The 66,171-nt window shown below is 44.9% G+C and overlaps 2 protein-coding genes and 2 pseudogenes across 5 annotated transcripts; 2 read left to right on the forward strand and 2 right to left on the reverse strand.

Moving 5' to 3' along the window:
- Window positions 1–5,301: 5,301 nt before the first annotated feature.
- On the forward strand, window positions 5,302–10,118 carry LOC125083642 (procathepsin L-like). Of its 4 annotated transcripts, none has more exons than XM_047700463.1 (8): window positions 5,302–5,439; window positions 5,819–5,954; window positions 6,252–6,374; window positions 6,476–6,622; window positions 7,012–7,236; window positions 7,885–8,047; window positions 8,723–8,840; window positions 9,763–10,118. In XM_047700463.1, exons 2-8 carry the CDS (start codon window positions 5,829–5,831, stop codon window positions 9,860–9,862), a joined length of 1,002 nt encoding a protein of 333 aa, XP_047556419.1. In that variant the 5' UTR covers window positions 5,302–5,439; window positions 5,819–5,828; the 3' UTR covers window positions 9,863–10,118. The 4 variants fall into 4 exon arrangements, with proteins under 4 accessions (XP_047556419.1, XP_047556422.1, XP_047556420.1 ...); XM_047700464.1 differs by lacking the exon at window positions 5,302–5,439 and adding an exon at window positions 5,446–5,714; XM_047700465.1 differs by lacking the exon at window positions 5,302–5,439 and adding an exon at window positions 5,446–5,629.
- Window positions 10,119–17,489: 7,371 nt separating this feature from the next.
- Window positions 17,490–19,006, reverse strand: LOC125082961 (60S acidic ribosomal protein P0-like; annotated as a pseudogene).
- Window positions 19,007–48,815: 29,809 nt separating this feature from the next.
- Window positions 48,816–52,350, forward strand: LOC125082962 (procathepsin L-like; annotated as a pseudogene).
- Window positions 52,351–53,198: 848 nt separating this feature from the next.
- On the reverse strand, window positions 53,199–57,224 carry LOC125083644 (procathepsin L-like). The gene is made up of 8 exons (XM_047700467.1): window positions 57,153–57,224; window positions 56,619–56,754; window positions 56,204–56,326; window positions 55,957–56,103; window positions 55,551–55,775; window positions 54,943–55,105; window positions 53,967–54,084; window positions 53,199–53,499 (listed from the first exon to the last, which is right to left on the reverse strand). The coding sequence occupies exons 2-8, from the start codon at window positions 56,742–56,744 to the stop codon at window positions 53,400–53,402; spliced, it is 1,002 nt and encodes a 333-aa protein (XP_047556423.1). The 5' UTR covers window positions 56,745–56,754; window positions 57,153–57,224; the 3' UTR covers window positions 53,199–53,399.
- Between the last annotated feature and the right edge of the window lie 8,947 nt (window positions 57,225–66,171).

Below are 66,171 nucleotides of genomic sequence, written 5' to 3' on the forward strand. Positions count from 1 at the left end.
GATATTTCTTTTTTTTTTAATAATTTAACCTAAAAAAAAAATCACCCAGTGATCCCTTTTTTCTCCAATTCACAAGACTAGTGACCAGACTGCTGTGGGCAGTGTGGCTTTCAAGTTCATTATTGTTTAGTTTGTGCAGAAGCTGTGTGTAGAAATAGACAGCAAGCCGCACAGGCCCCTTCCCATGAAATATTTCGTGGCCTGTGGACTCCATCCCCTGACACTACAAAACTCACCCATGTTCCGGAAACAGGCAGGGTGTCGCTTTGGGAAGCACCGTGATTCCGGCTGCTTGGGAAACACGGTCACAGTTTCCTGACTCCAGGAAAGCTGGAGTCAGACCATGGTCCTGTCATGAAACACAGGGGTCAGCGGGTCTCTGCTCCAGCAGACCCAGGGACAGAGAATGGGAAGAACAAGCTTTAATTCATAAATGTGCTGACACTTGAACGTGAACTTCCCATCCTGTCCAGCCTCCAGGTTACATGGAAACCTGGATTTCTCATCCACGGTAGCCGTATACACATTCATTAAAACAGTATTTATGTTGCTTGCTAAGTTTTAAAAATTTCCTTAAGACAAGATGATCTCGAGTCAGGACACCTTAGGTGCCTGACCCAGCCTTCATGAGCTTTTCGACAATTAGGACAGTGCATCTCTTTCTATAAAGCCTGGCCTTGTATCGAAAGCCAGGGGCTTAAAAAATCCTGTTTTGAAAGTTACAGACTGAACATGTGACTCTTTTTCTAACTGTCTCCCTTTCACTAATCCCAACACCTCCAAAGGCAATGGATACCTGTGGCTGCATCAAGAGCGGGTTGCATACAAGAAAGTCAACAGGTAACGAATGTTATCCTTTCATCCTGACCACCTGATTGACACCTGAGTGGGAGAATAAGGCATGTCCAGCCCTCTGGTCCAGTCATGTGAGTGTGGCCAGCCAGCTGGGATCTTCAGCCTGCTCCCCCTGTCTTTGATCCTAAACTCTGAGCAAACAGAGGTGGAACAGGCTATGTACCTTCCCTGCAGCAGCAGACTTCCTGGCTGGCCCTGCTGATGGTTGTGCACTATGCACACTGTCCCATGATGCCTGGAGGAGGGGGTTGGGGGGTCGCATTTCACCTGCGTTCAACCCAAGCCCTGTGCTCCTGGGGCCATCTCCCCTCCCGTATAGGTGATCACTAGCACCTACCCTTGAGCACTCTAGTAACACCAGCTGGCACAGCCAGGGTCCCATTTGTGCCCAGACTGCTTGGATTCCTCTGAGCTCACTGAGCACTCCACAATGCAAATTACAGGACAGCGGCTGAGAATAGTTCCCTTTGCAACAGGAGTGCACAAAACTCAGATGGAAGAGAGTCGGGTGTGGGAAAGGAGTTCCCCAGCCAGGACGCAGACACCCAAGGCTAAACACACATGGCTGATAAGACAAAAATGTCTTAAACCATTAGAGAGACTGTAACATTTTCTTTTTATGTTTGTCAACCTTCATCCTGTTAGCAGCTAAGAAGGCTTTGAACTTAAGGTGATTCGACTGGAATTAGAGGAATGGCCTAAGGAGAAGCTATAACCTTAATTTTCCACATTCCAGCAACCCTATTCATTTCCTTTCACTTTCTGGGAAATAATGAGTCCCTTTCAGCTTCAGCCATGACTCTAAATCTGCCTTTTGGTGTAATTACTATCCATGCTATCGAGAACTATCATATTCCTTTATTTTTCTTAAAATAAATCAGACTTGGAACCACTCTTGCAAAATCTAGCCACTTTCATTCTTTAAGAAGTCTCTTCTCCTTCCCATGGCTGTGCAAGTGTCCTGGGGTCTTATAGCAGTCTGTGTTTGCTAGTCTTGGTCATTTCAAATACGTGAGCTGCACCCCTCCTTGCCAAAGGCTGTGCTGGGAATCTTCCAGAGCCCACCAGCCACACATGAGCATAGGCATAAGTGAAGCAGGCTGTTCCCCTCTCCCTGTGTTAGGGAGACACTTTTCCCCCTCTTCCTCCCACTCCACTAGGCAAAGGACTAATTCCTGCATGCAATGACCTTAGGTGAGGTTTTCAGATTGGGCCCTAGGATTAGGAAATCTTCTTCTCTCTCTTTAAAGCTTGGTTTTCAGGGGCCTCCTGGACTCAGGAATTCTAACTGGGATGTCAAGTGCCAAACAATGACTCTCTCCTCTTGCATTCCTGTTGTTAAAATTCTGATCATTTATGAGACAAGGATGTCCCTGGCCACAGAAGGTACATGTTCCTAGAAAAGAAATACAAATAAGAAATGAACACTGACATTTCAGAAAATCTCACTCCCCTCACATCACATATGACACAGACCTGCGGGTGGCTACAGAGCTCTCTCAGCATCGGATATAGTCTCCCCACAGCCCTGTCGCCCTGCCCTAGGACCTGCTCTAGAAGAAATAACTCAAGCATGGGGATCTTCTGCTGGGGAAGAGGTTGGTGGTTCCTACAGGGAGAAGAGAGGATCTTCCCAGAAGTCAGTGCACAGTCATAGAGCCCAGGAAGAACTTCCCAGAAATGTTTAAATGGACATAGTGGCAAAGGGTTAGGGACTGTACCTAGGGTAATGACCTTGTAGGGGCCAGGGAGAGGGGTGCGGTCTCTCATTTATTGTCCCATCTCCAGGAACACAACATGGGAATGTGTGACATCGTTGCTCATGAGCCAGGTAAACTGGATTGGTTAATTGTCCCATTCGATAATTAAACATTCACATACTCTGTATTTTTACAACAAACCACTGCCTTCTCCACTCGAGTGTGAGGTCAGGATCTAGAAACTGAAAGTTTAAGGCAACGGTTCACTCATGCTTGCTGGCAAGTCCAGTTTGCCAGGACCAACTGGAGAGTGAACCTGCTAGATGTCTACAAAGTAGATGTCTACAAAGTCATTTTGGGCTTGCATGTCATGTGTCTGAGATACAAGAGAAAAGGGGGAAGAACACCAGCTTCCGAGATGGATCACCCATGAGCAAGGTTCTCCAAGGGAAGGCCTGGACTCAGCAGTGCATTTTGTCCAGAAATCTGCCCACAGAACAAATTTCAACAAGCGGGGAGACTCGGGGCATAAAGCCATGATGATGGAAGCTGGTTTGGTTGAGAGACCCCCAGGTCACCTTAGTCCTTGACTCTCCATCCAACCTTGAGCGCAGAGCACCCATGAGGCAGCATGTTGGAATGGCTTCAGCTGGGTATCTGTGGTCTCGTGTTCAAAATCCTCTGTCCATCTCGGCCAGGTCCTACAACCCCAGGGGCTCGGCCCTCCCCAGACCTGAAGGGCTTGTTGTCTGTCCTATTATGTCTGGATTGCCTGATATTCTAAAACCATTGGTGATACATCGTAAGACATGATCAAACAAGGGTGATTTGATGATAAGAGCTCTCTTAAATTCCAGGACATCATTGAGAATAATAATAGTAGCTTCATGCTAAGGACTATATACTAACCACTATATAACTTATCCTCTATAATCCTTACCATGCTCCCTTAGAAATGGGCATTTTCAATCCCCTTTGACAGGTGAGACTATAGACCCCACAAGGTGAAAGTGTCTTGCCAAAGTTACATGACTGTCGAGTGGCAGTATCAACATTTGAACCGAAAATGATGTTGTCTTAAAATCAGTGGCCTGAATTACTAAATATTTCTCTGTGTACCCATGTCTTGCCAGCCAAGCATCATGTTCACCACTCACCTGATAGATGAATGGTCTAAATAAATATTATTCGATGAATGAACACGATCGCCCCTGCAGACCTAAGGAACGGAGGCATAATGCTGGAATGACAGATCATTACATTGTCTTGTATTTCATTGAACTATTAGGGCCAGTCATCTCTGGGCCATGGAATCCAGCCAACTCTGTAGCTCTTACAAAAGTGGGGATGCCTTGTTGCATTGCGGAAGTACTTTGTGTCAAAACTTCTGTAAGAAGGTTTTTGAATGTTTCTATTACCCACTCAGAACAGAACTACTGAAGCACTAGGGAGCATAAATGAGATGGTCAGATGGAGGAAGCTGATGGCAGTGGGAAGGCTCAGCAGTGGCCCTTCAGGGCTGTTTCAGTGTGAGGTGAAAGCCCTATCCACATGCCCCAGGCAGGAGGGAGCAGCAGGGCCTGTCCCTCAGACCCCATGTCAGGGGAGAAAAGATTTGATCTTCCTCCCACAGTTGAGTCATTATTAATCAAGTTGAAAGTACAAATGCATTTCTGCCCCTTACTCTACCCGACCCCCTCAACCCTGGCCAAACAGAAGCCCCGAGTAATGCTGGCTTGCCCTGATGCTAGGAGTCAGTTCAGTCAAATATACTCTCAGTTTCAATTCTGCTGAAAATGCTACCACATTCCCCAAATAGTGACAATGCTTCCGGTTTGTGTACCTTAAATTTTTAATGATATAAATTAATATTTGTATATCTTGTATGTTTTCCTCCATTTAAAATATTTTCACAAACTGTCATTTAAATCCTGACATTCAATGTAAATTAAAGTAATAATCATTGAAGTAAAAGGTGAGTAAGACAAATTCCTTTTAAATCTGAAGAAGATTACATTGGATACTGAGGCCCATAATAACCCATAATGCAAAGAGTGGGGAGGAAAGAGCAGTTTCTACTTCCCGCCTTTTTTCTTTTTATTAAGCCGGATTTCTCTGTAAATAACACGTTTCTGTCAGTTTTGAGAAAGGCGTAAGAGGGGAAAAAGAAACTGCCTGGAGAGTCAGCGCAGCAACATTACAAAATGCCACGCCTTCCCTGGACACCCTCCTGTCAGTCCCGTTCCTTGAAAGCACTTGAGCCTTGCCCAGCACATTCGCTGTTCGGAGATTTCCAGATTTTTCCATAACCCAGAGGCATTCCATCCTGAAACCACGATAACACTTTCCCCGCCGTGGGCTCTACTTCCTCCAGCTGCCCCATCTCCGCTTGGAATAAACAGGAACCACTTAGACTAGATTATCCTGTTCTCAGCCCGCGGGGAGATTTTAACCAGACTCTAGGACTAGAGGATAGGCAGGGTCACGCTGGAAACCCTGCGAGCCTCGTTGGGGCTCCCTGTGAGGCTCTTTTCGTGACCCACCTGCCAACACATAAATTCCTGCCAATTAGTTGATCCGGGTCCCTAGGGAGGGACCGGATTCCCTTCTCAGTCCCGTCCCTGGTCCCCCGGCTCGCCTCCCCCAGGTCCCCCGAGGCAGGATTGCCCAGCTTGTCCCAGCTTCGCGGAGCTCCCGGGCGCAGAGGCCCCGCCCCCAGGCTGACTCAGCCTCTCGCAGCCTGAACAGGCGTTGGGGGCGGGGCTGACCTGACCGGATCCCGGCTCTAAAAGCTTGTCTTCACCCCACTGGGCCTTCTGGAACTCAGGACACGCATCTGTGATCGAGACTGCGCAGCTGCACTGCCTCGCGCCACTGGCCACAGGTGGTCTTCTCGTGCCGAACCTGAGCAGGGGGCCACCCGCGCGGCTGCCTGCCTGACAGGGTTCGGGGCTCCCAGGAGGCGCTGACCATGGATCTGACCCTTCCGGACAGGGCAGCCTGATTCCCCTGACGCCGCGCTGTCAGGGCCCGCCCCTCCCTGTGCTGAGACGCAAGTTCCCTGGAAGTGGCAGGCAGGTCACAGGGCAGCAGGCCCCCTGCCCATCCCACACCCGCAGCCTTCCTCCACAGCCCCGTGGAAGCACTTGGGAGGATGGAGTGCGTGCTTGTACTCAACCTTAGTGGCCTTACATCTCAGAAGGAAGGAGGATGGCTTTTTAGATGGTTTGGTCTAATCAGAAACTCATTTCTTTTCTTCCTAGGTTTTGAAACATGCATCCTTCTCTCTTCCTGGCTGCGCTTTGCATGGGAATAGCCTCAGCGGCTCCACAACTCTATCAGAGCTTAGATGTGCGCTGGTCCCAGTGGAAGGCGGCACACGGGAAACTGTATGACGAGGTTGGTAACATCTGAGCTGTCCACTGAGACTCCAGGGAATGTTCTATGCTGGTGGGAGTTCACAGCGGGGAGTAACTTCTGGAGGCCTCTGGTACCCAGGCAGGAAGCAGGGCACCGTGTGTGCACAGGATGGGGACAGATGTCTTGCTGTGTGGTTGCTGGAGAGCAGCTCCTGGAGCATCAGCCCAGCCCCAGTCAAGGTCTCTGCTCCCCTCCCCTCCGTGAGCACATCCACTTGGTGCAGGTGAGCTGGTTTTAAATATAAATAAAGATGATAGTTTATTTGTTTTTCTGCAGAATGATGAAGGATGGAAGAGAGCAGTGTGGGAGAAGAATCTGAAAGTGATTGAACAGCACAACCAGGAGTACAGCCAAGGGAAACACAGCTTCACGATGGCAATGAATGCCTTTGGTGACCTGGTGAGTGTGGCCTGGGTTGCTGAACGTTTCATGCATCCCCTCCTCGGTGCTTTGCCAAAAAATCTGCTGCTTGTCAACATTCTACTTCCTTTTCCTTGAAGACCAATGAAGAATTCAAGCAGGTGATGAATGGCCTTAAAAGCCAGAAGCGCAAGGAGGGGAACGTGTTCCAAGCACCTCCCTTTGCTGAGACCCCCTCATCTGTGGACTGGAGAAAGAAAGGCTACGTGACCCCCGTGAAGAATCAGGTGGGACAGTACTCCGCAGGTCACCCTCCGGAGGAAAGGTGAAAGGAATCGGTGTCCTTGCTGTGGTCGGCTGAGAAAAGTGTGCAGCTCATGATGTTTTAAAAGAGTTTCCGGATCGGTGGGCTGCTGTCAAATCTTGATATTTGTTTTGTAGACTGAGAATTTTTTTTAATAATTTTATTTATTTATTTGACAGACAGAGATCACAAGTAGGCAAAGAGGCAGGCAGAGAGAGAGAGGAAGGGAAGCAGGCTCCCTGCTGAGCAGAGAGCCTGATGCAGGGCTCGATCCCAGGACCTTGAGACCATGACCTGAGCCGAAGGCAGAGGCTTAACTCACTGAGCCACCCAGGCGCCCCATAGACTGAGAATTTTTAAAATTTGTTTCAGGGTCTCTGTGGTTCTTGTTGGGCTTTTAGTGCAACTGGAGCCCTTGAAGGACAAATGTTCCGGAAAACCGGCAGACTGGTGTCACTGAGCGAGCAGAACCTGGTGGACTGCTCTCAGGCGGAAGGCAATGAGGGCTGCAATGGTGGCCTGATGGATTATGCCTTCCAGTATGTGAAGGACAACGGAGGCCTGGACTCGGAGGAATCTTATCCGTATTGCGCACAGGTAAGTAGTGCTCCCTACCTGTCATTTCAGCTCTGCTTTTTAGCATTGAACACATTCAGATAAAACAGATATCACATTTCATACTCACCGTTTATGTTGTAGACTCTACAGCAGCAACTGTCAGAACTGTCATTAAACTATATTAGCCGGGAGCGCCTGGGTGGCTCAGTCGTTAAGTGTCTGCCTTTGGCTCGGGTCACGATCCCAGGGTCCTGGGCTCGACAGGAAGACTGCTTCTCCCTCTCCCACTGCCCCTGCTTGTGTTCCCTCTCTCGCTGTGTCTCTCTCTGTCAAATAAATAAATAAAATCCTAAAACAACAACAACAACAACAAACCCTATATTCTCTACCTTGATAGTGATCATGCAAATCTTCCTATTTCTGTGTTATGGGGCCATTTGATACCATTCTGTATATAGTACAGATTTCTCCAGAATGAAAAGCTTCTTATGGACAGGTAGACTGAGAGTGTCTCATGAAGTTCCCACCAGCTAATGTTTTGATTTCAAACCAGCCGATAGTGTTTGGGCTCCTAGGACGCTTTCTAACAAACGTGGCTTGGGAAACATTGAGCTACAAACTGTCTTGAACGTGCTCCCCAGGAGGTGGAGGGTAGTGATCAAGTCTCTTCCTCTGTCCCTTTGAAAGGATGAATCCTGCAAATACAAGCCTGAGCAATCTGCCGCTAATGACACCGGCTTCATGGACATCCATCCGGAGGAGGAGTCCCTGAAGCTGGCGGTGGCCACTGTGGGGCCCATCTCTGCTGCGATCGATGCAAGCCTGGGTACCTTCCAGTTCTATCATAAGGGTAAGCATCTGTTTATGTAGACATTTAGGCAGAAAAATGGGAAAACCACCATTATATACAATAACATTGACTCTGGTCTGTAGAAGTCAGTGTGGAATTTTGGAGGGTGAGGATTTAACAAAGCTGTGTTTTGCTGCACATGTAATTTTTGCGCCCATTGTTTCCATCTGCCATGACTTGACCCATATCCCCGTGGCGTCAAGTACATCACAAATGTGTTTAAATGGCTATATAATTCAACTGGTATACCTTAATTTACTTTCCTTTTTTTCTAACTGTTAGACCTTGAAACATTCCAAGGAATTTTACTACTGTTATTGAAACTGGCAAGAAGCCCTCGGCTCAAGTAATTTTGTGCTCTGGGTTGTGTTTCCTTAAGCTGACGTGCTCCAAGTCGAACCACAAGGTGTCAATGAGTGCTCATCTATGTTTCTTGACAAAGTGTTTACGAAAGAGATTGTGCCAATTTGTCTTTCTGCTGGTGTTAGATGAAGGCCTAAATCCCTAGCCTAGCTAAAAGTAAATCAATAAATCAATCTGATTTTTAAATCTTACCTGGGGTTATGTCATTTCACTGAACTTTGAAATGCCTCCTGTTGGTTGTGGTTGATAGGCTGGGCTGCTACCACACGTTCCCAGAGATGGTCACCCCAGCCCTGAATCTCTCTTCTCCAGGCATTTACTACGATCCAGACTGTAGCAGTGAAGACTTGGATCACGGTATTCTGGTGGTGGGCTATGGCTCTCAAGGAGAAGCCTCAGAGAAGCAAAAATACTGGATTGTCAAGAATAGGTATAAAAAGCCAAAAATAGGGGCGGCCAGCTGGCTCAGTAGATAGAGCATGTCTCTCTTGATCTTGAGGCTATGAGTTCAAGTCCCACGTCGGGGATAGTGTTTACTTAATAGAAAAAATTGTTTTAAAAATATAATGTATATACTATACATTTCTGTAAAAGAAAAAGACAAAACTAAGTGATCTATAACGGAATAAGAAATAGACTTTTTAAAAAAAGCCTAAAATACTTATCTTTAAAGTTGAAAAGGGAATCCTTTTTGGAATCAGTGTTTGGAGGCAGGTCCCCCAACCCTTGAGCACACTTGTGAAATCCCAGAAGTGTTAACCCCATGTAGGGGGAAACACAGGCGTATTCATGAGACGACCACAGTGAGGTACTGTCTCAAGCTGGGGGGTCCTGTTATAGTTTTGGTACTGTTGCATTTCTAAATTGGAGATTTTAAAAAATTTCTCTTTTTTCATTGTTTAATTTTTTTAAAAGGATTTTATTTATTTATTTGACAGAGAGATAGAGAGCACAAGTAGGCAGAGAGGCAGGCAGAGGGAGAGGGAGAAGCAGGCTCCCTGTTGCATAAGGAGCCCAATGACAGGCTCGATCCCAGGACCCTGGATCATGACCTGAGCTGAAGGCAGACACTTAACCGACTGAGCCCCCCAGGTGTCCCCTTTATTTTAATTTCTGAAACACATCTGACCCTAAGCATTTTGGGGTCTCTCACTTTGTAGTCTATGTTAAAGGTTCTATGAAAGTCTATGAAAGGTTCGGGAGTAGAATTATGAGCTGGGTTAGAACTCGAACAGGAACAGGAACGGCTTCTCGGATTCTTCCTGAATCTGTCCTGGCCCTGTCCTGCCCTGCTCATGAAGGGAAATGTGTTTGTTCCTCTGAAATAATTGGCAAACGCTGTCCTCTTCCAGCTGGGGCACAGACTGGGGCATGCAGGGTTACATACTGATGGCCAAGGACCGGGACAACCACTGTGGAATCGCCACCGCAGCCAGCTTTCCTATTGTGTGAGATGAGAGTGTAAAGAAGACCTCGACTGGGGACCAAATACGCAGAAGAGGAATTTTCTCTTACAAGTGATCACACCTCATTGTGTGGAATGAAACACTCAAGCCACTGGAGATCTAACCTGTGATCTGATTTTGTGATTTCTTTAATTGCTGCTTTGGACAGCTTTGGGTGGTTGACTTGTTTAATAGATTTTGAATTTTATATCTTGTACTGATACGTAAAGTTATACCTTTTAAAATAAAACAATTTCAAAGTAGAAGTGGGGGAAGTTTTTAATATAGTTAACTTATAGGGGCGCCTGGGTGGCTCAGTGGGTTAAGCCGCTGCCTTCGGCTCAGGTCATGATCTCAGGGTCCTGGGATCGAGCCCCGCATCGGGCTCTCTGCTCGGCAGGGAGCCTGCTTCCTCCTCTCTCTCTGCCTGCCTCTCTGCCTGCTTGTGATCTCTCTCTGTCAAACAAATAAATAAAATCTTTTAAAAAAAATAATTAACTTATAGACTCTGACTGTTAAAAAAAAAAAAACAAATAAATTACAAAGATCTAATTGGTTTAATAAAGGATTCATGAATCAGGCAGCTTCCCATATATCTAGCAAGTAGAGAAGAACTCCAAGAGCTACCAAAAAAGAAAGGCTTGTACAGGTAGAGAGAGAGCAGAAAAAGGAAAGTATGAGCAAAGAATCTGTTAGCAAAGTTGTTGTCCTTCAGGGACCAGAAAGGGTCCCTCAGTATGTGTCCTAGTGCAAACCAGCATGTTCCCATTATCACCTGGTAAAGGTCATATTGTAGCAGGGAAGAGGTTGAAACTGCAGTTAACTTAGGTGTTAAGTCTTGGTTTATTAACTTGGGACCTTTACCTAAGAGATGCCATGTTGGGCCCATGGTTTTGTTTTTGACAGGGCTCTAAAGACATAACCGCATGTGCCAGTGGTCCATTCAGACAATACTGGGTGGCCTCTGGTTCTTGTAGTTGCAACTATGCACATCTTATGACAGCTGCCCTTTGGCTGTGTCTGACCCAACCCTGGAATGAAGCAAAATGGGACCAATGATCAATAGAGACAAAGTTACATTATCTTAACAAGGAAAAGACTTGGCATTTTCAAAAAGTGAACACGCACCCATAGAATTTCAATAGTAGAGAAATCCCCATGATTTTAAACACATTATCAATATATTGAAATGGCTACCTAATTTGATTGGTATGGCTTGCTTTACTTTTTTCCAGTTGTTAGACCTTGAAAAATTTTAAAGAATGTTACTACTGAGATTAACACTGGAAAGGAGCCCTTAGCCCAAGTCATTTTGTGTTCTCTGCTGTTTCCCTAGAGTCACATCCTTTAAGGAGTATCATAGGTGGTTTTTTTATGCCTCTTGACTATTGTTTACAAAAGAGATTGTGACACTTTGTATTTCTGCTACAACAGAGAAGGGCCTAAACCCCTAGCTTACCTAAACAAAACTACCTGACTTTTAATCTTATCTGGATTTATAGTGCAACTGAATTTTGATATGTCTCCCTTACTGTGGCTGATAGGCTGATCGGCTGCTACTACCCCATGTCACGCGGGAAACCTCAGCCCAACATTAGATTTTACTGTCCAGACATTTCTTATGCTCCAAATCGCAGAGTGAAGAGCCGAATCACAGCGTTCTGCTGTTTGTTTATGGACCTGGAAGAGAAGAATCCAAGAACCAAAACTATTGGATTGTCAAGAACAGGTATAAAAAGCCAAGAATACTTATCTTGGACATTGAAAAGGGAATCCTTTTTGGAATCGGTGCTTGGAGACGAGTCCCCCAACCCTTGAGCACACTTGTGAAATCCGAGAAGCGTTTACCCCACGTGTGGGAACACAGGCATACTCATGGGACGACCACAGGAAGATACTATCTCAAGCTGGGGGGGTCCTGCGATAGGTTTGCACCACTGCATTTCTAAATTGGATTTTTAAAAATTCCTGAAACACAACTGTTCCGAAGATTTTCCTTTTCCTGCACATGTTTCAGTTTTGTGAAAAGTCTGGGAAAGAAGGATGGTTTGCTGGGTTAGAACTTAAGCAGGAATAGGAATGGCCTCTCCGGGTTCTTCCTGAATCTGTCCTGGCCTCTGGTGCCCTCCTCAGTGTCGGGTGTGATTGTTCTTGAAAGGAAATGTTTGTTCCTCTGGAATAATTGGCAAACCCTGGCTTCTTTTGACTGGGACACAGACTGGGGAACTCAGGGCTCCATGCTGATGGCCAAGGCCCGGGACAACCAGTGCGGAATCGCCACCATGGCCAGCTTTCCTGTTGTGTGAGACGAGGGTGTAAAGAAAACCTTGACTGGGGACAGAATATACAGAAAATGAGTTTTATTTTAAAGCTGGCCTCACCTTATTGTGTGGGATAAAACACTGAAGATCTAACTTACGGTTTGATTCTGTGACCTTTCACACTGGGGATGTCGCTACTTTCTTAATCCCCGCTCTAATCAATGTTGTGTGATTCACTTGCTTTATAACTTTTGAATTTTCATGTTTTAAAAGATTGCAGGGGGACGCCTGGGTGGCTCAGTGGGTTAAGCTGCTGCCTTCGTCCCAGGTTACGATCCCAGGGTCCTGGGATCAAGTCCTGCATTGGGCTCCTTGCTCGGCAGGGAGTCTGCTTCTCTCCACCTCTGCCTGCCTCTCTGCCTGCTTGTGTGCTCTCTCCCTCCTTCTCTGTGACAAATAAATAAAACCTTAAAAAAAAGAAAGATTGCAGGGTGTTTCATATTCTAAAAGAAAATAATTTACCTGTGCTGAGGTGTGATTCTGTTTTTTTCTTTTTTAAGATTTTATTTATTTATTTGAGAGAGAGAGAGTATGAGTGGGCAGAGGGGGGACCGGGGGGCAGGTGGGGGCAGACCGAGAAGCAGACTCCCCACTGAGCAGGGAGTCTGACCCTGGGCTCACCCCAGGGCCCTGAGATCATGACCTAAGGTGAAGCCAGACTCTTAACCAACTTAGTCACCCATGGGCCCCCTTTCTGTTTTTAATTCATAAACTTCTTTATAGTCAAAAATGTCATGCTTTTGTAGGGAGGAAGAAATTTCCTTATTTGCTCCAGAATTCTTCCAGCTGGCTTAAGAATTTAATTGACATTAAACAGATCAACGGGAGAAAAAAATCCTACAAAGTTTTATTACACAGGCATGGAGGCCCAGTAGGGAATTTGAGACCCAAGGAAATGACCAAGGCAGGCAGGTTTGTTGTTTTCTGGGCAGAGGCAGGTTTTATACATTTTAGACAAAGACAATAACTGGTGAGAAATTGACAGGATAAAGACAACTGGGGTGTGGGAGCTTTAAACCAGCAGGAATGCTAAGTGGAATTTGAGCTGAGGTTGTAGATGAGTAAAAAAGCCACAAGGTTTCTTTCTACAGCTTTCCCGGCTTTGAAGTCCCATCTGCGCGGCTAAGGATGTCTTTTTACTTCGCAATACAGGGAGGGCACCTCTCCCGCAGGAGACTCGGTACCTGCTTGTGGGAGGACAGAGGACAGCCTGGGTGCCCTCGCACCCGCTGTTTCCCAAGCAGCTTCATATCCAGATAAATCCATGTACCATTGCGGCACATTTTGGAGTGTCCTCCCTGGGCCCCCACAGTCTCTTCCTCTAAAACTCCCCTGGGATGTTTACAGACTACTAGCTGAGCTGGGGACTGTGGAGAGAGAAATCCAGGTAGTAAATGAGTAAAAAGAACATAGATTAGAATGAAGATGAATAAAGGGGGTGAAGAGGAATGGGAGGTCCAGGCTTCCAGCTATGGAATGAATAACCCGAGAATAAAAAGCACAATGTAGGGAATATCATCAATGGTGTCGCAATAGCATTGTAATGGTACAGTGAGAAACTGACAGACAGTAGCGATCCCTGTGGTGAGCATAGCGTACTGTATAGAGTTGGCAAATTACTGCGTTGTGCACCTGAAACTAATGTAACATTGGGTGTCATCTGGACTCAAAACATTTGGGGGAGGGAAAAAAAGCATGAGGATGAATAAACAGAAAAGAACACATTTCCCCACACATCATGAAACCAGTCCCACAACCCTCAAAATAGATCAGCCCTGTCAAATGTCTGCGTTTCATTTATCTAATGGTAAGTATTAATTCTTTTTTTAAAACAGATTTAAATTAGATATGCATCTCACTGGGTTTACCTAAAAGCAGGTTTTCCCTGATGAGTGGGCGAGCGCCCCCTGCTGGGCAGACACTGTATCTGGAACATCATGATACGCGGATTCCCACAGTCTGAGCTGTTACCTTGGGACTAGAGTATTTTCAAAGCCTGCATAGTGGTATTGAACCCGTGTTTCATTACCAGAGAGATTTAGGATTGCCTTTTCTAGTTCACAATCTCTGAAATTTAGGAATAAGATCCTTAATGCTGACAAGAACTTGGAATTCTGATGCAGCAGCAGGTTTTCTATGAGTTTTCAACAGGCATGTTTGTGTGGCACAATTTTATGAACAAGTGTAATTTGGCGGGCATTTAAGGTGGCACACTCAGTGACAGAGAGCCAGAAATCCAAAGGCCATATATGGCCGTGGCCATTCAGGCGGGAACCCTCTCTATGCTTTGCTGCCACATGAAAAAGACCAGTGTCTTTTTATAGTGTGGTTTACAGACAAGGTTAAGTTGGAGACTGATTTTCAAAGTCTGGAGTGTTCCATGACCTTTGCCATTGATAGTGTCGATATCTTTCCCTCTCCATTTTTCTTATGATCCTGTCAGTCTGTGAGAGCAGAATAAGTTGCAAAACAGCTGATGTGAGAGGCTTGTGGCGTGGCTCTGGCGGCTAGGAAGGGTGGTTTTGTCACCCAGCCACGTAAGCCCAGATTTTCGATCCACATTTTTGGGTGTCTTGGCTTTGGTCAACACAGTTCCTTCCTCTGAAACTTTTCTGGGAGTTTCACACATTCAACATTGAGCTGATAGATGGTTTCATCTCCTTAAACCAGTCTCTCAGTCTTGGCAGTGGGTCAGTTCAGTCAAATTCACTTCAGGAGGCGGTGATGCAGGTGTGTTCTCAAAGTTAAGCCTCTGCTTCAAATGATCAGATAATAAATAAGAGGCAACTCAGGGGCACCTGGATGGCTCAGTCAGTTGAACACCAAACTCTTAGTTTCAGCTCGGGTCATGATCATGGCCCCCCATGTTGGGCTCCACGCTCAGAGGGGAGCCCGCCTGAGATGCTCTCTCTCCTTCTTCCCCTCTTCCCGATTGCTATCTCTCTTTCTAAAATAAACTCTTTTTTAAAGATTTTTTTCATTTATTTGACAGATAGATATCACAGGTAGGCAGAGAGGCAAGCAGAGAGAGAGGAGGGAAGCAGGCTCCCTGCTGAGTAGAGAGCCCGATGTGGAGTTCGATCCCAGGACCCTGGGATCATGACCTGAGCTGAAGGCAGAGGCTTTAACCCCCTGAGCCACCCAGGCACCCATAAAATAAGCTCTTTTTTTAAAAGAGTCAATTTTATGCAAGCTGGTGCAACCATGGAGGTTCCTCAAAAAGTTGAAAATGGAGCTACCCTATGACCCAGCAATTGCACACTGGGTATTTACCCTAAAGATACAAACGTAGTGATCCAAGGGGGCACGTGCACCCAAATGTTTATAGCAGCAATGTCCACAATAGCCAAACTATGGAAAGAACCTAGATGTCCATCAATAGATGAATGGATAAAGAAGATGTGGTATATATACACAATGGAATACTATGCAGCCATCAAAAGAAATCTTGCCATTTGCGACGACGTGGATGGAACTAGAGGGTATCATGCTTAGTGAAATAAGTCAATCAGAGAAAGACAACTATCATATGATCTCCCTGATATGAGGAAGTGGAGATGCAACATGGGGGGTTTGGGGGGTAGGAAAAGAATAAATGAAACAAGATGGGATCGGGAGGGAGACAAACCATAAGTGACTCTTAATTTCACAAAACAAACTGAGGATTGCTGGGGGGAGGGGGGTCGGGAGAGGGGGGTGAGGTTATGGACATTAGGGAGGGTATGTGCTATGGTGAGTGCTGTGAAGTGTGTAAATCTGGCGATTCACAGACCTGTACCCCTGGGGATAAAAATATATTATATCTTTATAAAAAATAAATAAATAAATAAAAAAGTCAATCCTATGGCACACAGCAATTGGATAAAATACACTTTTGTGAATAAAGTTATTTATCTTGTCCAGAATTTAAAATCTTTCAGCGAGTACTTTTATATTTTCTTCCATGTTTATTTGCATAAATTTAATAAGAATCTGCTCTCCTAGTAACAGGACACAATTGGAAACACTTGTCATATTACCAAGCCTCTGACTGAAATGTCATATTCGAAAGGAGACATGCACAGGCTCAGATATGACCAGACCGCTTTAAAGAACTCAGGCAGACTTTATGGAGCCAATCAAGCCACTTGGAAAAACAGCTTGATACTTATAGCTGAGTCTGTAAGCAAGGCAGGCAGCTTTTCTACACTGCAGACAGAGAGACAATAAATTCATGATGAATTAATAGGATAAAGAAAACAGATGTTTGCGAGCTTTAATTAGTAAGGAATCCTAGGAAACCTTTTTTCTCTTAAGCTACGACTTACAGCAATTTAATAATCAGGCCAAGTTAAAAAAACAAAAACAACTTGATTTCGCAAATAAATTGGTCTTAACTTGGCTGTCCTTGGTAAAAAGGAGGGTGATTATAGAGAAAATATAGTGTTTCAATAACACGCCTCTGCGGATATTAGATTCGGATAGGGTTCCCTATAAACGGGACTAGATCCTAATTTCTTCTAGTTTCCTCCAAAGCCTGACTACAATTCTCCAAACTAACTTTTTCCATTTTTTCCCACCCTTGGACTTGGAATCATTGGATCACTAAAAGTACCTTTTTTCCTGAAGCCCTGCAAATTTCATATGAACGACCTATATTCAAAAGTTCTTTCCGTCAGTCTCACTGTAGATGAAGCACATTTGCAGGAAGATTTTGTAAAAGCATCTGAGTAAACCTATACTTGTCTGTAAATGATAAAAGACTTAAAAACAGCCATGATTAAAGACCTGATGAGCGATCATTACAATGTAATTGATAAGGAAATTGGTTATTTCTGTGACACACAACAGTTCAAGTAAAAATATGTCAGGACATATCAGATTTCTAGGAGTTTCATACAGTTTCTAGAACACTTATTTTAATAACACTCTGCATAAATATAATCTAGGAGTGCTTAGTATCCCCTACTTGACAATGCCTCATATGTAATTTAACATACCAAATAAGTCATATTAGTGTAATAGCCCCTTTTTTTTTTATAAAGAGACCAAATCTCTTGAAAATGTTGCAGGGATCCTCTGGAATATTGTAGTTACATTGTGGTCAAATACTTCATTTTAGAATTTGATTTTGGAAAGTTTGTGTTAAAAAATAAAAAATATTTGAACATTTGATTAAATAGGATCATAGATCACTATGCAACAATATTTATCTATTCAACTGAAGTGATAATAAAAGGTTTTGGTTGGTTGGTTGTTTTTTTTTAAGAAAAGTAAGTGTTTATTCCTTTGTTTCACAAATAAAGTGGGCTGAATTGGTTGCTTTTTTGGTGATTAGTCAAGGACCTCCTTGTGTCTGTTGATGGTAGAATGGGGCACTGATGCAACAGTTGGGTAACCTATCTGCAAGACATGCTCACTGCAGACACCCTCCAAGAAGCCAGAGTGCAGTTTCCTCTGTGATGTCAAGCACTTCAAGGTTGTAGATGCTGCTGTAGTCAAACACCTTCTGGATGACCAGCCCAAAGGAGAAGAGGGCATCTCCTCTTCATAGTTCAGCATGCTCAGTTGTGCAGCTTCACTGGGTCCCAATCTGTCTCCAGTCTTAATCAGTTGTGCCTCGCTCAGGATTTCAATGGTGCCCCTGGAGATTTTAGTGGTGATGTTGAAAGTCTGGAAGAAGGTCTTCTCTGGCCCCAGACCAGTGTGGTGGGCTGCCACAGTGACTTCACTGGGACTAGGGCACTAGCACAGGCGGCAGCTTGCACCTTATTGGTCGGAAGCATGTTCCAGTGTGGGAGGCCGCAATAAGGCTTGAGACGAGGACCAAACCAGGCCCTGATTTGTGCCTCCTTTAAAGTCCGAATAACCGGGGCGCCTCGGTGGCTCAGTGGGTTAAAGCCTCTGCCTTCGGCCCAGGTCATGATCCCAGGGTCCTGGGATCGGGCCCCACATCGGGCTGTCTGCTCCGCAGGGAGCCTGCTTCATCTTCTCTCTCTCTCTCTCTCTCTCTCTGCCTGCCTCTCTGCCTACTTGTGATCTCTGTCTGTCAAATAAATAAATAAAATCTTAAAAAAAAATAAAAAAATAAAGTCCGAATAACCTAACAAAAGGTTTAGGATGGGAAAAGTTGAGTAGCACTGAGAAAGGGTCTATGCTATGTGTTATGCGCTTGCCTACGTGACTTCCCACAAGCTTGCTAAACAAATGAGAACAATTCAGTTGGGGTTGTAAGTTCATGGCTGGTCCTTGCTGCCCTAGTACAGCCCATAAATTACTTTCAGGTTTGCTGCATCAATACAGGACAATTGTACTGGCATCAGCCATTTGGCGTCATGAGGTCTGCTTATAGTTAATTGTGAAACTTATTATGGGAACTCGTGCTTATTTAACTAGACACAGATGTATTGCTTCTCCTATTATCACTATATATATGGCCTTAATGCTTTGAATAAACTCAGCACTGTTGGACATCCTCCTCAGTGCTCCTCCTGCCCCCCATCTCTCTGCTTCTCGAGTTCTTTTCTTCATCCTCTTACCCTCACGTTCCTGGTCGACTTGTCGCGCCGGCCGCTACATTCCTGATCTCAGTGAGGTCCTCCTTGGTGAACCCAAAGCCCACATTCACCCAGATATGAGGCACTAGTTCCTCCAGAGCTCAGTTGTTCTCCAGATGCCCTCAGATGATCTTGAACATCATGGTGTCCTTGCCCATCAGCGCCACAGCCTTCCCATGGAGGGACATGCAGATCTGCTGTGTCTCCTTGGAACCCGCTTTGTCTGCTCCACAATGAAGCATTTGGATGATAATTCTGAATGATCTTAAGGAAGTAGTTGGATTTCCAGGTCATTCTGTCTCCCAGGCATCATGGTGGTGAATCAGAGACTGCCATGCAGGGATGAAAAACGATGTTACTCTCACAATGACACCTGGAGAGAAGAGGGCCAACAGTAAAAGATTTTTTTTTTTAAAGATTTTATTTATTTATTTGAGAGAGAGACAGTGAGAGAGAGCATGAGCGAGGAGAAGGTCACAGAGAGAAGCAGACTCCCCGTGGAGCCGGGAGCCCGATGCGGGACTCGATCCTGGGACTCCAGGATCATGACCTGAGCCGAAGGCAGTCGTCCAACCAACTGAGCCACCCAGGCGTCCCAACAGTAAAAGATTTTAAAGACAAATGCAGGTTACACAGTAATGAACAAAATTCAGGTCTTTTAAAAAATATTTTATTTATTTATTTGACAGAGAGAGCGGGAGAGCACAGCAGGGGGAGCAGTAGAAGGACAGGGAGAAGCAGGCTCCCCACTAAGCAGGCAGGGAGCCCAGTGCAGCTCGATCCCATGACCCTGGGATCATGACCCGAGATGAAGGCAGACACAACCATCTGAGTTACCCAGGTGCCCCCAAATTCAGCTATTTTAATATTAAGACTCAGTTTTCTTGAATAATCTGATAAAGACAAACATTAGAACTTTGTATATCTAGACCATTAGCCTTCACATCAAATGCAAGGAAAAACTTTGCTTATAATTTTTTTGTCATAAGCATACCAACAATGTAAGAAAATTTTTTGTCCTTTTTTACAGAGAAAAAAACTAAGTTCTAATTTTGCATCTGTATCCTTTTGATGTTAAAACTCATTCTTCAATAAAACCTTAAATAAAAGCTATTTTGGCATGGCTTGTGAGAATCCGGGCAGGTTTTTTTGTTTGTTTCAATGGCAGTGTTTTGATGGCACCACTTCATAAGGTCCTTCCTAGGGAGGTGACAGCACATGCTTTCTTCTAACGACCTTGATGTCTGCTTGGTCTTCTGGCTGAAAGGTGTGGCAAGCCTCAGCAGTTGGTGGAGGTCATGCCTCTTTTACCTGTTGGTAATGTGCTTCAGGTAGATGAGGTAGTCCCTGTCTAGAGTTAGTCATAACATCATGTTTTTCACTTATTCCATGAATGGAAGGCTTAGAGATGTCAGTAGGCTTTGACAAGAAAACACTATTTCTAAAGAGATTGATCTATGTCTCCTATTTGGTGAACTGTGGATCCTAATAAGGGTCAGAGTTAATGTTGCTGGCCATTCATACTTAATTTCTTGGTAGTTTCCTACAGTTCTTCTCATGTCTAGACTTTTACATTTCTTTTGCCTTAATGATTGAGGATGACATAGGGTATGAAGTTTTAACATGTACCCAAGAGTTTTTGCAAGTGGGTGGCTTATCTCTGCTATCAAACGAGTTCCTTTTTTCTGACTTAATCTATAAAGGAATGGCAAAATGAGGGATGGTCTCAGTATTAATTTCTTTTTTTATTATTTTTTTATTATTATTTTTTAAAGATTTTATTTATCTATTTGTCAGAGAGAGAGCAAGCATAGGCAGACAGAATAGCAGGCAGAGGCAGAGGGAGAAGCAGGCTCCCCGATGAGCAAGGAGCCCGATGTGGGACTCGATCCCAGGACGCCGGGATCACGACCTGAGCCGAAGGCAGCTGCCCAACCAACTGAGCCACCCAGGCGTCCCTCAGTATTAATTTCTTTACTACTGCTGTGGCATCAGCATGTCTAGTCAGAGAGCATCAGCTCATCCATTAAGCATATAGACAATGACCAAACAGTGAGAGTAGCCCCAGGCTAGGGACAAATCTATAAATCCAACTGAAGTGGGCCTAGGAGGACTTCTTGGGGTATGCTGATGATTTCTAGGAATCTGCTGACATTTACAAGTAGCGCACTGTGAAATAATCTGGTCAGGAATGCTGTAGATGCTAAGGCAAAAACATTCTTTTAGTTCCTTAATTATCTTTCCACGTGTGTCAATTTGGTGGGAGATAAGTACAAACCAAATGGTTTAAAGAAAAGGATGCTCTAGGAAGTCCATCTGACCCACGATATAATCCCTCTCATGGTTATTTGGCACCTTTTATATCCAACTGTCTTTGGAAGACTATGGGGCATTTGTTGGATAATTAAAGGTGTCGGTCTGGGATAAAGGTAGGGTTAACACATGGGTGGAGAGAGGATCAGGAGGTCTGCCTGGGGTGGATTCTTAGCAGCTCTGGCAGCCCTAGCATCTTCTAAAGGTATAACATCAGCTTTCTCAGTACAGGCTGAGCAGTGAAGAACAACGATTTTAGAAGGGGGGTGGAGAGCAGTAATAGGTCCTCGGTTGTAACCTCACCAGCAATGGAAGTGAGATGAAGGAGCATTAGTTAAAAGAGATTGTTTGTAAGGGATCTGTCACCATGTAGAGAGGGGCTGTGTTTTAGGAATATGTAAGAGAGCAGGCACCTCGTAGGGACACACAGGCGACTAAGGGAGCTTGATGTCAGAGTGCTGGCTCTGTCAATTAAGGCAGCAGATGCGACCATGCATAAGCATGGGGATGCCAGCAGGTCTGCTGGGCACAAGAAATATGCTACTGCCGCATCCGAGAGGCCCAAGTTTGTCCCAGAATTTCATGACAGTATCAATGAAACGGCTTGTCAAAATGAGGTAAGCTGAGAGCTGGGGGGTGGACAGCTCCAGTGTTAAAGCTTCAAAGGAGGTGAACGCCTCTGGAGTCCAGGAACTAGGCTCTGGATTGATGTCTGATTGGAGAGCATATAAAGGTTTCTCAAAAATTGAGAAATTAGGAACTCTTTCGAGGCAACAGCCAGCTGCCTCTAAAAATTTACTTAACTGTGTTTTCATTTTGGGGAGAGGGATGGACAAAATTGACACAAGATGTGGAGTGAGATTTTGAACGCCGTGAGGTATCTCCTAAAAGGTCTCATCATCCTAAATAGATAACAGTGTCCGCACTCTTTCAAGTTTAGGTGTGGCAGGTTTATGGCCTCACTCAGCTAGTGCCTTCAGTGAATGAAGGAGCTCCCAGCTTCGTTTAATTACAATCTAAAACATCATTATACATTGTACCAGAGGGAGTCTTGGGCAAAGGTTATAGCATCTAGATGGGTTTTAAGGACTTGGCGAAATATTAAGGAAGACTCACAATATCCCTTGGGGTATGCAAATCCAGGTTAATTGTCTCTATTTTATTTTATGTTATTTTTAATTTAAATTTAGTTAGTTAACATGCAGTGCAATATTGCTTTCTGAAGTAGAATTCAGTGATTCACCACTTACATAGAATGCCCAGGGCTCATCACAAGTGCTCTCCCTAATCCTCATCACCCATCCAGCCCATCTCCCACCCACCTCCCTCCATCAACCCTCAATGTGTTCTCTGTCATTCAGAGTCTCTTATGGCTGGTTTCCCTCTCTCCTCCCCACCCTTCCTGTATGTTCATCTGTTTTCTTTCTTAAATTCCACATATGCATGAAATCATACGGTGCTTGTCTTCCTCTGACTGACTTATTTCACTTAGCATAATACACTCTAGCTCCATCAATGTCATTGCAAATGGCAAGATTTCGTTCTTTTTGATGGCCGAGTAATATTCCATTGTATATGTATACCACCTCTTCTTTATCCATTGATCAGTCAACATTTGGGCTGTCATGGACATTTGGGCTCTCTCCATAGTTTGGCTATTGTTGATAGTACTGTTAGAAACAGCAGGTTGCATGTACTCTTTGAATCTGTTCTTTAATATCCTTTGGATAAATACCTAATAGTGCAATTGCTGGGTCATAGGGTAGCTCTATTTTTAACTTTCTGAGGGGCCTCCACAGTGTTTTCCAGGGTGGCTGCATCTGTTTGCATTCCCACCAACAGTGCAAGGGGGTCCCCCTTTCTCTGCATCCTTGCCAACACCTGTCATTTCCTGTGTTGTTAATTTCAGCCATTCTGACAGGTGTGAGGTGCTATCTCATCATGGTTTTAATTTGTGTTTCCCTGGTGATGAGTGATGTTGAGCATCTTTTCATGTGTCTGTCAGCCATCTGATGTCTTCTTTGGAAAAATGTCTATTCATGTCTTCTTCCCATTTCTTAACTGGATTATTGTTTTTGGATGTTGAGTTTGATAAATTTTTTATAGATTTCAGTAATTGTTTCTCTTCAAATGCAAAGCACAAGAAACCAGGGGCCGGGGTACAGTGGGATTAAAAAGGAAGCTGCGCAGAGGTCATTTCTGTAAACCAGGCTGCATCAGCAGGAATGACGAAGAATTTCAGGTGCACTGGGAGCCACAGGGTGCCGAGGAATTATCGAAGAGATTATGGCCCTTAGGTCCTATACATTGATGGATTTTGTTTCCCTCTGAGTTTTACAAATTTGCCTTCTTTCTTTATGGGCAAGATTGGGGTGCTACAGGGTAGGGTGCTGTGTTTCAAGAGAGATTCTGTTACAGGGTTGGTCTCTGCTCTGAATCTCTGGAGACAGTGTGCTGAGCCACAGAAGGAGAGGGTGGGCTCCTCTCCCAAGAAATGCGCACAGGCCCCCACTTCCTAACAACCCAATTTCATTCATGTGTGCGGTCTCAAGACTGATGGGGGCATCTTTTAAAGACCCCTCCTCTTCAGAAGAGTTTTATATCAGGATGAGCTTTCAGTAAAGAAAGCAGGAAACTCGGGGATTGGCCTGAAGCTAAGGAAACAAAAATGCCTTTTCATCTCAGTTTATAGTGGCATTAACTGTGGATGACAAATCTTTACCAAGAAGGTTGGCTGGCTGGGACACCTGGGTGGCTCAGTGGGTTAAAGCCTCTGCCTTCGGCTCAGGTCATGATCCCAGGGTCCTGGGATGGAGCCCCACATCGGGCTCTCTGCTAGGCAGGGAGCCTGCTTCCCTTCCTCTCTCTCTGCCTCTCTCTCTGCCTACTTGTGATCTCTCTCTCTCTGTGTCAAATAAATTAAAAAAAAAAAAAAAAAGGTTGGCTGGCCAACAGGTAGACAGTAGCCAGTCTGAGTGTGAAGAGGGCCTGAAGATACTGGGCTGGGCTGGGCTGGGCCTCAGGCAGTAAGATGGGTCCCTGAGACTCCACAGGCTGAACAGAAGCAGAGGGAATAGAGATCACAAGTAGGCAGAGAGGCAGGCAGACAGAGATAGGAGGAAGCAGGCTCCCCACTGAGCAGAGAGTCCGAGGCAGGGCTCGATCCCAGGACCCCGAGATCATGACCCGAGCTGAAGTCAGAGGCTTAACCCACTGAGCCACTCAGGCACCCCTAGTTCCTTTTTTTTGTTGTTCAGCTTTCTTGCAAGCTATTTTCAAAGTAGCTATCTCCCTTGTTAATATTTAGCAGTTGTCCTGTCCAAATGACCATACTACTAGGGATTTGTTTTTTAATATCAGGAAGAAAATTTCCCACTGATGCAGAAATTAGAAGATTTCTATGTTCTGGGGCTCCCAGCTTGAAAACAGTGTGCCTTTTTAAGTTTCTATAAAATAATTCACAACTGCAGCCCTCTTCTTTCTGAGTGTATATTTCAAACTTAGACCAACTCACTTGGGAAGAACAGGCTTCGTCCATTGTTCCTATTAACCCTTGAACAGTTGAGCTTGTCCTTGGCTCTGGCCCTCTGTTTCCCATTGGGGAGGGGGTAGTTTGGCCTGCCTGGTATCTGCCATATACTCTTGGGCTGGAAGGATTCCCCTCAGTAGCCCGTGAAGACCTCTGCGAGTTGCATTGTAAAAGGCTACTGATTTTTTAAATTCTTCTCTAAATTGGTAAGATCCTCTGAGAGCAGAAGTAAAGGGACTTTATAATTTAAAGGGTCTGTTACTGTCCAGGGGACATGAATTCCTTGCAATGGGGGTCCAGGCAACCCTCATCAAGGATGGTGCCTAGGAAGGCCTGAGACTGGCGGAGCTTGCTGACAAAGTGCTGAGGAGATGAGGAATTATCAGGCCCCGCAAGACAGGCTCCATTGCCTTCTTGGGGCTCCCGCTGGATTTCTTTCTTGACATTCAGCATTTACATGTGTAAACTGTGTCTCGCCAGCCAGGAGATCTGGCTGAGGTACTCTCTATCAATCTTACAAAGAAAAGAATAGTTAAACAGCAGCTGGCTGTTTTCGGGGGTTTCCTTGGAAAAGTTGGAGTTTTAGGATCGAAGGAGACTGGCTGAGGAGCTGGGGGTGGGTTTTGAAGGGAAAGGTTTCAGACCAGGGGCCCAGAGATCCAAACGACCTTCTGAAGGGTCGGGACAGAGAGGTGGGGATGAAGGGGAGTAGAAGAAGGGAATGTCGGTCAGATGAAGTTTTTAATTCTTGGTCTAATTGCTTTTCTTTTGTTAAGAGAGTCCTTATACGTGTTTGTGTTTTCTTTTCATGTCAATCCTCTCATAAATAGCGATAAGGCAACTGCTAGGAAGGAGAGCTCTCTTGAGACATGTTCTAAATATAGGTGTTTCTCTAATCTGAAAGATGTGTGGTCTGCTACTAATGAGTTTAGTAGCAGTCCAATAAACCTCTTTACCACAGGACTCCCAGGCAACTCCCCAGGCTGAGAATAAATATTTACCATGGACGCAAGAGACATTGTGCATGGCAGTGGGAGGATGAGAGGGACCTCACTGAAAACTTTATGGGGTCCTGGAGGGGTCTCCACAGTTTTGTGAGTTTTAGCATCAGGAACTCTACTGGGTTCTCAAAGTGAATATCTGGAAAAAGAAAAAAAAGTCTTGTCCTACATCTGGCACACCTACTCCAGTCTTCTTTGAATGAGGAAATAAATATCTTCCCTAGTTTTACACAAAGGCATTCTTCTCATCACAGTAGACAAATGCAGAAGGAAATCAATACAGGTTCATGCTAAGGCCCTCTGCTTTCTCCTAACCCAATGATAACACATTCTTTACTCTCTGGATTCACTTTCATGTCATGTAACCTCATCACCTCCTTTTTTCTCTAGAAGGAAAAGAAAGAAACAAAACAACAATATGGAGGAAAGTGGGGGACGGTGGGTGGATCTATTAAGTGAGTCTCTGTATCAGTCTAAGTTCTCTGGAGAAACGGAACCACTAGGACCCACACACAGAGGCACACAAACAGACATAGAGACGCAGACACACACAAAACTATGTCACAATTTTGAGGCATATTTGAGGCATATTTGAGGCAATTTCCTTCTTTCCCCAGAAACTCCAGGTTTGCTCCTAAGACAGCCAACTGATCGGTGAGGCTGGAGGGGTTCAGGACACACTCCCCCAGAATGTACCACGTGGACATACGGGTTATTTTCAGCTGAGGGCACTTGAGAAGCAGAGGAGGCAGGAAGGGCTCTCTGACATCCCCTTTCCAAAAGCGGGTCATAGCATTTCCCCCAAGAAGGGGGTTCTATCCCCTGAGAAAGGAACCAGCAAGAGAACATTCTAATCACCAGAGTCTGGGAGTCCACACTGAACCGCCATCTGTGCAAACACACTTCCCAAATAACCCCGATCTTCCACTCCTTCTGCCTCCAGCCCCTACAGATGTTTCCTCATCCTTTCCCACAACTTACTGTCCTTTTTCTTATTATTTCTCTACAAATGTGTCATTTCTGTCTGGAAGGTCTAGGAGCTTCCGGCTTTGGTCACTTCTTTGGGTCTTCCTTCTCTCATGAAGTCTTCCAAGTGCATATAAAAACCCAATAAAACTTGTATACTTTTTCCTGTGAAACTACCTTATGTCAGTTTAATTCTTAGACCAGGCCAGAGTTCCTAAGAGAGTGGAGGAGGACTTCCCATCCCTCTCCCACATGTCCACCCATAGTATGGAAAGAAATCTTCTTTATCTGAAGTGAACTGGTTATCAATTTTAATCACTTCTACACAGGGACTTCACAGCAAGTTCCAGAAAGGTGTTGACCAAAGAGCTGGGCACCACAGCCTCCCGAAGCTGACACTTGAAGTCAACCCTCAGAGTCTGAAGTACAAACAGGGAAAGCTGACCAAGCCAGCTATGATGTTGGGAGAAAAGGGCATTTTACAAACATATGATGTGGTACAACTTTTGTGAATTAAGGGGGAAAAAAGCACAAAACAAACAACGTGTGTTCTTAGGTAAAGGAAAAGGAACAGGACTACTAATCGCCCTACGTTCATGGCTCTGGTCACTTGCCTCAGGCAGGGGAATGTGGGTTGGAGAAATTGAGAACCAAAAGGGGACTCTGTTTTTTCTTCACGCTTGACTCAACACTGTGAGAATGTATTCACTTGAAAGTTGTGTACGTCACTTATTAATTCAGTCAGGCAGCAGAATTTGTGTGTCTCCCCAGTGTCGGGTCCTGTCTGGCTGCTGAGGACAGAGGTGAACGAAACAAAAATCCTTGATCTCGGTGTAGATTCAGGGCCGATGTATGGAGACACGCAACAGCCACATGCAGCACACAGAGTGAACAGTATGTCAGCTGGAGACAAGGCTCTGGGAAAACAAATCAGGGAAGGGGAGAGGAAGCCCAGGAGGGGCTGTGTTTACTTTAATTCCGGGCGAGAACAGGCTTCTCAGAGAGGGAGACATGGCAGCCAGGTCACACGGAGGGGAGGAGCCTTGGACACACGTGGATGAAAGACTCACAGGGAAGCAATAGAAAATACATAAAAGGACATTGAAACTGGAAGAATTATTTCTAAACATTACAAAATACTAGATACAGGATTTCAAGTGTACTTTTTTTTTTTTAGATTTTATTTATTTATTTATTTATTTATTTATTTATTTATTTGACAGACAGAGATCACAAGTAGGCAGAGAGGCAGGCAGAGAGAGAGGAGGAAGCAGGCTCCCCTCAGAGGAGAGAGCCCGATCTAGGGCTCGATCCCAGGACCCTGGGATCATGACCTGAGCAGAAGGCAGAGGCTTTAACCCACTGATCCACCCAGGTGCCCCTCAAGTGTACTTCTTTTAGGACGTCACTCTCGCCCCCTCTAGGAATGGTCTTGACCTGACCTGGAGAGGTGGGAAGGTGGGCAGGAAGAGAGACAAGGACAGACCCCACCCAGTGAATGGTTGACTCCAACTGAGACCGTTTTCTGGGGAGGTTCCCTAACCAGAGAGCTTCTCGGGCACAGGAGGACTCTTCAGTTGGAAACGCAGCTTTATTCGTCCTGCAAGTAGGCTGACACCCAGAACAGTGTGACCATCATGTGACCAAGGCTCCCAGAATTCCAGGGACAAGGCTGACGGGGGCAGGGGTGGGAAAGGCAGACCAGGATCACCTGCCTACACTTGAGCCACCAAAGGACGACAAAAGCTGCCCCAGGAGATGGAGCCCAGAACCCGGGGGGTGGCCCTGGAGAAGGCGCACACACCTGTTACTAGAGGACTTCAGTGACAAAAGGCCAACAGCTTTTTGTCCTCTACGACAGGGAGGGGTCTGGTGCCCCAAAGAAGACTTGCATGGTCTCCAGGGTCTCCTCCATCTCTTCCTTCTGCTCTTTCCTCCCTCACAGAAAAACACGGAACATTGGATGTCACCGAGGGAGAGTGGCACCGAAGAGCCAAGGACGTGTGATTCCTCACCAGTGAAATAAAAAGAGAAGGAAGCAAAATGTGTTTGGAGCGCACGTTCATGTGTGAGAACGCCGCTCTGTCAGGGGTCGCCTGTCCCAGGTGTGGAACCCTGGCCAGGGCCTGGTCGACAGGGCTCAGGGAGCCCAAGCCATAGAGAGGCCCAGGGGGCGCTCTGGTCAGCAGGACAGGCTGCAGCAGCATCTAGAACAGCCCTGCCAGTGAATCCAGCAGCATGTCAGCCCAGCCGAACCTGCAGATGATTCCAGTTCCCCAGAGAGACTCCCAGGGAGAACCATTCCACTGAGCCCAGGCAGGAACCAGGTGACAAGGTTTTGTCAAGCTGCTAGGACTCCAGGAGTGTGGTTTTCAGTAAGAGACAACCAGAACAGTCTGTCCACTGCTTTCCAGGGCACCCCTGTGTCCTAAATTTTCATGTGCGCTCCCAGCCTCATCTCCCTCGCCTCTCCTCACTGACTCACCTTCTCTAGATGCGCTTTCTCTTTTCTCCGGGGTGCTGACCCCAAGTCTCTGCTCAGACACCCATCTGTTCTCCTGTCCCACTGACCAGCTCCTTGGGGTTCACGTCAGACTTCTCTTCCCCCTGACTGTTCTCCTCCCCTCCCAGCACCAGCTCCTTCTGCTGGTTGGGGATGTGTCCTCTGGAAGGTGACAGCCAGGACACAGTGGGTGCCGCATTGGTTCCGGTGGTTTCAACCCTGGTCCCAACCAGTAGAAGGGATCCTGCCCAGGAGCCCCAGTGTCTCTTATGACTCCCCCTGACAGGACTGTCGGGAAAGCCACAATATGTCACTCCAAACACTACATTGGTCACATTAGGTCAAGCAGTTGGAAATGTAAGCACCTGGGAGGGAAGGTCCCATCAAAGGTCCAGCATGACACGTGGCCCAGTACAGGGGGACATGACCTGCAGTGCATGGTCGAGGCCCCTTCTGGGCCGAGGCCTGCTGTTCTAGACTTCCACTATTCACGACATAATTCTGCCTTCTCCTTATGCTTCCTGGATGGAAACCTGAGGTGTTTGAACACGCAAAGAGCAAATGGGACCAGTGCTTCTCCAGCCTGCAGATATAGGCAATCTGTCTTCTTTTGATAAATTCTGAGGTTAGGTACCTAGTTGTGAATTAGGCTCAACAGACTGCTTTGGCTGTCCTCACCTGTCTCCCACCTCTGAGGCCCCAGCTCTGGTTTGGAAACCTGGACTCACGTCTGCGGGTTTACTCTAGTCCCTTGTGGACACAAGGCATGCACTGCTGGTAATCCTCTGTGTCCCATCCTTCCTCCCCTACAAAGGAGCCATGAGGCCTTTACTATTCAATGTGGAGGATACACTTAAAACTGGCTGTGACCTCCATCCTGTACCTTGGCTGGGTGGTAACCACCTGGGGTCAAATGACCATGATCTCTAAGGCACTTTTCTACGTTGATATCTTATGTATACATGTTCACGTGTCTAAAATGTGAACCGTTTTTTTTCCTAGTAAAAATAATTTACCTTTGTCCTCAAAGATTGATGGTCCCATTTTGCTGCATTCCAGGGTTGCGTCAGATACAGGCAAAGGGGAGCTGACGTGAGATGCGTATCTTCGTACCTACAAAGAGCCAGAGGCCCCCAATGGTCTCCCAGTGGACCACGGGCACATCTGGAGATGTGCCTCAAGCCCAAACACACTTTGACTCTGTAAAAACTTACTGTATTAACATTTTACCTCATTTCTTCTTTGAAGTTGTTTCATTTTTTAAAAAGTAAAACTTCATACATTTTTTTAAAATGAAAATTCAAAAGGCATTAGACAAGGCAGTCATACAAAGATGTTTTCATCAATAATGAACGAAGTGGTAACATTCCCTGCATGTAAAATGTCACACAATCAAATCACAACTTAGCTCTCCAGTGATTCAAGTGTTTCATCCCACACATTAAGGTGTGGCCAGCTTTAAAATAAAATGCATTGCTGGATATTCTGTCAAAGACACTGGGACGTTGACAGAGTATATAGCAATGTTGAAGAAATAGATGTCAGGAGATAAACAACTGAAATCTTGGGCAAATCTGGGGTCTCAGCAGCAGGAACTATTAGGCAATATTGTCAGGGCTCTGTTGCTGGAAGGAAGAATTCACACTGTTTCTTTCATCCTTGCATCATTCTGCTTCCAAAAACCTGGGAGACAATGTCTATCGATATTTCATCGCATGTCTAGGGGAGGGAGGCATCTTAATTACAGCCCCATTAAGACTTGCAATGGGGAAGAAGCAAGTTTCCTAAAAGAATCCACAGTGCTCCTGCCAAGACCAGAGGGAGTGGATGCTGGTGGCTGAGAAAAGCGTTGGTTCAACAGAGCAGCCCCCAGTTAGCTTCTCAACACACAGAGAAACGCTTTCTTTTCATTAATCTTTTTCTTTTGAGAAAATTATAGAGTCACATGCAATTGTAAGAAATAATACAGAGAAATCCGATGTCCCTTTTACTGGTATAAAAACAGACACACAGATCGATGGAACAGAATAGAAAGCCCAGAAATAAACTCACGTGTATATGGTCACTTCACTTACAACAAAAGGGATTAGAATATACGAGGGAGAAGAACCGTCTCTTCAGTAACTGGTGCTGGGAAAACTGGGCAGCTATGTGAAAAGAATGAAACCGACCACCATCTCACACCGTACGCAAAAATGAACTCAGAATGAGTTAGAGGTTCCACTGTAATTTCTGAAAGCATAAAACGCCTTGAAGAAAATAGAGGCAATAAGTTCCTTGAATAGGTCTTGGCAGTGTTTTTTTTTAATCTGACGCCAAAAGGAAAAGCAAAAAAAGCAAAAACAAGCACGTGGGGTTCCACCAAACTAAAAAGCTTCTGCAAAACAAAGAAACCCATTAACAAAATGAGAAGGCAACCTACGGAATGGGAGAAAGTATTTGCAAATCCTGTATCTGATAAGGGTTTAAAATCCAAAATATTAAAGAACTCATGGGATTCAATAGCAAAAAAAAAAAAAAAAAAAATTAAAAAATAGCCAGAAGATCTGAATAGACATTTTTCCAAAGAAGACGCACAGATGGCCGACAACTTTAAGAAAAGATGCTCATCGTCATTAATCATCAGGAAAGGAAAGTAAAAATCGCCATGAGATGTGACCTCACACCAGTTAGGATGTTACTATCAAAAGACAAGGAATGAACAGCTCGGTGAGGATGTAGAGGGAAGAGCACCCTTGTGCACTGTTGGTGGGAAGGCAAACTGGTGCAGCCACTACAGAAAAGAGTATGAAGTTTCTGCCTAATTAAATATAGAACAATCATAACATCCAGAAATCCTGCTTCTGGGTATTTATTCACAGAAAATGGAAACAAAACTCAAAAGGATGATCTATGTGCAACATATTCATCGCAGCATTACTTAAACAAGCCAAGATATAGCAAGGACCTAAGTGTCCGTCAGTGAAAGAATGCATAGAGACGTAGCATATATACAAAATGGAATATTACTCAGCCATAAAAAACGAATGGAATTTTGCCATTTGTGACAACATGGATGGACCTTGAGGGCACCATCCCAAGTGAAATAAGTCAGACAGAGAAAGACAAATACCATACGATCTCTCCTCTGTGTGGAACCAAAACAAAAACAAAAATCGAGCAAACAAACAAAACACTAAACTAAGCACATAGACACAGAAAGCACATGGTGATTACCAGATACAAGGGCTGTGGGTGGGAGAAAAGGGTAGCAGGGTCAAAAGGTAAAGAATATTACAAAGACAAAGAAAAGGAAGCCTGACAGAAAAAGCTGTTGATTCCTCCTGCGATCTCAACTTCTGTTCCATCCTTAGCTACCATTCCAGCATTAGTCTGGGGCACAGAGTTTCATTTTGTTAATTCATGCCTCTCCCCCTGCAGGTAAAAGGATGAACAGAAGCTGAGACACCTTCAATTACTGTGCCAGAAAGGGTGTCTATTAACAAGGCTTGATCTTCTTCCCTCTGTTTCCAGATGGGCTGGCGCGCACGGAAGAGAAGCTTCTCTGAAAAGGAAGTGCGATTCTTGCTGGAGCTTAGCGCAGGCGGCAAGGAGTAACCACCACATCCCACGACCCCGCAGCAGACACTGCCAGCTTCTTCGCTTATTCGGGAGGGAGAGAGACACCCTCACTGCCTCTGCCCTCTGCCAGCTCAGCCGATGCCACGTTTCATAGACTGTTACTTATAATGCCCAATGTCCACGTCCCGGTCTCTCCATTGGACGTGATTCTCCCAGTTTCAGGTGACAGAAGCCTAACTCCATATGCTTTCACGCAAGTTATTGTGTTTGCATGTGAAACAGGGCAGGTGATCTCGAAGCACAGCGGGAGTCCCTCAGAAGCTTGGTGGGTGTTGGACAAACCTCCCTGAGCCCTGTCACCGCGCCCCGTGCACAGTCCTTGCCCCCATCCTCTCTAGCTCCTGGCTGATGGCTCCGCTCTCGGACTTCTCAGACTCACTCTTGGCAATTTCAGACTCATCTATTTCTCAGGACGGCATCCTCAGAAAAGGGAAAGGATCCCGCCAAATAGCGCAGACAGTGTTGGGACGGTTCCATTGGCTCTACTGGGCTGTGGCAGGTGCTCGTTTTAAATCGTCTCTGTGGAGTGTGGGTGAAGGGGCAGGTCTCAGCTCGGTCCCGGAGACAGGTCTGGTGGGCAACACCAGAAACACTCCCGAGGAGGAGGGGGTGATGGAAAAGGGGAAAAAGAGGGCCATTGCTGAGTCAGAGGGTAATTGAAGGTTTGATTTTATTTATTTTTTAAAAGATTTTATTTATTTATTTGACAGACAGAGATCACAAGTGGGCAAAGAGGCAGGCAGAGTGAGAGGAAGGGAAGCAGTCTCCCCACTGAGCAGAGAGCCGGACTCGGGGCTTGATCCCAGGACCGCGGGATCATGACCTGAGCCAAAGGCAGAGGTTTTAACCCATTGAGTCACCCAGGTACCCCTGAAGTTTTGATTTTATAAGGAACTGCTTATAAAGGAGGGGAATGCAGAGACAGGGGGGACAAAGGTACAAACTTCCAGTTAATAAGTTAATAAGTTCTGGGGACGTAACGTCCAGCATGGTGACCGGCGTGAACAATGCCACGTTGTACATTTGAACATTGCTAAGAGACTAACACTTAGAAGTCCCCATTGCAAGGAAAAATAATTGTAACTACATGAAGGGAGGGATGTTAAATAAAGATATTGTGGTGATCACTTTGCAGTTTATACACATATCAAGTGTTATACTCTTTAATGTTATACTCTTTAATACAATGCTATAGCTCAGTGATATCTCAGTAAAACAGAGAAAAAGAAACCGCTAAATGACAATTCAGAATGGCTGTACCACTTTCCGTCCCACATCCAAGGCTGAGGGACCCAGTACGTGCACATCCTTATCAGGTGATGCCATGACTCTATTTTACCCGATCTAGTAGGTGTGGGACGATGTGTCATCCTGGCTGACCCTGCACTTCGCTAATGGCTAGTCTTGATGAGCATTTCCTCCTGTGCTCATTGCCGTCTGCGTGTCTTCCTCGGTGAAGATAAAAAGTTTCCAGCACTCCCCTTCACGCCCACGATGCGCGTGTGTCAGGAGCTATTTCAGCATCAAACGGGAGGGTGGCTGCCCTTGTCTGTGTTCTGTCCGGGGCTCACGCACAGACCCTGTGCTGACCATGGCTCGTGGTCTGCCCGGGAATGCGAGACGGTCAGCAGTGCCATTCGATTGAGAAGGGTAGCAAGTCTCCTTTCTCTCCCAATCTTCGTCGAGACCCTCGTGGCTACTTTGAGGAGCTCCTCAGAACCAGTGTGCACTGCGGTCATCTCATGCAGAGAGACTGTCTCTGCATCTCTGCAGTCATGGGCTCTCCTTTGCACTTAGTGACAGGAGGCACTGAGGTTGCCCGGGAATGCACAAGCCGTGGTTACAAAACATAGACCCTCGGTTTTCCCTGCAGCCACTTTGCTTTATTTGAAGCCACGAGAAAGCTTCATGACAAGATTTTGCAGAATTTTCTGATGAACAATGCACCAGGGCCATGGAGCCAATAGGTTGCTGCTGGGTAAAATCCAGTTTTCTGATTCCGCAGGCAGGTGCCTTGTTTGCGGAGTACCACAGTATTTATCTATTTGCGGCTGCTCATATAAAACCACCAACCTCACAGCTTCCCTGGGTGATGTCAGCCCAGGTCAGATCTCACTCTTTCACAACACAGATGGACTCACAACTTGAGGAGGCAAGATGCTGATGAGACCTTCCTGCTTCCCCCCAGGTCTAAGTGAAGCCCACCGCGGGAGCTCAGATCATGTCTGTCTGTGCAACCACAGCCTCTTTCCAGGGCTGGTCCCATCAGTGGGTCGAGAACTTCCCGAAGTCCTACAGGAGTTAACTATGGCTGGAAAACTCCACACACCAAAACTCTGCCCGAAAACGACCATCACTCCCTGTTTCTCACTGGGCTGTGCGTCAGCGGGAGGTTCTGTGACCTGCTGGGCCTGTGGGCTCTGCTCCGTGCATCTCTCCTCCTCACTGGGCTAGCCACCACAGGACCCTCGCGGAACAACAGCAGAAATAAAACAGAGTGAGCAGAAACACACGTGGCCTCTTAAGGCCTCAGCTCGGAACCAGCACACTGTTCCCTCTATGTTTTTTTTTTATTAAAGATTATATTAATTTATTTGACAGGGAGACACAGTGAGAGAAGGAGCTCAAGCAGGGAGAGTGGGAGAGGGAGAAGCAGGCTTCCCGCTGAGCAGGGAGCCCGATGCGGGGCTCGATCCCTGGACCTGGGGATCATGACCTGAGCCGAAGGCAGACGCCCAATGACTGAGCCACACAGGTGCCCCTGTCCCTTTCATGTTATTACACTGGACAAAGCAAGTCACACAGATGAACCAGACAGACTCACCCCAACTGAGCAGGGAGGTACACTCTGCTCTCGCAGGGATGTCGAGGGAATGAATATTTCTGAATAAGAATCCACCTGGCAGCTGGTGGAAGACGTGGTGTGTTTATGTTCCAGTCTTGTAAGTCCCGTCGCATGACTTCCCCTGTTCTGTATCTGGGGCTGTCACCAGATCCCAGCAGGTTCAAGAAGAGAGGACACAGACCCCATCATTCAATGCAAGGTGTGACAGTGTCATTTGGTAAAAACAAACAAAACATGTAATTGGAGATACTGATATGGATATCTCTGGAAAATACAATCTTAAAAAAAAAACACAATAGTATTTCAAAGACTCAAGCCCCCCTTGGGACAGGGTGCACCCCCAGAGCCCTGAGTGCCAGTGGGCACCATGCAATAGGCAGAAGAAATTATTTCCTCCAAGAAGAACAAGAGCCAGTTTTCTAGAGGAGAAGTTTCTCCCTGGACACTGGGCTCCATCCTGGCTGGAAGTGACGACATTTCTCTTGGAGAGCCTGACTCGCTGGCTAGCACGTGCAGCAGGCTGGCCTGTAAAACCCACAGCCTCTCAGACATCACCCAAGGTCACCTGAAGCCCATAGCTGCTCTCCCAGCAGGTGAGAGAGGGCATACGAGAGGAGGGTGCCGATTCTGGCACAGACTGCCAGCTTCCCTGCACAAGGACCTCAGGCTCCCTTCGCTCTTCTCAATTCCAGTTTTCTTATTCTGTGAAACAGGAAGGAGAAACTTGTTCTGAGCGGTAAGCTGTGCTAATGCACATGAAGCATTGCATCAGCTCTGGGAAAGTTCTCCACGAATGCCATGACTCTATTTTACCCGATCTAGTAGGTGTGGGACTGATGGAAAGATGGCGGTGGCTTGTAGGCATTGGGATGGACCCAGAGGCAAGAACCACGGTGTGTTTGCTGTAGACTGAAGGTTCGTGTCCTCCACCAATTCACGTATTGAAATCCTAACCCTCAAGGTGGTAGGATCAGGAGGTGGGGTGTTTGGGAGGTGGTTGGTGCCCACAGGGATAGGATTTGTGTCTAGAGAGCTCCTTATCCTTTCTGGCCATGTGAGGACAGCGCGAGATGATGGCCATCTATGAAGCAGGAAAGGGGCCCTCATGAGATGCTGAAATCTACTGGTGCCTTGATCTTGGAAATCCAGCCTCCAGAACTGTGAGAAATACATTTTTGTTGTGTACGAGACCCTATCTATGTTATTCTGTCATCGCAGCTAGTACAGACTAAGACGGCTTTTATGCATGGCTGAGAGCTGAGCCCTGATTTCCACACATGGAGGCAAGTCTCCGTAGGGCTGGGTACACAGATAATCTCTCTTCTGGGGTTTCTTTTAAAGTCCGAGGAAAAGGATGGTTTAGCCTGAGAACTGGAGATTACTGCTCTTCTCCACTTGACAGGCTTGAAGTGATTCTGGATACCAAGACTTTTCTTGGAGTAGCAGAGAAATTGCTGGAAAACAAAAATACCTCTACAGTGTCTCAAGCTTCTTCCTATGTAATTCATTGCCTAGTAAAGAAGAAATTAAATTGTTGATTTCCATTTTTTATGTATATCAGATAAAATTTTATATATAGCAACAATGTATATAATAACCAAACTATGGAAAGAGCCCAGATGTCCATAGACAGATGAATGGATAAAGAAGAAGCAGACGTATATATATTGGAATATTACACAGCCATGAAAAAGGAAATCTTGCCATTTGCAACAATGTGGTTGGAACTAGAGGGTGTTATGCTAAGTGAAATAAGTCAATCAGAGGAAGACAGTTATCATATGTTCTTACTGATGTGTGGAATTTGAACACAAGGCAGAGGATAATAGGGTAAGAAAGGAAAAAGTGAAACAAGACGAAACCAGAGAGGGAGACAAACCATAAGAGACTCTTAATCTCAGGAAACAAACTGAGGGTTGCTGGAGGGGAGGGGGGTGGGCAGATGAGGTAACTGGGAGATAGACATTGGGGAGGGTATGTGCTGAAATGAGCACTGGGTAATATTTAAGAGTGATGGAAAAAATGCCTACTTCTGAGGGGATGGTGAGGGTCGTAGAGGATACGTTATACCTTGGTGAGCACACAGTCCCTCACATGTGGCTACTACTGTTATTCCTAATGATGTTCTGGAATTTATGAGGGCCCTTAAACCATCAGAACACCCTAGCTGGGGTCATCCTTTAGATCAATTACTGAAGATTCTAGAATTATCAGACAACACAGAGAAACAATGGAACATGTGACAAGACCTTGAGGTCTGGGCATGTCAGCACATGAGGTCACAGGACCAGCAGAGACGGACAGAGGATTAAGAACACGAGACCACAACCCTCAGCTGGAGCCTCATGGGTGCTCTGTGCTCAAAGTCCAATGGAGAGTCAAGAACAAAAGTGACCTTGGAGTCTCTCAACCAAACAAGCTTCCATCATCATGGCTTCGCCACTGGCTTCCCCTGCCCGCTGATCTTCCAAATGCACACGATGCACTGAAATAGATCGTGTGGGAGCAGACTGTTGGCAGAAGGCAATGCCATGTCCAGGCCCTGCCCCGGTGAACTCTGCTAATCCGTGCTCCGTCTGGGAAGCTGGTGTTCTTCCCGCTCTTCTCTTGCACGTTCTCAGAAAACCAAGCCAAAAGCAACTTTGGAGACTTCCAGTAGCTTCACTCTCCAAATGGTCCTAGCATATCGGACCTGCCAGAAAACATGACTTAAATGATTATCTTAAAACTTCAGTCTCTATGTCCTGGGCCTATCCATAATCTAAAGGGAATGCAGTGGTTTGTTGTAAAGGTGGAGAGTGTGAATGTTTCTCTACCAGAGGAACAATGAACCAAACCAGTTACCTGGCTCGTGAGCAACAGGGTCACACTTTCCCGTGTCATGCTCCTGGGGATGGGACAATGATGCACCATTGCCCTGACTTGTCTCCTACCCTTAGAGTTTTCATGAACGACTTAGTAGTATTCAAGGATTCTCAGAGGGAAGTTGTCCGTTGTCCTTCCAGCAGTTTCTTTTGTTCCTTTTTTTTTTTAAAGATTTTATTTATTTATTTGACAGAGAGAAATCACAAGTAGGCAGAGAGGCAGGCAGAGAGAGAGGAGGAAGCAGGCTCCCTGCTGAGCAGAAAGCCCGATGTGGGGCTCGAACCCAGGACCTGGGATCATGACCTGAGCCGAAGGCAGCGGCTTAACCCACTGAGCCACCCAGGCGCCCCTGTTCCTTTTTTTTTTTTTTTTTAATTAAAAAACAAAACAAGTGGGACGCCTGGGTGGCTCAGTTGGTTGGACGACTGCCTTCGGCTCAGGTCATGATCCTGGGAGTCCCGGGATCGAGTCCCGCATCGGGCTCCCAGCTCCATGGGGAGTCTGCTTCTCTCTCTGACCTTCTCCTCGCTCATGCTCTCTCTCACTGTCTCTCTCTCAAATAAATAAATTTAAAAAAAAATCTTAAAAAAAAAAACAAGTATCATGATGAAAACTTTAGAAAGTCTGTACTTTCTAAAAAATGAAATGAAATAAAATGAAAACAAAATGGAAAAAACATGCAGCCAACCTCCTGTCCACCTCCTTGTGGGCTCTGGAAGCCAGTGGACAGCTAGGATATAGTCACAAACACTCTGCTTTGGGTGGCGGCCTTTATGCACGATAACAGCCCTTATCCCATGTTCCAGATGAATGAACCGAAGCTTGGAGGGGCCTGGCAGCTTCCCCAGCTGGGGAGCAGGGAGCAAGGGTTTGATCTCAGGAGTTGTTACTCCAGACAAGGCAGCACACAGGGCTGGACCAGACCTGGGATGGAAGCCTGACCATCAGCAAAGATCGTTAAAGAGAACTGCGGAGAACAACAGCTAATGTTTCATGCTTCCACCCTGGGGACAGCAACCAAAGAAACACACTCCTCCCTGGGGCCCCACGTCATTACCCCAGGCACCATTGCCAACCCTCTGCCACTGTGTCTACTTCAACATTTCTGGAAAGTTCTTCCTGTGCTCTCTGACTGAGCACAGACTTCTGGGGAGATCCTCTCTTCTCTGTGCAGGAACGACCATCCCTGGCAGAAGACACCCCACTCCTGAGTTATTTCCTCTAGAGCAGGTTGGGTGCAGTTGGCAGGGCTGTGGGGAGACTGTATTTAGATGCTGAGGGGGCCCTATAGCCACCTGCAGACCTGTGCCATGTGTGAGGCAAGGGGAGTGATACTTCCTGAATATGTCTGAGTTCTTCTCCTGTTTGTGCTCCATTTCTAGGGACTTGTCCCCTCCTTAGCCACAGACATCTTTGTCTCACAGACCATCAGGATTTCAACAGCAGGAATACAAAGAGAAGTAAGAGTCACTGTTCAGCACTTGACAGCCCGGTTAGAATTCCTGAGTCCACAAGGACCCTGAAAGCCAACTGCGAAGGAAAAAAAAATCCTAATCCCAAGCATAGAGAATTCCTCCCATAAGATTACTGTCATCAAGGAATGAAGTGTCCATTTTCCTAGTGGAGTGGGAGGAAGAAGGGAGAAGAGTCTCCCCGACACTGGGAGAGGGGCAGGGGTTTCTCAAAGGCTGAGGGCTATAACCCGTTCTCACTCATTCTGTGTTAGGCTGGTTTGGGACGGGGGCGGAGGCTCTGAGGCTTCCCAAGCACAACCATTGGCAAGGAGGGGGCGGATCACGCATCCTGGGATGACTAAGGGCTTCAAAAACACAAATTGTTATAAAACCCCAGGACCCTTGCTCAACAACCCTGGGGAGAAGGAGAGTGTCCATGAATGAAAGAGACTACAGTTTGCACTGAAGTATTCTAAATCACATTTATTTTAAGAGTAAAGGAATATGCCAGTCCTTAATAGTGTGGAGAGTAATTATTCCCAAAGTCTGGGTTACAGTCAAGGTTGAGTATGAAAAAGGCTGATTAGCTCACAGAAAACGGAAGGTAGTGGCGGAGGGTTGATGTACTCTGGGGAACTGAGGTTTATACGTTCTCCTAAAGCTTGTCCTATGATCCAGGGGCATCACCTTAACTTCCAGTCCTTCTCAGATGCTAGTAAGAATTAGGGTTAACAAACACTAAAGTCAGAGTCTCTCTAATAGGTTAGGACATTTTGGCTGCATCAGCCACGTGCCCTCAGATGTTAGTTTGTCAGTCCTGGCTGGGGATGTGCTTCCCCACACCCCACTCTCCTCCATCTGAGCTGTGTGCACTCCTGCAGCAAAAGGCAGAAATGTTCTAGGTTGAGGCCCCATGATTTGCTTAGTACAGAGTTTACCAGTTTTATTCCTATGCATATGGCTGTCCAATTTTCCCAGCACCATTTGTTGAAGAGACTATCTTTTTTTCCACTGGACATTCTTTTCTGCTTTGTTGAAGATCAGTTGACCATAGAGTTGGGGGTCCATTTCTGGGATCTCTATTCTATTCCACTGATCTAAGTGTCTGTTTTAGTGCCAGTACCATACTGTCTTGATGACTACAGATTTGTAATAGAGTTTGAAGCCTGGAATTGTGGTGCCACCAGTTTTGTTTTTCTTTTTCAATATTCCTTTGGCTATTCAAAAAGATCTTAAATATCTTCTAAGAGCTCCACTTTTACTGAGAGGCTGAAGGAGGGCTCATTGTCACCTGCCCAGTTCCTAGTGAGACTAGAACCTGAATCTGACTTTTCCAGCCAGAACACTCTCTCTGGATGACATTGAGCAGAGAGGGTCTCCCTTATTCCCAACCCCTGGGCTCTGTGCTATAGGGAAACAGGAGGGGAGGACAAAATAAAGGGAGACCCTGTTCTGTTTTTCAGATCAGAATGATCTGTTTTCTTTCTTTTTATTTTTATTGTTGGTGCAAATGTCAATACTTATTTAAAGTAGAAAAAGAAATCACAACATATCACAGTTTTAAAAAATCTAGTACTATGTTAAAATTATAAAATCCAGAGAAAGAATATACAATTTTTAATAATTAACTACCTGACATAGTTTTTCTTATTAGTTTTTTTCATTGCATACTCTCTCTGTGTTTTCAAATGACAATGCTTTTATAATTTTCTATAAACAGAATTGGAATGATCTATTTTCAACAACATGTGATCATTGCACATATTCACACAATACAAGGAAAGTAAACAACATTATAACATCAACTTCTAGAAATCACTGTCAATAAGATGACACGTTCTTAGAAGACACTTTTTTTAAAGATTGTATTTATTTATTTGTGAGACAGAGAGACAGAGAGAGCATGAGCAGGGGGAGGGGCAGAGGGAGAGGAAGAAGCAGGTTTCCTACTAAGTGCAGAGCCTGACAAGGGGTTCAATCCCAGAACCCTGTGATCATGACTTGAGCCAATGGCAGACACTTAAAAAATGAGCCTGCCAGGCACCCTTAGAAAACACTTTATGGATATGTACATACTATGTACATAGTATAAGTGTGTGTGTGTGTGTGTATGCATACACACATATTTCATACATATGCATATACATATATATTTATATATTTGTATGTATGTTTATGTATGTATATATACACATATTTGCATGCACACGTGTACATACATCTATACATATATATATATATATATATGTATATATATATATATATATATATGTAAATACATTCAGTCCCGTAACCTGTTTCTTTCACTGCATATTTTGTGGACATGTTTTGTTATCAATATGTAAAGAATGATAACCTTTCTATGCATGAATAGATGTGCAACACAGTATATCTCTGGAATATCGCGGATACACCAGAAGACATTAACCACCCTTATGGATGTACATTTCAGTTGTTCCTTTTGTTTTGTCATAACCAATTCTGCAATGGCATATCTTTGTGCATTTATCTTTCTTTTATTTGAACTATTAGTTCCTTGGGATAAATTCCTGGGGGAATTCGAGATAACTGCTGAGTCAAAAAGTATGGATACCTAAAATTTGAAATCATACTGGTAGATTGACCTCTGGAAAGCTTATGACAGTTATGTTTTCATTCACAGTTCATGAGAATGCTTATTTTCCCATGCTCCTGAGCACATTCATCTTTTAAATTTTTGCCAGTCTTATGTGCATTTTAGTATTTAGTATTTTAACATTTAGTATACATTTAGTATTTTAGCATTTAGTATACATTGCTTTTTTATTAACATTTATTATTTATTAACATTTATTGTTTTATTAACATTTTCCCATTTGCTGCTGGATATTTGTGGTTCCTTTCTGACTTGTGTGATTATTCCCTTGACTGGTTTTCCATTTGGGAACTCATCTTGTGGTAAGATTTACAAGGGGTCCTCGTGTGGTCAGCCTGTTCACCTGCTATTGGTCATTCATGGGCTGATGACTTTTTTCTCATTTGAAACCTCTACTCCAACAAGATTTATGTGTTTTTTTTTTTTGTATAGGAGTTTTATTTTTTAGTCATAACATAAAAATCATCTTTCATGGATTCTAGAAGAGACACTCTCTAGCTTAGAATGGAAGAGACTATGAAACATCTCTAAGACCGAGAGCATGTAAATAATTTTGATTTTATCAACCTCACAATTCACATCCTGTGACTTTTGCCCTCAGTGGGTTTATGTGTGATGGCAAAATATGACCTTTCGAAGGAGAGGTACAGGAAACTGCACTTTTGAGAATTTCACTTTAAAATGAAAGAAAGAAGAAACTTCTCTGAAGTTTCATTTTGGGGAGCAAAGTTAGGTCCCAGCATCCTGTTGACTGACTGCCACTTGGCTCCATGGGATCACCAACTCTTTTTCACTGGGGTTCAAGAAGACTTCCAGGGACAGCCAAGCTAGCAGACTATACCATTGCCTTTCCACCACAGAATAAATGGCCTCTCTTTTGATATCCCTCAGAATTTGGTGAGAGAATGTATCACTTGTAAATGAGTTTGTATCCCTCTTCCAATTTAGAACAGACTTTACACACTTGGTCTGGAAATTTTTTGACTCTTCTCCCACAACTGTCTTAGAAGTTCTCTTAGAATGGCAGACATATTGAATGAATTTTTGGGGTTTCATTAATAGTCACATGAAATCCAAAACAGCCCACTGAGAGACAAAGAGCATCCTAAAGCTTGGGGTAAGCATAAAGCCCTGATATTAGGGCATATGCATGGGACTTTCCAATACAATCATTCCATTTAAAAGCAAATATTACTGAGCAATCAGAATCTATATATGTGGTAGCAAAGCAAAGAAATGACTTGAGGGGTTCTGGCCTGAACTCTGAATTTTTTTTTTAAAGGTTTTATTTATTTGTCAGAGAGAGAGAGCACACAAGCAGGCAGAATGGCAGGCAGAGGCAGAGAGAGAAGCATCTCCCTGCCAAGCAAGGAGCCCGATGTAGGACTTGATCCTAGGACTCTGAGATCACGACCTGAGCCAAAGGCAGCAGCTTAAGCGACTGAGCCACCCAGGCGTCCCAAGAACTCTGAATTTTTTTAAAGTTTTTACTTAAATTCCAGTTAGTTAACATACAATGTAATATTACTTTCAGGCACAGAGTGTACTGATTCAACACTTACATACAAAACATCATGACAAGAGCACTTCGAAATCCCATCAACTATTTAACCATCCCCCACCTACCACCCCTCTGGTAGCCATTAGTTTGTTCTCTATAGTTAAGAGTCTGTTTCTTGTTTCCCTCTCTTTTTTTTTTCTCCTTTATAATTTGTTTTGTTTCCTAAATTCCACATATGAGTGAAATTGTGTGGTATTTGTCTTTGCTTGATGATTTATTTGCTTAGTATAATACTCTCCAGCTCCATCCACATCATGACAAGAACTAGAGAATCTCTTTCTGAAGAAATAACAGAACTAAAATTGAAACAAGTCAAAATCAGAAAGGCTATTAATGAGATGCAATAAAAAAATGAAAGCTCTAACTGCTAGGATAAATAAGGCAGAAGAGAGAATTAGTGATAGAGAACACAAAACAATGGAGAATAAAGAAGCTGAGAATAAGAGATAAATAACTACTGGATCATGAGGGGAGAATTCGAGAGACAAGTGATATCATAAAGCAAAACAATATTAGAATAATTGGGATCCCAGAAGAAGAGGAAAGAGAGAGAGAGAGTGGCAGAAGGTATACTGGAACAAATTATAGGAGAGACTTCCCTAATCTGGAGGAAGGAACAGGCATCCAACTCCAGAAATGGAAGGAAAACTTGCAAACTCAGTCGATGAAGCCAGCATTACCTTGATTCCAAAACGAGACAAAGACCCCATCAAAAAGGAGAGTTACAGACCAATATCCCTGATGAACATGCATGTAAAAATTCTCACCAAAATTCTAGCCAATAGGATCCAACAGTAGATTAAAGATTATCCACCATGACCAAGTGCAACCTCCCTGGTGGTCTAGTGGTTAGGATTCGGCACTCTCACCATGACCAAGTGGGATTTATTCCTGGGCTGCAAGGTTGGTTCAACATCCACAAATCAATCAATGTGATACAACACATTAATAAAAGAAAGAACAAGAACCATATGATACTCTCAATAGATGCAGAAAAAGCATTTGACAAAGAGCAGATCCTTTCTTGATTAAAACACGTCATAGTGTAGGGATAAAGGGAACATACCTCAATCATAAAAGCCATACATGAAAAGCCCACAGTGAGTGTCATGCTCAATGTGGAAAAACTGATACCTTTTCCCCTACGGTCAGGAACATGGCAGGGATGTCCACTATCACCGCCGCTATTCAACATAGTACTAGAAGTCCTAGCTTCAGCAATCAGACAACAAAAAGAAATAAAAGGCATCCGAATTGGCAAAGTAGAAATCAAGCTCTTCTGCTTTGCAGATGACATGATACTCCACCCCCAAATTGCTAGAACTCATACAGGAATTCTGAAAATTGGCAGAATATAAAATCAATGTACTGAAATCAGTTGCATTTCTATACACTAACAATGAGACAGAAGAAAGAGAAATTAAGGAGTCAATCCCATTTGTAATTGCACCAAGAAACACAAGATACCTAGGAATAAACCTAACCGAAAAGGTTAAGGATCTGTACTCAGAAAACTATAGAACACTCATGAAAGAAATTGAGGAAGACTCAAAGAAATTGAAAAATGTTCCATACTCATGGACTGGAAGAACAAATACTGTTAAAATGTCTATATACATCCAATGCAATCCTTGTCAAAATACCATTAACTTTTTTCAGAGAGTGGAAAAAATAATCTTAAAATGTGTATGGAACCAGAAAAGACCCCGAATAGCCAAAGGAATGTTGAAAAAGAAAACTAAATCTAAAAAAAAACAAAATGAAACAAAAAAAAAAAAACGAAGTCTGGTGGCATCACAATTCTGGACTTCAAGATCTATTACAAGCTATAATCATCAAGACAGTATGGTATGGCACAGAAACAGATACATAGATTAATGGAATAGAATAGGGACCCAGAAATGGAATGGTCAACTAATCTTTGACAAGAGCAAAAAAGAATATCCAGTGGGAAAAAGACGGTCTCTTCAAAAAATGGTGCTGGGAAAATTGGATAGTCCATGCAGAAGAATGAAACTGGGCCATCTCTTTACACCACACACAAAATAGACTCAAAAACAGATGAAAGACCTAAATGTGAGACAGGAATCCATCAAATCCTAGAGGAGAACACAGGTGGCAATCTCTTCGACCTCAGCCATAAGAACTTCTTGTCAGACACATCTCTCTCTCTTTTTTTAAAAGATTTTATTTATTTATTTGACCTACAGAGATTACAAGTAGGCAGAGAGGCAGGCAGAGAGTGAGAGAGAGAGAGAAGGAAGCAGGCTCCCTGCTGAGCAGAGAGCCTGATACAAGGCTCAATCCCAGGACCCTGGGATCATGACCTGAGGCGAAGGCAGAGGCTTTAACCCCCTGAGCCACCCAGGTGCCCCTGTCAGACACCACTCCAAAGGCCAGGGAAACAGGCAAAAATGAACTATTGGGACTTCATCAAGATAAAAAGCATTTGCACAGCAAATATAGATATATATATATCTATACCTATCTATAGGTAGATATAGATATATGGATACAGACAGATACAGATACATAGACACAGATATCTAGATATATATCTATATTTCTCTAATGTCTATATATCAATGTATATCTCTAAATATCTATGTATCTAGATATATCTAGATATATCTAGATATATATCTATGTCTATGTATCTATATCTGTCTGTATCTCTATATCTATATATATCAGCCATCAAAAAAAGAGAAAGAAATCTTGCCATTTGTAAAGAGCTGGATGGAGCTACAGGGTATTATGCTAAGTAAAATAAGCGAATCAGAAAAAGACAGTTATATGATCTCACTGATATGTGGAAATTAAGAAACAAAACAGAGGATCTCAGGGGAAAAGAGGAAAAAAATAAACCAAAGTGAAGTCACAGAGGGAGAAAAACCATAAGAGATTTGTAATCATAAGAAATAAACTGAAGGTTGCTGGAGGGGTGGTGGGTGGGAGGATGGGGTGACTGGGTGGTGGACATGAAGGAAGACACGTGATGTACTGAGTCTTGGGTGCTATATAGGACTGGTGAATACTGACCTCTACCTCTGAAACCAAGAATACATTATATGTTAAGTAAAAAAATAAAAATAAAATCCTATGTGTACAAAAAAAACTTGAACAGATAAGGAGCTGCTTCTTAGATGAACAAAAGGATGGTTTCTGGAGATGGAAAAGCATCCTCTTCTCCTGGTGAGGATTCTATGATGATCATTGAACTGACCACAAAAGACTTAGAATATTACATAAACGGAGTTGATAAAGCTGTGATAGGGCGTGGGGGACTGACTCGGTTGGAAAGAAGTTTTACCGTGGATGAAATGCTAACAAACAGCATTGCATGCCCCAGAGAAGGAGATTGCGGCAAACTTCACTGTTGTCTTATTTTAAGAAACTGCCAGGGCCACCCCGAATTTCAGCATCCACCACCTTGATCAGACAGCAGCCGTCAACATGGACACAAGACCTTCCACCAGCAAAACGATCGTGCTTGCTGAAAGCTCAGATGGCTAGCACCTTTTAGCAATGAAGTGTTTTTTGATTAACGCCTGTGCATTTTTTAGACATAAAGCTATTGTGCATAAATAGACTACAGTAGAGGGAAAACATGACTTGTGTATGCAACGGGAAACCAAAAAATTTCTTTAATTCACTTCATTGTGCTATTGCTTTATTGCAGGAGTCTGGAACCCTGAGTTGTGAGAAAAAGGTCTAAAAATACAGATTATTTATCCCAGTGCTAGACACATGGTAGATAGCATGAGATCACGAAATACATTTCAACGCGCTTCTATGGCACACTTCCTTCCTGTCTTATCATGACATCAGTTAACGGGAGTTGGACATCCATTTCCTTACTGAATATGCACAGACTTGTTTTTGTGAGCCAGACCATTGCGAACTCATTGGTCACTTAGCTGAATCACTGTGAGCTCACTGTTTTTAGTCAAACCAGTTAAGGTCGGGATACAAGTCCACACAATTGTCCAGATGTTTTTGTTCTGTTAAAAACAAGATCTAATCATCAAGAAAACATCAGAATAGAAGTCATGGACTTGGCCAACAAAAGCAAAACCAACAGGATCACAGTGTGCCCAGGTCGTGTGGGCAGGACCAGCCAGGCCAAACCCCAGGGCTTTCGATGAATGACCTTAAAGCCACAGCCCAACATCAGAGACCCCTAGGAGCCACACCTGCTGTCGCACCTGCAGAGCTGCAGTCAGGTGAGAACCCCCTCCCCCCACTGGTGGGGCCAGTCTGGTCCTTGTGTATATATTGGGAGGCTTAAGTCAATGTTCTTAGTCCATCCTAGTGTCTCTAACAGCTCATAAGAAGAGGATGGCTTTTTAGACAGATTGGTCTCTTCAGATGCTCATTTCTTTTCCCTTTCTAGGTTTTGAAATAAGCATCCTTTTCTCTTCCTGCCCGCGCTTTGCTTGGGAATAGTCTCAGCTACTACAAAATTTGGTCGAAGTTTAGATGCTCAATGGATCCAATGGAAAGCAACATATGGGAAACTACATGTCATGGTTGGTAACATCTAAGCTGTTTGGAGGGCCCCACAGAGAACATCCACGCTGGTAGGAGTTCACAGTGGAGAGTAGCTTCTGGAGGCCGCTCTTACCCAGAAAGGAAACAGGGCCCCGTGACTGTGCACGATGGGGACAGATGTCCTGCTGTGTTGTTGCTGGAGAGTAGCTCCCGGAGCATCAGCCCAGCCCTGGTCAAGGTCCCTCCCCCTCTCTGTGAGCACATCCACTTCGAGTAGGTGAGTTGGCTTTAAATAGAAATAAAAATTGTAGGTTATATGTTTGTCTCTAGAATGAAAGACGGAGGAGAGCAGTGTGGGAGAGGAATCTGAAAATGCTTGAACAGTGATGAATGCTGTTGGTGACCTGGTGAGGGCGGCTGGGGTTCCTGAACCTTTTGTTCTCTCTCTCTTTGTTACTTTGCCAAAGAATACTCAGCCTTGTCAACATTCTACTTTCTTTTCCTTGAAGACCAGTGAAGAATTCAGAGACGTGATGAATGACCTTAAAATCCAGAAGGACACAGATGGGCAAGTGTTTGAAATACCCTTCTTTGCTGATCTCATTGTACCTGTGGACAGGAGACAGACAGCCGGGGTAAGTCGATGAGTATGAAGGATCTCTTCTCACCAAGGTTGTCTCCGAAAGTAAAGCTGAAAAGAAAACAGCCGCTCTTTGATGGGTCCCTGCTGGGGAACAACACACCCTTGCTGGGTTTTACAAGAGTTTTCAGATTTATGGGCTGTTGGCAAAGCCTTGGTCTTTGTTGTTTAGGCCGAGAGCTTTCTAATTTGGTTTCAGGCTCGGCGAGCTTCTGGCTGGGCTTTTAGGAAGGCCAGTGCCCTCGAAGTACACAGGTTCCAGAAAACAGGCCAAATTGTGTCACTGAGTGAGCGGAACCTGCTGGACTGTTCTTGGTCTCAAGGCAGTGAGGGCTGCCACAGTGGCCTGATGAATTACGCTTTCCAGCATGTTCCGAACAACGGAGGTCTGGACTCAGAGGAATCCTATCCATATCGTCCAGGGGTAAGTGGAGCTCCTCATGGGTCATCAGTCTAGCTCTGCTCCCAGAGTCCCATGCTTTTGAAGAACACAGATACTGTATTTAATATTTGTGTTTTATTTTATCTTTTTAAAAAGATTTTATTTATTTATTTGACAGAGATCACAAGTAGGCAGAGAGGCAGGCGGGGGGATGGGAAGCAGGCTCCCCACCCAGGAGGAAGCCCTATGCGGGGCTCGATCCCAGGATGCTGAGATCATGACCTGGGCCGAGGGCAGAGGCTTAACCCACTGAGCCACCCAGGCACCCATAATACTCACATTTTAAATGGTGGACCCTAGATCTGCAAACTGTCAGGACTGTCATTAAACCAGACAAGCCAGGCACAGTGCCTGCTTCGGTGGGGACCATATGACTATTTTTATTTCTATGTTACAGGGAGACATACATACACCATTCCATACAGGGTACAGATTTCTCTGGAATGAACCAGTTCTTAAGGACACGTAGACCCTGAATAATTCCTTGAACACATACAAGGTAGTTTTTCAATTTCAAAACAACCAATAGCATTTCAGCTTCTGGGATGCTTTATGACAAATTTGGCTTGGAAATCACTCACCTGTAAGCTGTCTTGAACTCATGCTCCCCAGGAGGGAGATGGTCGTGATCAAGTCTCTTCCTCTTTCCCTCTGGAAGGACGGACCCTGCGCACACAGACCCGAGCGTCCTGCTGCCAACGCCACTGGCCGGTGAGCGTGCCTCGCAGGAGGAGTCCCTTGTGCTGGTGGTGGCAGCTGTGGGGCCCGTCTCTGCTGCTCTCCGTGCAAGCCTGGACACCTTCCGGTTCTATAAAGAGGGTAAGCATCTGTCTGTGGAGAAATATAGTACAAAAATCGGAAAACCACCCTAAGATACAGCAGGAGTGACACTATGGTAGGCAGAATTCAGTGTAGAATTTGGGGGGTGTGGATTTCACACAGTTCATCCTGCAGCCATAACACTCATGCCTGCTGTTTCCGCCTGTCATGACCGGACCCAAATCCCCATGATTTTAAACACATTATCAATATATTGAAATGGCTACCTAATTTGATTGGTATGGCTTGCTTTACTTTTTTCCAGTTGTTAGACCTTGAAAAATTTTAAAGAATGTTACTACTGAGATTAACACTGGAAAGGAGCCCTTAGCCCAAGTCATTTTGTGTTCTCTGCTGTTTCCCTAGAGTCAACATCCTTTAAGGAGAATCATAGGTGGTTTTTTTATGCCTCTTGACTATTGTTTACAAAAGAGATTGTGACACTTTGTATTTTTGCTACATCAGAGAAGGGCCTAAACCCCTAGCTTACCTAAACAAAACTACCTGACTTTTAATCTTACCTGGATTTATAGCGCAACTGAATTTTGATATGTCTCCCTTACTGTGGTTGATAGGCTGATCGGCTGTTACTACTCCCTGTCACGTGGGAAACCTCAGCGCAACATTAGATTTTACTGTCCAGACATTTCTTATGCTCCAAACCACAGAGTGAAGAGCTGAATCACGGGGTTCTGCTGTTTGTTTATGGACCTGAAAGAGAAGAATCCGAGAACCAAAACTATTGGATTGTCAAGAACAGGTATAAAAAGCCAAGAATACTTATCTTGGACATTGAAAAGGGAATCTTTTTTGGTATTGGTGCTTGGAGACGAGACCCCCAACGTTCGAGCAAACTTATGAAATCCCAGAAGTGTTTTCCCCACGTGGCGCGCGGTGGTCGGGGCCTCCGTGTCAGCCCGGCTCCTGCTTCCTGCCAGCACGGAAGTGGAAGTGAATTTGCTCGCTGTGAAACGGCGGCCTTGTGAAAATTCTCTGCTTAAAAGGTGCCGAGATCTCTGATTTCCTCCTCTCCTGTTCACTGAAAATCTTTCGATCAAAATCATCTGTAAAATTAAGGCTTTTCTTTGAAATGCACAGAAGTTTCCAGTAACTAGCATCCTCCGTGAGTGCTCAGGTTGTCCGTGGAAGGGATTTTAGACACTAGCTAGCACCAGCTGGACTTTGGCATCTATGAAAGTCTTCATCGTCCGCTTTCTCGGAGGGAGGTTCAGCGTCTGGGGTCATCCCTCCACCCCCACCCCCGTGAGGTGCCAAGTGTGTGGAAAGCCGGTGGGTCTGAGACATCTCACGGATGGACTTCCAGACACCAGTGCACATTTTTTTTTTCTTTAATTCTCACCTTCCCTCCCTGCAGAACCAATAAGGAAATGAAATAAGGACTGTACAGAAAGGGAAGTAATCGAGGACATAGTGTCCACCTTTTTTGTTTCTAAGGCCTGTTAACCCTTGTTTCGGCCTCTGACGACCACAGGAAGGTACTGTCTCAAGCTGGGGCGTCCTGCGATAGGTTTGCACCACTGCATTTCTAAATTGGATTTTTAAAAATTCCTGAAACACATCTGGCCTGAAGATTTTCCTTTTCCTGCTCATGTTTCAGTTTTGTGAAAGGTATGGGAAAGAAGGATTGTGTGCTAGGTTAGAACTCAAGCAGGAACAGGAACGGCCTCTCCAGATTCTTCCTGAATCTGTCCTGGCCTCTGGTGCGCTGCTCAGGGTCGGGTGTGATTGTTCATAAAGGGAAATGTGTTTGTTCTCTGGAATAATTGGCAAACCCTGGCTTCTTTCAACTGGGGCACTGACTGGGGCATGCAGGGTTCCATGCTGATGGCCAAGGCCCGGGACAACCAGTGTGGAATGGCCACCATGGCCAGCTTTCCTGCGATGCGGGAGCTTCCAACCAGCAGGAATGCTAAGTGGAATTTGTGCTGAGGTTGTAGATAAGTAAAAAAGCCGCAGGTTCCATTCTACAGCTTTCCCAGGGTTGAAGTCCCATGTGTGCAGCTAAGGCTGTCTTTGTACTTCACAGTGCAAGGAGGGCACCTCTGCTGTGGCAGACTCGTGTCCTGCTTGCTGGGGACGAAGGACAGCCTGGGTGCCCTCGCACCTGCTGTTTCCCAAGTAGCTTCGTATCCAGATAATCCATGTACCATTGTAGCACATTTTGGGGTGTCCTCCTTGCCCCCACAGTCTCTTCCTCTATAACTCTCCTGGGATGTTTACACACTACTAGCTGAGCTTGGGATTATGGAGAGAGAAATCCAGTTAGTAAATGAGTGGTAGGAAATCTTCAAAGAGTAAAGAGGACATAGATTAGAATGAGGATGAATAAAAGGGGTGAAGGGGAATGGGAGGTCCAGGCTTCCAGCTATGGAATGAGTAAGTCCCGGAATAAAAGGCACAGCATAGGGAATATCGTCAGTGGTGTCATAATAGCTGTAATGTACAGTGTGAGATTGACAGACAGCAACTATCCTTGTGCTGAGCGTAGCGTACTGTATAGGGTTGGAAATTACTGGGTTGTGCACCTGAAACTAATGTAACCTTGTAACAATGTTACAGATGTAACAATCATTTATACTCAAAACAATTGGGCCACCCAGTATTCTCCCAATGGACCACTGGCCTATCCAAGGATATCCTAGAGCCCAGTCACAATTTGACTCTATAAAGAGCTAAGTAGTAACATTTTACCTCCCTTCTACTTTGAAGTTGTTTTATTAAAAAATAAAACTTCATACATTTTTTTAAAAAAATGAAAATCCAAAAGTTATTAGACAAGTCTGTCATACAAAGGCTTTTACATCAGTAATGAGCAAAGTGGTAACATTTCTCATGTAAAATCTGCACAGTCGTATCCCAACTTGGGTCTTCAATGGTTCAAGTGTTTTATCCCATATCATAAGATGTGGTCAGCTTTCAAATAAAATTCATCTTCTCGATATTCTGTTCCCAGTCAAGGCCTTCTTTACGCCCTCATCTCACACGACAGGAAAGCTGGCCATGGTGGCGATTCCACAGTGGTTGTCCCGGTCCTTGGCCAACAGCATGTAGCCCTCCATGCCCCAGTTTGTACCCCAGCTGAAAGAAGACAGGGTTTGCCATTTATTACAAACAATCAAACACATTTCCCTTCATGAACCATCACACCCGACCCTGAGCAGGGCACCAGAGGCCAGGACAGACGCAGGAAGAATCTGGAGAGTCCATTCCTATTCCTGCTTAAGTTCTAACCCAGCACAGAATTCTGTCCCCAGACCTTTCACAGACTACGAATGGAAACACAGAAAAAAGAAACTCTTGGGGCCAGATGCATTTCAGAAATGAGAAAATTTTCAAGTTGAGAAATGCAATGGTAGCAAAACTATGGCAGGACCCTAGCAAGCTACTGTCGTCATCACATGAGTATGTCCCTTCCCCCTCAGTGGCATAAACACTTCAGGGATTTCAGAAGCGTGCTCAAGGGTTTGAGGATCCGCCTCCAAACACTGATTCTAGAAAGAATTCCCTTTTCAGTTTCCAAAATAGGTGTTCTTGGATCTTTATACCTGTTCTTGACAATCCAGTATTGTTTGTCCTCCGATTCTTCTCCTTCAAAGCCGTAGCCAACCACCAGAACGCCATGATTGAGACGCGTACTGCTGCAGCGGGGATCGTAATAAATGCCTGGAGAAGAGAGATTCAGTGCTGAGCGGAGACATCCAAGTGACATGATAACATGTGACAACAACCTCGTGACCCCAGCAAAGGCGGCATCTCAAAATCCGGCTGTGATATCAATCGAGGTAAGATTTAGAAATCAGATCTTTTGGTTTAGCTAGGCTAGGGATTTAGGACACCATCTAATACTACCAGAAATATATGTTGTCACAGTCTCTTTTGTAAAGAACAGTGAAGAGGCGTAAAAGACCACTTGCTGAAACTTTGTCATTCTACCATATGACATCAGCCAAAGAAGCCGCAGAGAACAGAAAATTACATGAGTCAAGGGGTTCTTTCCAGTGTCAATTTCAGTAGTAAAATTCCTTGGAAAATTTCAAGGTCCAAGCGTTGGGAAAAAGTGAAGTAAACTATACCAGTCAAGTTATGTAGCCATTGAAATATATTTATAGGGGTGCCTGGGTGGCTCAGTGGGTTAAAGCCTCTGCCTTGGCTCAGGTTATGATCCCAGGGTCCTGAGATCGAGCCCCACATCAGGATCTCTACTCGGCAGGGAGCCTGCTTCCCCCGCCCCCTCTGTCTCTGCCTGCCTCTCTGCCTGCTTGTGATCTGTCTGCCAAATAAACAAATAAATAAAATCTTTTAAAAATTTAAATATATTTATGAAGTGCTTAAAAGCCTGGGGATATGGGTCAAGTCATGTCAAATGGTGACAACAGGCACAAGGATTACATATACAGAATGAGCCACCATGCTAAGTCCATACCCTCCTGAGTCCCACATACACCAAAAAGCCCATCTTGCTGTATGTCATGCTGGTTACCCGTATTTTCTGGCCAATTTTCTATGTAGACAAATGCTCACCTTTTTTATAGAACTGGAAGGAATATGGGCTTGAGTCTACAGCAGCAGAGACGGGCCCCACAGTTGCCACCGTGGTCATAAGACCATCCTCCTCGTTTAAGACGTGCCAGAAGGTAGTCACATTGGCGGCAGATTTCTCAGGCCTGTATCTGCAGTATTCATTCTTCAAAGGTAAAGGGGAAGGGACTTGATTAATACTGTCCACCTCCTGGGGAACACAAGCTCAAGACGGTTTGCAGCTGAATGATGTCCTAGTCGAGTGTATTATAAAACATCTCAAGAGGCAAAATATGATTGCTTGTTTTGAAATTGAGAAATGAGGTGATATCTATTCAATGAGACACTCCTTTGGTCTACTTGTGCATAGATTTTTCACTCTGGAGATCTGTACTGTATTTAGAACGGTATTTGTGTGGCTGTGTGACTGAGAAGTGGGAACAGCTATATGGTAACTCTCTAGGTGGAGAACTGTGCCAAGCTAACAGATTTTAATCTGTTCTGACCACGTGCCGATATAGAGTCTACAGTCTAAAATGAGAATTCGAAATACAGGCTTTGTTTTTACTAAATATACTCAACTTTGATAAAAGATAAGGAAATCTGTTTACCCTTGCAAGATACGGATAGGATTCCTCTGAGTCCAGGCCTCCGTTGTCCTTAACATATTGGAAGGCAAAATCCATCAGGCCACCGCGGCAGCCCTCATTGCCTTGAGACCGAGAGCAGTCCACGAGGTTCTGCTCGCTCAGTGACACAAGTTTGCCCGTTTTCCGGAACATCTGTCCTTCAAGGGCACCAGCTGCACTAAAAGCCCAACAAGATTGACACTGACCCTGAAAACAAAATGATACAGCTCTTAGTCTACAAAGTTAATAGCAAGACTTGACAACAGCCCTTACATCTGAAAACTCTTCCAAAACATAACAAATGGTGTACGGTTTCTCAGCTTCCATAGCGAGGGCACTGGTTCCTCGTGCCTTTGTCTGGGAAAGGGACTGCCGAGTAGGGTCTCACCTGATCCTTCACGGGGGTCACGTAGCCTTTCTCTCTCCAGTCCACGGAAGAGGGGATCTCAGCAAAGAGAGGTGCTTGGAACACGTTCCGGTCCTCTTGCTTCTGGATTTTAAGGTCATTCAACACCTGTTGGAATTCTTCACTGGTCTTCAAGGAAAAGGAAATAGAAAGTTGACAGGCATGAGATTTTTTTGGAAAAAATCCTTAGAGGAAGCACAAGACATTCAGCAACCCCAGCTGCACTCACCAGGTCACCAAAGTTATTCATTGCCATGGTGAAGCTGTGTTTCCCTTGGCTGTACTCCTGGTTGTGCTGTTCAATCACTTTCAGATTCATCTCCCACACTGTTCTCCTCCGCCCTTCTTCATCCTGGAGACAAACATGCAGCCCATCATGTTGATTTCTCTCTAAGCCCAGCTCATCTGCACCAAGTGGATGTGCTCACAGAGGGGAGGAGAGACCTTGACTGGGGCTGGGTTGATGCTCTGGGATCGGTTCTCCAGCAACCACACAGCAGGACATCTGTCCCCATCGTGTGCAGTCACAGTGCCCTTCTTCCTGCCTGGGTACTGGTGGCCTCCAGAAGCTACTCTCCACTGTGGACTCCCACCAGCATAGAACATTCCCTGGGTTCTCAATGGACAGCTCAGATGTTACCAACCTTGTTGTACAGTCTCTTGTGGGCCGCCTTCCACTGGGACCAGCGCGCATCTAAGCTCTGATCGAGTTGTGGAGCAGCTGAGGCTATTCCCAGGCAAAGGGCAGCCAGGAAGAGAGAAGGATGCATGTTTCAAAACCTAGGAAGGGAGAAGAAATGAGTTTTGGATTAGACCAGACCATCTAAAGAGTCACCCTTTATTCTGAGATGGTAGAACCACTCTGGTACAGTAAAGACATTGCGTTAATCCTCCCAAGTGTTTCCACAGGGCTGTGGAGAGGTAGCATGTGCAAGGGGGCCTGCTGGCCTGTTCCCCGCCCTGCAACCCACCTGCTGCTTCCAGAGCACGTAGATGGCAATACAGGGAATGACAGGCCCTGAGTCTGGGGTGTAGGGGTCAAGCTGCCATGCCTGGAGGGACCAGGCCCTGGAAGAGTGTCTCCCGGGAGCCCTAAACCCCTGGCCCCCAAGGCTGGTACCCCCCTCCCCATGTTTTAAGGGGTAGCCCTTTCCTTCGGGTCTAGGTTGGGATCTCACCTGGGGCAGGTGCAGTCACAGGTGCAGGTCGGAGGTGTCCAGCACGCCTGGTGATGGGTAGGAGACTGTCCATTTAAGCCTGCGATTTGGCCCCGCTGGTCCTGCCCCTGGCACCTGCCTGCACAGCAATTGGCTGAGCCAGCCTGTGGGCGGGGTCTCTGTGCCCTGGAGCTCAGGGGGCCTTGGGGCATGTGATAGCTGGGTCCCTACTTGTCCCAGGGGAGATTGTGCCTGCCTCAGTGGACCCGGGAAGGTCAAGTGAGAGGACTCGGGAAAGCCCTGTAGAAGGGGATCCAGCACCTTCCTAGGGACCCAGATCAACTAAATAGCAGGAATTTATGTGTTGGCAGGTTGTTCACAAAAAGAGGCTCACAGGGAGCCCCAAGTGGGTTTCCAGCATCACCCTTCCTATCCTCTAGTCTTTGGTTAAAATCTCCCTGAGGGCTGAGAACAGGATAATCTAGTCTAATGGTTCCTGTTTATTCCAAGCAAAGGTGGGGCAGCTGGAGGAAGTAGAGCCATGGGGGATAGTGTTATCACTGTTTCAGGATGGGATGCCTCTGGTTTTTGGAAGAATCTGGAGACGATGGGCTATTGCCCAAACAGGGGATGCCCTGGGCAAGGCTCAAGTGCTTTCCAGCAAAGGGACTGATGGGAGGAATATCCAGGGAAGGTGTGGCATTTTGGAATGTTCCTGTCCTGACTCCCCCCGCAGGGATTCTTCCTCCCTCCCAAGCCTTTCTCAAAACCAACAGAAATTATTTACTTCCAGAAAAATATGGTTTAACAATGCAAGAAAGACGGAAGGTAGAAAATGCTTTTTCCTCCCCACTCTCTGCGTTATGGATGATTATGTTTCTCAGTGTCCAATGTGCTTTTCTCGAGATTTAAATTTAAATGTTTTAGAAAAACAGCTCTTCCAAACAGGAAAAAAAAAAGTGTTCATCAGCTGACTATGAACTTTCCCTCTGATGACCAGTTTTGCTCTTCTTAGGAACAGGATTCCACGCGTCTAGACAGTGGGTCACAGCCTCCTTCTCTGGACCTCCGTCTGTGAGACTCCCTAGTGAGCCTCCGCACTCCTCATCTCCAGCCCTTCTCTGCTAGGGGAGGGCAGGGGAAAAAGGGGTCCCGTGCAGGGGCCGGGAGTCAGGGCGGGGCCGGCATGGCATTCTGCCCCTCTCGACTAGCCCCCCACCCCGACAGGCTCCGCAGCACCCCCAGACTCAGTTTCCTCGTGCAGGACGTGGGGCAGTGATTTGATTTTCCTCAGAGGATGCCTGTGAGACTGAATGAGCTAACACAGGTCATGCATTAGCATAGAGTAGGGCTCACTCCATACTGCTTTCTTGTGAGGTCAAAGGGAAAATCCTTCCAAAGGTCTACTTAATTCAGAAAATATTTATTCAAGGATTTGTTACATAGGCCCTTCCTACTTATCTCTTTACTTCCTGGGAGCCAGGTTACCACATAATGAAATGAACCCTAAAAGTATAGGAGTAAGCCTATATGTTAAAAAGCCAGGCTACATCTAGTTAACATTCTTTTTTTTTTTAAGATTTTATTTATTTATGACAGGAGAGAGATCACAAGTAGGCAGAGAGGCAGGCAGAGAGAGAGGAAAGGAAGCAGGCTCCCCGCTGATCAGAGAGCCCGATGCGGGGCTCAATTCCAGGACCCTGAGATCATGACCTGAGCCAAAGGCAGAGGCTGAACCCACTGAGCCACCCAGGTGCCCCTCTAGTTAACATTCTTAAATCATGCTCTCAAACTGATATATAAGGGACACACATATCCTAGGACTATGCCCACAGTACCTAAATTATTGTCTCACGTTTGACCCGTTAAGCTAGAGCTAATATCACATTTTCAACCACAGATAGCTTATTTTGCCTATTAGAATTTAGGAGGTCATGGAGGGTGCTAAGGCAGCTGATGTTTCTCTAAAAGCCGTCGGGGTAACAGCGAGATGATGTTTCATACCCAGCAGCATGGATGAAAGTGACGAGAGGCAACATGTGTGTGCGTGAGCACGAGGAGTCGTGGGAACTCTCGGCCACTCTTGGTGCGGGTGCAAACAGTAAGCCACTCTGGCAGGGGCTCACGGCTTCTTATAACAGGAAGGACACACCTGACACTAACTCAGCATTTCTAGGTTCCGGTTTCTACCCATGTAAGCATGTTCTCTTTACACATAGTAACTTCCAGTGAGAAAACACAGGAGAATGAACAAACACCCTGTAGTACATTCACACTCAACAATTAAAAGGAACAAGCTTTCTCTACGTGCACCAACACAGATGATCCTTTTAAGATTTATTTGAGAGAGACAGAGAGGGAGAGAGGGAAGCAGGCTCCCTGCTGAGCAGAGCGCCTGACTCAGGGCTCGCTCCCAGGACCCCGAGATCATGACCCGAACCGAAAGAAAACGCTCAACTGACTGAACCACCCAGGCGACCCAAACACAGATGATTCTTAAAAACACTATGTCAGGGGTTGCCTGGGTGGCTCAGTCAGTTCAGTGCTCAACTCATGATTTCAGCTCCCGTCATGATCTCAGGCTGTGAGATCAAGCCCCTCGTCGGACTGCACACTGGGTGTGGAGCCCTCTCTCTCCTGCTCCCTCTGCTCCAAGCCCCCGTCATTAAAAACACCATGTCAAGCAAAAGAAGGTACATATTAAAAAGTACATATAATTAATTGTAATATTTGGAGTTCAAAAGGCAAATCTAATCTGTGGTGACAGATATCAGAACAGTGGTCTTGCAGTGGAATTATTAGCTGGAAGGAGGCATAAGAAAACGTATTAGAAAGTTGGGAAATTCTGTATCTTGATCTGAGGGGTAGTTCCGCGGGTGCCTACATTCGTCAAAACTTACCCACCTGTATACATAAGACCTATCCATTTTACCCTATGCAAAATTCTACATCAACAGAAACTTTGTCATGATAAAATTTGAGATCAAGGCAAAAAAAGTTACATTGTAAAAAAAAAAAATCCAGAAATCTCTATCAGGATATTGAACAGATTCCTGCCTTTTCTCTCAAAAAACAAATCTGTAGAAAGTAGCCAAGAATCTTTCTATTGGCCCTAGAGCTGTGGCCCCAGGGAGACTAACATCTGCGCTTGTTGACTTGGTGGGTAGAAGGAGCAACGGCAGGTCTCCCTCTGACGTGCAACTGGGAAAGGAAAACCTGGCCTCCGGCTTCTCCGTGTCCCCGGCACCCGCAGCCTGGGTTCATCCAAAGCCACAGGGGCAGTGGTCCAGGGGACAGAGCAGCCCCAACTCAGGATGAGCTGCTGGGAAGCCTGTTCACCTGCCCAGAACTTGCTTTCTTCTTCTGTAAATTATCCTAAAGCACTCAGCTGACACAGGATTTAATACCATTCTTCCGTCTTTAGCCAAGGGAGAACCATTAGTCACTGATCTCACGTTTTATTTGAAAAACAATTAATGTTTTATTAGGTCCTTAGAGATAATATCACATTCTACTTAGTCAGTGTTTCTAAAGAAGCATTAGAACATCTCCCAGGGAGGCTTCTGCTGGGAAGGAGCAAGAGAGAGGAAGACAAGGGAACCGACTTTCCTTCCGGGGAAAAAGCAGGTTTTTTTTTCTTCTGTATTTGACTTTTGTGTTTGGAAAGCCTGTTTCTCTATGTGAGGGACCTCGCTTCTACTAAACTATGTGCTCCAGTCATTTCATACAATGTGCTTGTTTTTAAGGATTTACCATGTGTTTATGCATCTTGGGGAAATCTTTCTTTAAAAGTTCATTACTATCTCACAAAACAAACTGAGGGTTGATGGGGGGAGGGGGTTGGGAGAGGGGGTGGGGTTATGGATATCGGGGAGGGTATGTGCTATGGTGAGTGTTGTGAAGTGTGTAAACCTGGCGATTCGCAGACCTGTACCCCTGGGGATAAAAATATATGTTTATAAAGCTGTAAAAAAAAAAAAAAAAAGAAAGAAAGGATGAATCCCCAAGTTTTGTAGCAACATGGACGGGACTGGAAGAGATTATGCTGAGTGAAATAAGTCAAGCAGAGAGAGTCAATTATCATATGGTTTCACTTATTTGTGGAGCATAACAAATAGCATGGAGGACAAGGGGAGATGGAGAGGAGAAGGGAGTTGAGGGAAATTGGAAGGGGAGGTGAACCATGAGAGACTATGGACTCTGAAAAACGATCTGAGAATTTTGAAGGGGTGGGGGGTGGGAGGTTGGGGGCACCAGGTGGTGGGTATTGTAGAGGGCACGGATTGCATGGAGCACTGGGTGTGGTGCAAAAATAATGAATACTGTTATGCTGAAAAAAAAATAAAAAAAAATTAAAAGTTCATTACTTCCGTCTGCCACTTATTGAGGGCAGCCATCTGGGTCAGTATCCAAATTATGGGGACTATGAGTCTTCTAAAATTCACACTTTTGGGTGCCTGGGAGGCTCAGTCGGTGAAGCGTCTGCCTTCCACTCAGGTCATGATCTCTGGGTCCTGGGATCGAGTCCCGCATCGGGCTCTCTGCTCAGCATAAAGTCTGCTTCTCCCTCTGCTGCTCCCACTGCTTGTTCTCTCTCTCTCTCTGTCAAATAAATGAATACAATCTTTAAAAAATTTTTTCATACTTTTAAATTTTCTATCACATTCATTATAATTTCTAAATATTTCACATCTTCTGGGTAGCACCAGAATGATCCATTAATAGAAGGAAAACATCATTTCCAGGCCATTTAACAGGAAGTAGAAGAGATGTTCACAGAGACGTTACACTAGCAGGCAACGTCCCTCCACCCTCTACGCAATATAGGCAGGAAATGTTTTATTTCGTGTGCTGTGAAGCCATAACAATTGTTTCCTGGTTAATTGTCCATGAGCGTTTGCTACTTAGTCCTCAGTGTTAGCACTGAGCTTGTTGTCCTTTTATCCCACTCTTTTTTTTTTTAAGATTTTATTTATTTGGCAGAGAGAGAGAGAGAGACAGCAAGAGAGGGAACACAGGCAGGGTGAGAGGGAGAAGCAGACTCCCCACTGAGCAGGGAGCCTGATGAGGGGCTTGATCCTAGGATCCTGGGATCACAACCTGAGCTGCAGGCAGACGCTTAACGATTGAGCCACACATAGGCTCCCTATTATCCCATTCTGAAGGAGCACCATCACTACCGTCAGAATCTTTTTGTCCCGACATTCTCGCTGCAGGCATGAATAGCATTTCCAGGCTTACCTCTCACGCCCCGCCATGAGCAGCGCACCCCAGACAAGCCATGACCTGATGTTGCTCTGAGCAGCTCTCCTGTGCCTCCGTGCCTTGACCAAGCAGGGCCTCCCACCTGGACTGTCCTTCCTTCCCATTCCACCTCTTTAAATGCCTGGTGAAATCGAGCTCTTGCCGCCAGTCCCCTATGAAAAGCCAGTAAATGGGTTTCCTCAGTTTCCTTGTTTCCACAGCTTCTGGACCTTAAAGCTATCAGGGTGCCTATTTTATATTATAATTTCTTGTGCTTTATAATCTTTTGTTAACCTTGCCGGGCTGAGCTCCTCAAACTCATGTTCATGTCTGCTACACCATTGAACCCATTATCTCAATGACGGGGTCACGGGTGTTTGATTAGTGAATAAGGTCACGTGATGCACGAGAAGTACAGGCAGCAGAGCCAAATGATGACTTCCAATTGCTTTAGATTTTGAAATTTCTCCTATTATGCAAAGTACATCCATGCACAAGTGGCTCTGACTTTGGTCACATTAAAAGTGAGTAAATGGAGCTGAAACAGTAACATTAACGTTTACATCTCTTCCGGCGTCTTTTTCTAACTAATCAGCTGTGATGATCCATCCAAGGCAGATGAATTTCCCTTCCACACTGTATTGAACAAAGAATTTCATAATAAATAAATGTTCAAGCAAGTGCAGTGAATGTTTTGAAGTTTTTAGTAGAAAAAATGTTTATAACATGGTTAGTATCATTGTCATCTGCATTCGAATGACCAGAAAATTACAAATGTATCAGCTACTATTAACCATTCCACTTTCTCAGCAACAAGAGCAGGTTACTTGCAACGTTTGATTCAAATATTCTAGAAGTCAGGAGACCATCATCATCACCGTGGTAGTATTTGTCAACAACTTGCAGTACGTTAGGCATTGTTAAATGCTTTCAATATATCACTGCATTTCCTTTCACAGTAACTTCTACCTGAGAGAATCTTGAATACTTGCTGCCCTTCCCAAAGATGAAATTTGGAGTTGTGGAATTCCAATTTAGTCGATGCAAAGATTAAGAAAACAGACTCGATGTAAAACCTTAATAATTAACAGCTCAAGTAGTCAGTCGTAAGATCTCCTTGAAGAGCAAATGATAGGTAGCCCAAAGCAATTGAAATCATTTTCTTAAAAATCGAATTTTGGCAAAGATATCGGGATGTTGACAGAGTTAATAGCAATGTTGAAGAAAGAAACAGAAATCAGGACCGAAACTACTGGAATCTTGGGCAAATCTGGGATCTTAGCAGCAGGACCTATTAGGCAATATTGTCAGGGCTCTGTTACTGGAAGGAAGAATTCACACTGTTTCTTTCATCCTTGCATCATTCTGCTTCCAAACACCTGGGAGACAATGTCTATTGATATTTCATCTCATGTCTAGGGGAGGGAAGGCATCTTAATTATAGCCCCATTAAGACTCCATGCAATAAGGAAGAAACAAGTTTCCCAAAAGAATCCACAGTGCTCCTGCCAAGACCAGAGGGAGTGGATGCTGGTGGCTGAGAAAAGCGTTGGTTCAACACAGCAGCCCCCATTTAGCTTCTCAACACACAGATAAATGCTTTCTTTTCATTAATCTTTTTCTTTTGAGAAAATTATAGAGTCACATGCAATTGTAAGAAATAATACAGAGAAATCCAATGTCCCTTTTACTGGTATAAAAACAGACACACAGATCGATGGAACAGAATAGAAAGCCCAGAAATAAACTCACATGTATATGGTCACTTCACTTACAACAAAAGGGGTAAGACTATACGAAGGAGAAGAACCGTCTCTTCAGTAACTGGTGCTGGGAAAACTGGGCAGCTACGTGAAAAGAATGAAACCGACCACCATCTCACACCGTACGCAAAAATGAACTCAAAATGAGTTAGAGATTCCACTGTAATTTCTGAAAGCATAAAATGCCGTGAAGAAAATAGAGGCAATAAGCTCCTTGACATACGTCTTGGCAGTGGTTTTTTGAATCTGACACCAAAAGGAAAAGCAAAAAAAGCAAAAACAAGCACGTGGGGGTCCACCAAACTAAAAAGCTTCTGCAAAACAAAGAAACCCATTAACAAAATGAAAAGGCAACCTACAGAATGGGAGAAAGCATTTGCAAATCATGCATCTGATAAGGGTTTAAAATCCAAAATATTAAAGACCTGAGAGAATACAGTAACAAGAGATGCCTGGGTGGCTCAGTTGGTTAAGCGTCTGCCTCCGGCTAAGGTCATGAACCCAGGGTCCTGGGATCAAGTACTGCTTTGGGCTCCTTGCTCAGGGTGGAGCCTGCTTCTCGCTCTGCCTGCTGCTCCTCGCTCTGCCTGCTGCTCCTCCGCTTCCCCTGCTGTGTTCTCTCTCTCTCTTTCTGATGAATAAATAAATAAATAAACAAACAAATAAATAAATAAATAAAATCTTTAATAAAAAATAAAATATTAAAAAGAATTCAATAGCAAAAAAAAAAAGATTAAAAAATGGTCAGAAGATATGAATAGACATTTTTCCAAAGAAGACGCACAGATGGCCGACAAGTATAAGAAAAGATGGTCATCGTCATTAATCATCAGGAAAGGAAAGTAAAAATCGACATGAGATGTGACCTCACACCAGTTAGGATGTTACTATCAAAAGACAAGGAATGAACAGCTTGGTGAGGATGTGGAGAGAAGGACACCATTGTGCACTGTTGGTGGGAAGGCAAACTGGTGCAGCCACTACAGAAAAGAGTACGGAGTTTCCTCCCAATTAAATATAGAACAACCATAACATCCAGAAATCCTGCTTCTGGGTATTTATTCACAGAAAATGGAAACAAAACTCAAAAGGATGATCTGTGTGTGACATATTCATTGCAGCATTACTTAAACAAGCCAAGATACAGCAACAACCTACATGTCCATCAGTGAATGAACATGTAGTGACGTAGCATATACACACAATGGAATATTACTCAGCCATAAAAAAGAATGGAATTTTGCCATTTGTGACAACATGGATGGACCTTGAGGGCACCATCCCAAGTGAAATAAGTCAGACAGAGAAAGACAAATACCAAACGATCTCTCTTCTGTGTGGAACCAAAACAAAAACAAAAATTGAGCAAACAAACAAAACACCAAACTAAACACATAGACACAGAAAGCACATGATGATTACCAGATACAAGCCTGTGGGTGGGAGAAAAGGGTAGCAGGGTCAAAAGGTAAAGAATATTACAAAGACAAAGAAAAGGAAGCCTGACAGAAAAAGCTGTTGATTCCTCCTGCGATCTCAACTTCTGTTCCATCCTTAGCTGCCGTTCCAGCATTAGTCTGGGGCACAGAGTTTCGTGCCTCTCCCCCTGCAGGTAAAAGGATGAACAGAAGCTGAGACACCTTCAATTACTGTGCCAGAAAGGGTGTCTATTAACAAGGCTTGATCTTCTTCCCTCTGTTTCCAGATGGGCTGGCGCGCACGGAAGAGAAGCTTCTCTGAAAAGGAAGTGTGATTCTTGCTGGAGCTTAGCGCAGGCGGCAAGGAGTAACCACCACATCCCACGACCCCGCAGCAGACACTGCCAGCTTCTTCGCTTATTCGGGAGGGAGAGGGACACCCTCACTGCCTCTGCCCTCTGCCAGCTCAGCCGATGCCACGTTTCATAGACTGTTACTTATAATGCCCAATGTCCACGTCCCGGTCTCTCCATTAGATGTGATTCTCCCAGTTTCAGGTGACAGAAGCCTAACTCCATATGCTTTCACGCAAGTTATTGTGTTTGCATGTGAAAC

This window comes from Lutra lutra, chromosome 13, assembly GCF_902655055.1.
Source record: "Lutra lutra chromosome 13, mLutLut1.2, whole genome shotgun sequence".
Lineage (NCBI taxonomy): Eukaryota > Metazoa > Chordata > Mammalia > Carnivora > Mustelidae > Lutra > Lutra lutra.

Coding starts and splice junctions, on each gene's coding strand:
- LOC125083644 (XM_047700467.1), bottom strand. CDS start 56,744: ATGCATCCTTCTCTCTTCCTGGCTGCCCTTTGCCTGGGAATAGCCTCA. Junction 56,327..56,618: donor ACAAGAGACTGTACAACAAG/GTTGGTAACATC, acceptor GTTTGTCTCCAG/GATGAAGAAGGGCGGAGGAG. Junction 54,085..54,942: donor CTTCCAGTTCTATAAAAAAG/GTGAGCATTTGT, acceptor TCTCTTCTCCAG/GCATTTATTACGATCCCCGC.
- LOC125083642 (XM_047700463.1), top strand. CDS start 5,829: ATGCATCCTTCTCTCTTCCTGGCTGCGCTTTGCATGGGAATAGCCTCA. Junction 7,237..7,884: donor CTTATCCGTATTGCGCACAG/GTAAGTAGTGCT, acceptor TCCCTTTGAAAG/GATGAATCCTGCAAATACAA. Junction 8,048..8,722: donor CTTCCAGTTCTATCATAAGG/GTAAGCATCTGT, acceptor TCTCTTCTCCAG/GCATTTACTACGATCCAGAC.